Genomic DNA, 72,089 nt, shown 5'->3' with positions numbered 1-72,089 from the left:
TTACGATCCTTCACTTTAATCATTTGTCTCCTCTAGCATAAACAACATAATCATGGGACGTTAAAATAAAGAAATTTCATTTTTTTGTTCGAGAAATGTGAACCCTTTGGGGGGAAAAGGAGGTGAAGAAATTTTTCCTTCATTTTTTAAAGATTTATGGGATTGGATAGCTTGCCTTTAGGGATTGATTTGTACAATTTGTTTCAATGCACCCTTCTTTTAGGATCATTATAGAAATCCAGCCCTTTGGTAGAGTTCGAATAAAAGTATTGATAAAACATCAGCGTATGGGTAGTGTAAGAGTAAGTATCATTGCTTCAGCACACAATAAGTTTTATTTATGAGGAAAGAAATTACCTCTGGACTAACTCTGAATTTCTCTCAGGTTTTAGCTATCAGGTGACAAAGAATTAAATCTACTAACTGTTTTCACACACAATATAATTTTGAAACTTGGGAGCCTAGTGTTATATTTGTGTCTATAGTATATAATGTTCTGTTGAACATCTTAAAGGTATTTGTCGATTGACTTCAGAGGACTGAGTTTAGCCCGTAAACACAAGTTGCCTATAGTTCAAACATATCAGATGTACGGTCTTGTTTAATAAAACCTGCTCCTCCCTGTCCTCTATCTGAAAAGTCCTATATTGTTATTCACATATGAAATTCAAAGGCAAAGTCAATCGTCTTTATTCAGTTGTATTTTTATTTCAAGTGTAAATATTAAAATGAGCTACACATGGTTGCAAGAGGTTGGGTGGCTTTTTTTAAAAAATACTGAACTGACATATCTAACATTGGCACTCATCTTCTTTATAAATTGATGTAAGAGACAGCCGATTGATTTCCAGCCAATTACTTCATCAGCGGTATCTTTGAACAATGAGATAACAATGGAATACAAACTTCGTTCTTTTCAAACTTGATACTTTGAAAAACTTATGAAAGTGTTATTCAAATACATATTCGCTCTAATCAATTTCAGAAGTAGCATTAATCTTAAAATAACGTAATGATTGTAAGAGTTACCCTGAAAATGTATTTTGTATGTTTTCTTTTTTATGTAATTCAGAGATTTTGTCTGAATTTTACTGGAGTTTATAAGGAACCTTCAATTATCAGGCATCCCATTTTAATCGCTCCCCCTCCGCCGTCAATGCAACACTTCTAACCGTCTCCCCAGGGGTCCTGGGTCCACCACTGATTGAGATGGTACATAAAGATAACTTTGTCTAATCTCTGTCATTATTTAGCATAGTTTAGTATTTAAAAAAACGATATTTCTGCCACATTTTGAAAACTTTATTTGAAAGTTATCAAAATGTGGCAGAAATATCTTTTTTTAAATTACTAAACCATGCTAAATAATGACACATATTAGACAAAATTATCTTTATGTACGATCTCAATCAGGGAGTGGACCCAGGACCCCTGGGGAGACGGTTAGGAGTGTGGCGGGGAAATATTATCAGTTCTCTCTCTCACCAAACTTTTGAAGCACATCCGAATATGATGTCAATGCAAAAGAATTTTCTTACTCAAGACACCGTTTCAACAATGGATCGGAGATCACATGATCCGACATGGTCGTAATTTCGGAGATGCCTCATTTCAAAGCTACACAATAGAACTTGGTTTAAACAATGAAAGCGCAGTTGCCAAATGTTTAACTTTGATTCACAATGGTGAACTTCGCGGTTTTTTTAATGGGAGAATCAGAATTTTCTTACACTCGACTGCTAAGAAGTTCGTAGTGTTAGAAACTAATACTAAATGAACGTCGAAGGTTATTATTGCGTGAGTAGTGCAACGTAACTAGGGTGCAGTGATTGGTGTATGGTTTGCGTTTGCGGTTTGCGTCTTGCGTTTTTTAGCAAGAACGCCAAGGTAAGTAATTTCTTGCTATTTATTGTTTTATTTGACTTCTGCAACGTAAAACAAAAAAAACGTAAGGCCTACCTATTTTAGGTTTTATTTTACATTTATAATACAAAGGTGAAAATTCTTAGGTTTTACTTTTAAAATAAAAAATATCCTATTCTAAGGGGTCAATCGTTCCGATCGCTCCGCCCCTGACTTGAGTATATGCGTGAAGTGGTTTATTACGAACAAGACAGAAAGAACTGTGATAGATTGATTACAGAACTGTGATAGATTGATTACAGAACTGTGATAGATTGATTACAAGTAGTCCGGTTAGAAACACTGCTGCTTGCATTTTAGTTCCAAAACCGGCCGCCCGCACTCGTTCGCTGGTTGTGTTATACCAAATAAAAAATTCTGTCGGTCAAGTGTCGCGATAGCCTAATCGGTAAAATGACGGACTAGTAATACAAAAGTAGCAAGTTGAAAACTTCTCCAAGCCGACTAAAAATTATTTTCATATAATTTAATGTTAGGATCGTCACCACCAATAATAATAATAACAATAAATGCCAAAAAATCATCCATTCAAATACTATGTCAATGTAAAGCAATACGTAGTTCCAAATAACAACCATGCATATATGCGCCACGTGCAATAATTCCAAGTCCATAAATCTGACCGCAGCGGGTGTGGCTAGGAGTGATCATACAAAGCGATTGCTAGTGTATAAAGGAAAGCTGCGACAGAAACCAAACTGTAATGGCGCCAGTGGAAAGATCTTATACGAGTCATATACTAAAAGGATTATCGATCCACCATAATTGCAAAGTAACATTACTTCAATTAAAAAATATAATTATCCTGTGCACATCATACTATATGATGAAATGTCGCCTTTTAAACTGAAGTTCCGGCTTAATCCCACGTTAATCCCTTAGCTCCCTAGCAAAATAAGATCATACAACATAGTAATCCCGGCTTTATCCCCTAGCATACGTGGGGCGGATTATGAAGGTCAGGAATGCTGCATAGTACTACTTTCACTGACTAAACTTACTAAATGGAATCTCTGTCGGCCGGTCCCATGAACTCGTATATATATGTACTGTATATATGAACTTTATTTAATGGATACTATGCATTTGTTTTATGTCGCCACAGTCGATGGAAATTAATTACTTAGTGTACGACGACTTCTTGCGTCCAACACGAGTGTAATGTTTTACTGCAGTGCATGCTACTTTTAAGTAAGGATATTTTTAATATGTCTTTAACATCGAAGCGAATGAGAATGCTGACTGATTTTGCTTTTTTCTGGTTCTTTGTCGAAAACAAAGAAGATAAGCAGATAAGGGACAGAGGTTAAAAGGGGCGTTCGGGTGGTGAGGTCAATGCATGCACCTTACAGATTTCGATGAATTAGATCTTACTGTACTACAAACCAAAAGGAGACTGGAGCCTTTTAATCGGAACACAGACTATTGCAACATACAGTATAAGGTATTCTGCAGTTGGTAACTTTGTTGTCGAGATATGTTTCGATAGGAGTTTCGCTTGTGGCCACTATCAACTCACCGTTTGTCGACCTATGGCAGTATCACTGTGTGTGGGAGGCCACTAGGGGTCCAAGATTTTGAACTCTTGGCTCCGCCACTGCGACAGAACCTGGTGAGCCGTGAAGTGAAGAAGGTTTCAGGTGCAGTTTCCACCTTTGCTAGAGATTTGAACTGGCGTCCTCTAAGGTGATTGTCTAAGGAATGGAACAGGCGTATAATGGTGTCCTGGGTCATCCTAGTCACTTGGGGCTTAGCGTTGTCCTGTAACAGGAGGATCCCTTTGCGATTCATAAGTGCTGGCTCCAGAGTTTTGTCCTGAACACGACTCAACTGCTGACAGTACACAGTTGCATTGATGTCCTGACCAGCTGGTAGCAGTTCCTGATGCACGATGCTGCGAACAGTTCAGCAAACATACGAGGGAGGACCTTCTCCTAGTGTAGTGCTGGATTTGGCTGTTTTGGAACCAGTTCATAGGATGATATCCAATGATTACGGTATCATGGAGCTTCGTACAGGATAACTTCTCATCAGATGTCAACAGCCTGTCCAAAAATGGCTCCTTCCTCAGACGAGACATCAAAGAAACACAGGTGTCTGCTCGCATTGTCTTCTGGCCCGAAGTCAAATAATGTGGGACCCATCGACCCAAATTGTAGTGCTTCCCAAGTTGATGGAGGTCATGCTGAATATTTTCTCCATTCACACTGAATTGTAGTGCTAGTGGGGACGCGGCACTAGTCCTAAACGGCACAAGTCCTAAACAGCATAAGACCTAAAATTATTTCGCGGCAGAAGTCCTAAACAGCACTACTCCTAAACGGCATAAGACCTAAACGGCACAAGATCTAAAAATCATTTCGCAGCACAAGCCCTAAACGGCACTAGTCCTGAACGGCATAAAACCGAAAGGACACAAGACCTAAAAATCATTTCGCGGCACAAGTCCTAAACGGCACACAAGTGTCTACTCGCGTTTCCTTCTGATCCGGTGTAAAATCATGCGGGACCAATCGACCCAAATTGTAGTGCTATTGAAGGTAGCGACGTCTTCCTTTCTCAACACTTCACGCCACATTAACTACGTCTTGTGCAGTAGTAATAGTTATCTGTCATCAGAGGAACACCGTTATATACCGGGGTGACCATATTGCCCCGGGGAGTCATTAAGCCCCCACTTCCCCTACCAGAAAATTAAATCCAGCAAGGAATATTTATTATTTTAATTTATAGTGCGTTACTATATGATTATTATAATAATTCTTGAAAAGGAATTTCTTATTTAAACCAGACGAATCCTTCTTTGTCTTTCCCGGCTGGAGTTCATGTTCGGAATCCATGTTAAGCTTTAGGTCCACGTCTCACATAGCCTCACTGCCAAAAGGGACGTTAAACAGAAAATCAAATCAAATCCAATACTTTTGGATGCACATTGCTCAAGAAACTGAATTAAGAATTCTTCACTTGGAATATCTTTTCCTTCAGTAGAAATCCTCATGCAAAGGTTCAGTGATGAATCTTAGAGTGGATTTCTTAGTGATGTTATTATTTACCAACCCTTTACCTTTTTCCTTTACCTATTTACCTTTTTCTGTTCAAATGTTCTACAATGCAAAAAAAAATCATGAATAATGTGAATGTGAATGTTCTCGCGCGTACACAATAACTATGCCCTATATAACAGTCTAGACAGTCTTTTCTTTGTGGTGGACAAACACCGTGTGCGTGGATTTCTCCCGATTCCTCCCACTTTCTTCATTCCACCATTTCATTCATTACTCATCATCACCGTCTCCTTTAGCCTAACCGGCATAACCGTGGGACGTAAAACTTAAAGATTTCATTTTCATTTCATAGACAGTCTTTTAACAGTAAATGAAAACCTGGTATCACAGTACGCACATAGGAAAATAATACTGGAACGCAAGGGGTTAATTGTCCTGAAAGACCTTTCAATGTAACTGTCGACACAGGCACATTTTCACACGTCAGGTTTTTAGTCCATCATAACCTAGAGTTGAACACAGAACATATTGTAATGTTGGGACTATGTCATGCACTTTTTTTTTCTTTTGGTCAAGAACTTGAAGGATTTTACATTTGCTTGTAAATGATCTTAATGTCATAAACTGAAGAGACTTTTGTCGTGTGTCTCTTATCAGCTGAATACGATCAAAAGTTTCAAACAAGGAACACAAGGAGATTAGATTAATTGTACTGTGCTCTGTCAGTTATTCCAGGGATGTAATGGAGGGTATAGGAGGGTATACGGCGTATACAGACCTCTAATTCTTGGAAACTATCGTATAGTCACCTAAAATCTAGGAAGTACACGGGTATACGCTACAATCGATCCATAGTGTATTCACTTCATTGGAACAAACAACAACTGCTTTTCATGTCCTGCATTTCAAAACAAAAAATTTCACTAAAAAAACTGGTCGTTAGGCTGTTGCCATGAATGATGTATAAATTATTTTAAAATATTTGCGTTTACGGGGTTTGGGAGTAGAGTTTTTCCAGAATTTATTCTATATTGGAAAACAGCATTCTGAACCTGAAGTGTTTTCTCCTCAAGATGTCAGATGCGCTGTTCCTACCTTCTGAAAGCTGGCCTCTGGTATTATTATTTAATCCAAGCTGTTTCCAAATGTTTTTCTTCGAAAGTCTTTTGTTTTTAAATATCAGTGGGAGGTAGAGTTGAGAGTGAGGAATAGGGCCTATATTCATGTGGTGACATTGAAATTTTTCTGTTTTGACATAGAAATTACCACAGTGTTCATGCCCTCTTTGATCCAAATTCAAAGTCTGCAAATGGGATACAATTTGAGCGAGGCAATATGGGATGGAACCAGGACTGGAAAAATGTGGACTTTACTTTAGTCCAAGGGTTAAGAGGAAATTAAATAAATACATTTGCGCCAAGAAATCATTGACCTCCGCAGAAATAGCAAAACATCTGGCCTATCGTCAGTCTAGTTTGAAGCATTCATAGTCGTTCCCAATACCATCAACTACAACAGCGAACCTTGGATTAATAATGTTCATTTGTAGCCGCAATTGACATCAAAGAAAGCGCCAATTTAGTTCTATAAATACTCAGTAGCTAATACTGTAGTAGTAGTTTTTCCCAACCTACTGAGCAAACAAGGAGGGGGTAAAACTAAATATTTTCTTGTTGTTTCGATTTCATTCAGACAAAAAAATAATATTTGAAGGAAACTTGTTAAAAGGGGGGTTAGAAAACAAAAGTCAGGAAAGACTTGTTCCGTATATACATGTCATAGCAATCTTTGATTATTTCAGTAAAGGCGTCACTGCGAATATATTCGATTACAAGTGTTTAAACTTTGTTTCTGGGTTGACGAATTAAGAGTTGCTTTGCAATTTGCAAGATACCCAAGAAGGTGCTAGAAAATTTGTTAAAATGGATAAGAGACAATACCTTTGTAAAGTCCGTTGATGAAAATATAAAAGCAAAGATATCGAGAATTACCGTAGAAAAATCCAAAGAACATGTTAATTTGCCAGCTACTACTTCAGAGAAAGACGTAAGTATATTTATTTACCTAGCATTTATTTCCTATAACGTACATAGGAATCCGACACATACGGGTCTTCATCTCAACGCAACCAGCTTCCATCACAAATCACTACGTCTTACAGTGCTAAACACCTTGATATAGAGAACAGTCTCCGTAAATGACCAGGAAACTGACAAGAGGAATTCGACCATCTTCGTTCGACGCCACAAAAGAATGACTACATTCTTACAGTATCAACGTGACTACGAAAAGGGTCGTTCTCCCAACACAAAGTGATCAAAAAAGTTAAGAGAGAGCATTATTTCTCTACTACAGTATTGTCTTTCATTGGCCGCATCTCTGGTAAACTCAGCAGAATACTTGCCTTGCCAGACACAGTATAAGAGTTACTCATAAACCTCCTGCCAAGATCAGATCATTAATCAAATGGGTGAAAGACAACCTTCACTTTCGCACTACTGATGTATATCGCATATCATGTGGATGTGGCAGATCATACTTAGGACTAACTGGAGGTACAATAGAACAATGATGCAAAGAACACAGAATTGATTTTACACGTACCACCATAGTATTCGTGTGCAGTAATTTTTTAAACAGAATAATAAAGAAAGTATAGCTATTTCACGTGAAAGGAACAGTCACAATAGAGACAATGGGTTTCAACTCAGTCCTATGTGGTTGGCCATTTTCAGGAACAAAAAAGACATTCAACGAAGTCATTTCTCGTAGTCACAAAATTGCCAATGAGGAGTCAGCATCCCTCTGCCAACCGGAAGTCAGCATTTCTGTCAGCAATCGCAAGCACCTAATCATAGCTCCGCCCTAGTCCCCAAATATACATGCCTACATCTCCGGTCTCATCATAATGAAGTGGTCCAAGGACCGAGAGAGGCAAGGTGCAGTCCACGCGACCGCAGAAGTATTATCATATACAGCGTACAGGAGCAGTGCAAGTGTCTGGAAGCAATCAGCAGCAGGATAAGTGACCGCACTATGTCCGGCTTATATCGGAAAGAAAATTGACTGTTGCGATTGACTAAGAGAAGGCCGTCTTATAGGAGTAGTACCATCCGCCTCTTATTAGAGCCACCTTTCCCTCCCCGACAGCATTGACGTTAAAAAACCGAAGAGAGAAGTTTAAATATTTGCTCCCCTGTTCCTCTTGAGTGACTGAGCTTCGAGTATGCACTTTTGCGTGTACAGCCTTGCCGACCGTCGGAGAGCAAGTAGATTAAGCTGTATCCGAACTGGACGACGCTGTAGTTACGCTCAAAAACACTATATGCACATACACCCACAACATCGTAATTCTGCATACCTTGCGGTGTTATACCAACCAGCTGCTTACACTAAGAAAACACACAAACACTTACCCACCTTGGAAATTTCTGGAAGAAGAGCGACAAAATGTTTAGACTCTTTTTATAAAAGGCCCACTCAGGATTAGACAAAGGAAATGTGAAAACGCCACGGAACGCAAGGAGTAGAAGCCTTCTAAGCAGAAACAGACAAGAGATGTTACACGTAGAAGACCAACCAAAAAATAAAGGAAAACAAAGGAAACCTTTTCATCTATCGTCAGAGAAGTCGACGCAAAACACTTCTGAGAGGGAGCCACCTTCTAAAGAAGACTTGTACCCAGAAGCTATCTTCTCTCCAGCTACGGGATCACCTAACTCCGTCTCTAGCTATTCTAATGCCGCGAAATCACCTACACCGCGGGATCGAAACAACTGCCCACTTACTATTGGACAAAGAAATACTCAAAGAACGGATGAGAATAATTGCTGCTGCACGGATATGCCCATAAAGCCACACTCACTAACGATCGCATAACCAAGACAAGATCCAAGAAAAGGATAGATGTAAAGATGAACAAGAAGAAAACAATGCTATAAAGAGAAAACCATGCTATAGTGTTATCCAGGGAAACAACTACACATCGTAATCAGGAAAAAATCTCAACAATCAACAGACAGTCACAAAGAAAAACAAAAGGTTTTTACAGTGGGCACTTTTAATGCAGACCCACAGAAGATAGGACCACTGGCCCTGAAAAGAGCGATTACACAATGACTTCCCAACAGAAGACTGACTGTATATCACCTAAACCGCAATAAATGGGTGAAAATAATCTTTGAAAGTAAGACGGACAAGAGAAGGTTTCTAAAGGGCTTCCAAGCAACAGATTTTGGAAAACATGCACAATGGAACACAAACGACTATGCGAAAATCAACAACTCCGACAAACGGCCGCAACAAGCAACCTTCATTTGCGTTGTTAGGAGCATCCCGGTACATGAAGAGATTGCTGGAATCAAAAGGGACCTCATTTATCACCTGTAAAGCTAATAACACTGTTCAACAAATTTTGATCGAAAGTATGTAAATTCTTTGAAATTGCGATTTTTACATTCATTTAAGCATAATATGAAAGGAAATGATAATAGAAAAATTTTCTTAGCTCAGGTTGTGAAAAAAACTCCCTTGTGCAACAGTAGCTGTATATATACACAAATGTATTAATATTTATAGAACATTTAAGCAAAATCCTTGTAAAAACCTACATTTCACTTTTTTTTATCTATTTCACTGTGATGTGATAAGCTGGGGAGTTAAGAAGTACCCTAACCTATAGCTTTCTTTACCCTTGTACTTCCTTTTTCAAAATTGCGCAAATACCAGTTTCACAGCGATACAGAAAATAAAGTAACCGTGGTCAAGTTAAACATTAACAATTCAGTAATAAAAATCAGTATTAACATCAAAACATGAAAAATATGTACAAATACCTTTTTGTGCAAGAACTACACAGCAATGTAGACAAAAGTTTCAAGTGATTCCTTGTACAGGATTATGTTTATTTTATTTTGAGCGTCTTCGCTTGGCTTGCCTTTTGTAGGTTACATCTGAAGCATCCCTTGCAATAGTCCAACAGTAGTCGGCCAATATGTTAGAACTCCACTTTCCCTCATATATCGTCTCCATGGCTGCAATATCTTGATGGAAACGCTCACCATGTTCGTCACTTACTGCTCCACAATCTTCGGGAAAGAAGTCTAGATGTGAATGAAGAAAGTGGAGTTTCAGAGACATATTGCAACCAAGATTTTCGTAGCACAATAACAACTTTGCTACCAGTTGTTTGTAATTTGTTGCTCGGTGTCTTCCCAAGAACTGTGAACAAACACTCTTCAAGCTTTCCCACGCAGCTTTCTCCTCACCTTGGAGAATTTCGTCTAATATGTGATCTTTGAATAGTTGCCTAATCTGTGGCCCTATGAAAATACCCTCTTTAACTTTGGCATCACTTAATCGAGGGAATTGTCCTCTTAGGTACTTATAGGCCTCATCCTCTTGGTTCATGCTCTTAACAAAACTTTTCATAAGACCTAATTTAATATGTAGAGGGGGAAGCAAAATTCGGTTACGATCTACCAGTGCTTCGTGCTGCACATTTTTTACTCCCGGCTGAAGAGTTTCTCTGGTACTCCAATCACTTTTGCGGTAATGAGATCCAGGATCTCTACTGGTCCATTCACATATAAAGCAACAATACTTTGTATACCCTAACTGCATACCTAGCAACAGTACTATTACTTTAAGGTCACCACAAATGAGCCACTAAAATCATAATATTTAATGACTTGAAGCAAACGTTTCAAGTTTTCATAAGATTCCTTCATATGAACTGCGTAACCTACAGGAATTGAAGGAAGTTCATTTCCAATATGTAAAAGCACTGCCTTTAAACTCACCTTGGACGAATCTATTAAGAGCCTCCACTCCGTAGGTTCATAATTAATTTTTAGTGCCCTCATGAGACAATTTATATTTGTACATGCCACAAGTGTGTCTTCCATAGTAAAAAATGAAGTGAACATCTTCTCCCTATTCCGATACACTGAAATATTTACTTTTTCCTGTAACAAATTCCATTGCTTTAAGCGTGACGCTAAAATGTCGGCTTTTCTTTTCGAGAGGTCCAAGTCTCTGATTAGATCACTTAGTTCCTCTTGAGTAAGTCTATGTGATTCACATGGAGGTTCTTCTACAACAAACGTAGGGTCCTTCGAAGTACTTGATTCAGGAGCTTCAACTTCTTGATCATCATCAGAAAAAAGATCGTATTCTTTAGGTGGGTCAGAAACAGGCAGGGGTGTAGCCAAGGGGGGGCCCATCGGGGCCCGGCCCCCCCAAATGACCAGCTTTTAAAACATCATAGTAAAATTATCTCGCTTCATTCATTTAAAAGTAACAAAGGTTATTGAGAATTAATAATTTATGGTAAAATAGTAAGGAGAAATATTGTTTTTTCCATACCGATCGAAAAATGGTGTAGTAACTCTCTTCCTTATACCGACCGAAAAATATTATACTTTTTTTGTGACAGCAGATTACACAATTTACTGCGATTTATATTTGACAGTTTGAAGACAAACGTTTAAACAAGGTATTACAAATACAGAAATAAAACAAAGGTATTAAACTGATTTGTAAGTATAGTATATTTTTATATGCTTTCACAAGTGTTTTAAAAGACATAGAGGATGGAAAATTTGGTGAGAAACAATGCTTTTATTCAATTTGGATTTCAATCGCTCTCTCTTTTATTTCTACTCAGTATAATAAAATAATTATGTTTTTTTTAGTCACGAATAATAAATATTTTTGTCAGGAAACCGTAAAGAAATTAAGTGAAATTTCAAAGAAAATCAATCTTGTGTAGATAGGTTCTGTATATAAGGTGTTAAATTTAAATATAAAGGTAACTAAGAAAAGTTTTGTTGCTTTTCCACCCACCACCTTCGAACATTGATATTTCACCTAACCTGGAAGATCAAAAATAGTCCCCATCAGCATCGACGACCTTCTGAAAACGTTCTGGAAGGCCATGGAATCCATCGCGGCAGAACTTGGTGGGCCGTGAAACGAAGAAAGTATCAGGTGCATTTTGGACTTTTATTAGGGATTTGAACTGGCGTCCTCTAAGGTGATTGTTCAAAGAATGGAACAGGTGATAATCGGACGGTGCAATACCCGGGGAATATAGTGGTTGCAATATTGTTTCCCATCCAAGGCAGAAAATGGTGTCCTGAGTCATCTTAGCCACGTGGGACTTAGCGTTGTCCCGTAAACGAAGACCCTTTTGAAATTCAGAAGCGATGGCTCCAGAGTTTTGAGTTTTTGTTGAGCACAGCTCAACTGCTGACACTACACAGTTGCATTGATACTCTGACCTGCTGGTAGCAGTTCCCGATGCACGATGTACCAAACACAGAGAAGGACCTTATCCTGGTACAGTGCTGGTTTCGGCTGTTTTGAAATCGGTTCATGGGATGCTAACCAATGATGACTGCGCCGTGGAGCTTTGTATAGGACACACTTTTTATCACATGTCAACGCCCTGTCCAGAAATGGCTCCGAAACAGTAAATAAACACAGGCGACTGCCGCGTTGCCTTCTGGCCCGGAGTCAAAATATGTGAGACCCATTGATCCAACTTGTAGTGCTTCACAAGTTGATGGATGTGCTGCCGAATGGTTTCTCCACACACTGAATTGTAGTCCCAGTTCCTCTTTGTACATGTGTTGGTCTTCTGGCACGTGGTGCTTTCGGGTGTTTCGTTATCGTCCTTAAACTTGTTAAACCATCGCTGCAATGTCCGAGGCGTCACGACACCCTCACCAAAGGCCTGGCATATCTTCTGTCCCGCTACAGCGGCGTTTGACCTCCATTTGAACTCGTTCAGCATACATGCTCTTATGACGCTCTGTGGATGTCCCATGTTCCCTCTGTCTTTACGCAAGTTCGCGGTGTGTCTGAATTGCCACAACCAGATAGTATGTTGGATATACCCACACCAACAACTGACGTTCGCCTTATCTCCACTCGCATTCAACTCACTGTGTGAGGTTCAATTGAACACAGACTTCCACGAAAAGGGACAGAACTTTCTTGGTTACCTTTATAATTATGCACAAAAGTATAGCGTTTGGTCCCGGGCAGTAGTTCTTGATTAATCATAATAAAAACTATCTTGAATATAATTTATGGATAATAATAATAATAATAATAATAATAATAATAATAATAAGCTAAAATAGTGTTTTTAGTTTTCCAGAAGAAAACCAAAATTTTCCTTTCCTTCAGGCCTCTAAAACACTAGCAGCAACATTTTTTGGCTTTGTATATTGTAGCTGCCCCCCCCCCCCTCAAAAACGACGGGCCCCCCTACACAAACCTGCTGGCTACACCCTTGGAAACAGGTAGTCCTTCTCCATGTGGAACAGGGCGCATTGCAGAAGGAATGTTAGGATAGATCAAGGCCCGCTTCTTCTTCGTGGAAATTCCCTTCTTGACGGAAGGAACCATACAAAAATAACAGTCTCTGATGTGGTCGCTTGGCTCCCTCCAAATCATGGGCACTGCAAAAGGCATTGAGCGCCCCTTCCCATTAATCCAATTTCTTAGATTGCTGGCACAAGTGTTACACACAATGTAGGGTGCCCAAGATTTATCTTGGTCTCCAATTTTACAACCAAAGTAATATTGACAGGCTTTTCTTATTAGTGGTGTTATAGTCTGCTTTTGTGAGGAAAATGTCACTTCCCCACACACGTAGCAGAAGCTATCCGCACTGTTTACACAATTTCACGGCATTTTTGTTTATTGAAATCCTCAAAATGTCACTTGAAATACTTCCGACAACTATTTAAAAATATACATTCGAAATACCAGTATTTTTGCGTACTTGTAGTTGTATTTTTATGTCCTGCATTACAAAAACGTCACACCCAAAACGCTGATAACTGCACTAAACCTGTCTTTTCTAACACTAGCAGAACACTACTGAGATAAGGAACACAATGAAACCAAGCGTTCATATAGTTTCTCCAGTGTTGCCAGATCAGTGTAACATTTTAACCCAAACGAAGCGATTATATTTATTTTTAAAGCGTTATTATTAGACATGCCTGTAAAACGAAAAGTAGAGCTAATATTCGAAAATAACTTTCAAATTCGTGATCAGCACCACAAAATCAATAAGAATTAGCTGATTTTGTTCAATTTACATTTTCGTTGTTGAACAGTGTAATCAGAGAACTTAAAGTAACCGATGTCCGGACAGACCATTCCAGAACGCTGACAATCAGATCAAAAAGGTCATCATACCACTTAACACCAAAATTTCAACGCTGCAATATATAAAACATAAACAATAGGAACCACAGTAGTGAGAAGCCTAAGGATGATGAATTACTTAAAAGTCTACTGAATAACCTAGTCGAACAGATTACAACTGAATTACAAATATTACAGGACAACATCCTAACATGGGTAACACTGCACAAAGACGAAACACAGGATCTAATAAATATTTTAAAAGAACCACGGAGGGCATCTTCAATAAAAGAATTAATATTATGTTGTTGATATTATATCAATATCAACAAAAATGCTTCAACCAACATAAATAACAGGATATATAAACAGTAATAGGAGCAAACTTAACATATGGCACCCCAATCTTTAAACTTCACGATGTACAGCAACTACAGTGCACAGAAAGATTTTGGGACAGAATGACCAGAGAATATACAGAAATGGAGGAAACGTATAGTATATGCAACACTATAAAACTAGAAGACTTCATAAGACACCTTAACAAAAAGTTCGCAAACAGATTAGTAGAATCAAATTTCTACAAGGAGAATTTCGATTAAGCAAAGATCACAGAAAACTCAGGAACAATAATCGAAATTATAACCAACCTCGCAAAACATGAAAATAATAATAAGTTTTTCAATTGAATTCCATGTTGTGGGCTTTGCCTGTTCTTCGCGTGTATGGGCGTTCGATCTCGATGATCTTGAAGAATATGATTCAGAATTACCTAAGATGATTAAGCCTGCCCTCAGTATAAAATCGTACCTACACAAAATATAATATACCTTAACTCCCAGAACATTCTGCTCGCAATAAACGCATTAACAGAAAATATACACATTGGACAAATTAGCCGTTTAAAGGCTAGACGTCCCTTCCTCCTTTGGGAGGGAAAACGAAGATGGATAACGTAATAACTACATTCGAATCGTCGGATGTCAAAACTTTCATCTGAGTGATAGCCCGAGAAGACTTGCTAAAATTATAAAAGTTGTTATGCTTGTTACAAAGGTTGTTGATGACAAAGATATCAGAGGAATAACGTCCTTCGCTAGAGGCATTGGATAGAAGACTACTCGGGGCCTACAAGTTAGGTACCATTCCGACATTTGCCTGGTGCGAATGAAGGAAAACCTCTCTTAGGGTAGGTGATCTGCAAGGGCTTTTTCATACTTTCTTGACCACATTATTATTATTATTATTATTATTATTATTATTATTATTATTATTATTATTATTATTATTATTATTATTATTATTGGAATTACATCTGTGTGAACGGCCCCAGTAGATACAGAACTTCACAAATTAAGTGAAGGTCCCATTGATAATTGTGGATTGAATGGGGCAAGGTTTAATGAAATCTTGGCTAATTTCTCGAACATTTTGAATATGGCATTTTTCGAAAATACAAGTAAGGTTTCCTCTGAAATTCACCATATTCCTTCTTCTAACTCTATTAGTCTTTGCCCTATTAATACTCAAAGTTTAATTTTCAGCACTTACCCGCTCTCATAACTCGGAAAGGACGCCGCTTTCGACTTCGGTGTAATAAACTTGCTTTTGCATGTTTTCTTGTCTACTTTCCACCCCCAAGCACTGTAAGATTAATTATGAAACGCCCTATATATATATATATATATATATATATATATATATATATATATATATATATATATATATATATATATATATATATATATATATATATATATAACATATGTTTGGGTGTGTGTGTTCAAGGAATAGAACGTATATCCACCTAAAAATTAGCATTACATCATTGGCTATTACTGGGTTAGTATAGTTAAGAAGTATTTCCAAACATCTACTCTGTCTTCTTTTACTACACCTATCATAAATTTAACAATTTTCGGGAGAGGGATAAATCTCGAAATCTGGGAAGTAATACGTCTCTGTCTACCCCTTAAAGAAACACAGCTGCCAACTCATTTTAGTAAATACATTTTATTTATTTATTTGTGGGAAATTTATAGAATTAATGTTTTGTCACTACGGCGTCACAACAGTACCCGTATGTGTTGCATGATATTTACGCTGGTTACAGCACAGAAAATTTTCTAAATTGAGAACCATCGTACTGCATTCTTCATTTGTTATCTTACGTCATTCGCATTATTCTTAGAAATTCTTATAATCCCCCATTGCCCCATTCCCCCTTTTGAAGGGATTGAGGTGTGGTCGTTGTTGGTACATACGTCTATTGTTTTTGTCGTTATTAGTGACAGGTAAATTAATCTTCTTTAAAAATAAATTATTTATATTTGCACATGAATTAAGAGAAAACAGTCCATATTGTAAATAATGCTAATCAGGGTTATGTAGTTCTTTTGATACGAAAAGAAGTTGCCGGGCGTGTAGTGCATGACTTCCGTTTACTGACATGAGTTCAAAATGATATTTACAGGATTGAATAACATAAAGTAATCCTTTTTAAAAATATTTTCTGGTCTATACGTAATCTGTTTTGAAGGTAAATAGGATTGTAGCAGAAGATAATTATAGCCAGAGTAATGAAGACGATAAACAAAGTATGACCCTGATACTGCTATTTCGAAAAATAAAGGATTTCTGTAGTTTTAGACGTATTTCTGTTTACAGTGATTATGAATAGTGAGCATGGAACTCGAACCAAATGTATTGAGAAGCAAATGCACATGATTATAAAAATATTAATTATTTCCTTGAGTTGAAGCCCTTGTATTCATTCATTGAATTACATATTTTCTATTTGTTCATTATGGAAGATTAATTAATTACTCTGCACGCCACAAATGATGAATTACCTCGGAGAGTGTACAACACTATTTGCTCGTAAAGGAAAGAAATTGGGAATATAATGAAAGGGGGAGACAAGCATACAGTCCTTTCACATGAGTTTAATTCGATTTTCTAATCTAGTGATAGTAGAAGGCAATGTTATTATATACTGTTGCAATGTGTTGTGACTACAGATTATTTACGGTCCAATTTATAAGTAGGGGCCTAGTTTGTAATCTAACGTTACAGAGTAACATTCGTGAGTCAGTGATCAAAAAAAAAAATAAAATTGACTGCAGCGGTATTACCGGTTCATAGTGTTTGATGTACGAGAGTATCTTCATTGACTATAGCATTATATATAAACAACATGCCTAGGTTGCGAGAGTAGAAATCTGTAGGTATATTCACATTCCAAAAATGCCGGGTTAAGTACATTTCGCTTAATACGCTCAAAGAGAATTTCCAGAAGTCGTATCATATCAGACGGTACGCCAATCTCTCTCAACTTCTTGCGGCACGGAGTTTCGCAAACGTTATGTAAAAGGTGGTATAATATAAGTACCACCCTGCTTCAAAGAGTTAAATCCCAGGTTGGGGTCTTAATTAGCATATTGTTTGAAAGTTGGCCCATAGTTGATGGTGTCTCAGTGATTGAGTGCTCTTTTTGATTCCAAAGATAGTACTTAATTCAGGATCATGTGATCTTATAATATACATTAATATGAAAGTTTTTTCTTGCGCTTTTTATCTGCAATTCCTTCATCATTGACATGTTTTTGATGCTAAACAAGTTTAAGCGCACCACATTGTTAAATATTTATAGGTAGAATTCAATACTCTACGTGGAAAGACATGTCTATAAGAGACAAACTTCTCGAGGCGACAGAATTAAATAATAATATATATATCTGCATTTTATGTTTACATGTGTAGGGTTACTAGTGTAAAATCATTACATTTGGTATACTACGGTTGAAATATGTGAGTGCATATGAAAGATAAACTGTAGATTATTAGGTGTTTCTTTCTGCAGGCGAAGTATTGCTGTAAGTCTACAAAAGCTATATTTTTTGCTTACAAGTGTAGCGTTACTAGTGTAAAACCATTACAAGTGCTGTAGGAACTCGTATCATTGCAAAAACCCACGTATTTTCACTACTCTTGCTTCGCGTATACTCACGGTCACTAACGTGCCTGCTCCCTTCGGGCATTTGAATCTGCATGCGCGCGGCCCCATCAGCTTCGCCCTACCCTAACTCGGATAACTTAACCCATTCGTTTTTTTTTAAGTTGACATCTAGCACATGTTGGTTTGTGTTTCTTGCACTGTGATTTTTACGGTGCAAACTTACACAGTTCATCGGTAATAAATCAGATAAAAATGGATGAAATTTTGCATGCTCGTTGCAGTGAAATAGAAATACATAATCAGTGGTTTTCCATAGTTGCGAAAATAGAAATGAAAAAAGTTACTGAATTTGTGCTAAAGATGCTTGTGAAGCCTTTCTAGGCTCAGGTTTGCATGTGACATGTGATAATTTCCTCACTTCACTAGGTCTGGCTCGGAATCGGAAGACAAATATCAGCTTGTTAGGAACTATACGGCAGAACAGTAAACAAATTCCACAGTCCTTGAGGATGATGACGCTTAGTCTTACTAACGTAAAAAGAACAAGAGTGTATCAATTTTGAGAAGTCTTCACTCACATCTTGGGGTTGATTTAGATCACAAGAAGCAGCAACCTGAAGTAATTTTATTCTGCAACAAGTAGAAGGTAGGAGTGGATGATATTGACAAAATGGCACGAAAGTACTTAGTTAAAAGTTGCGAGTAGGAGATGGTCAGTTCATTTACTTTTACATTGTCGCAGATTTAGCAGCTATAAATGCATTTGTGCTTTACAAAGTAGTTACGATGAGTAAAATCAATCACTATCAATTCCTTTTGACGTTGAGAGAGGAAGTGTCTGCAGAATTCAGCAAGTCAAAACAGGACGAAAAGACAGTCAGTACCTGGACTGCTGCTAACAACCAAACGGAAGAAATGTTAAGTTGCTGTATGTAATGACAATAAAATCAAAAACCAATATTTCCACCGTAAGAAGTGCGTCTGCGGATAGTGTACAGTACTCGGCATAGAAAATGTTACGAAAAGTTTAAGTCCAAATTACTAACAAACTCTTGCACCGTGTGCTTATACATTTAGAAACGTATGTCGATCAACTGTCTACTGCTGATATTAAATCCAGCCCACTCCTCCTCTTCTCTCCTTGTCTAAAGCAGTCTGTGTGACATACTCTTTCCATTCAGACGGAAAAAAAGGAACCGTATTTTACAAGCTTTATAGCTCTAAAATTGTTTCATTCATTCTGAAATGCCTTTTTAGAGCCTGAATAAAAAAAGTCACAAAATCTTCCCATAGTTTCATAAACGCCTTTATTTGCATTCTTTTTTTCCTTCAAAGACTGCATATGACATCAAACTAGGAAGATACTCCTTGTGCAATTTATGGAAATTGTCAATAACGGCAATAAGTTTTGCGCTCCCCAGAGTCTGTAATGCGGGCGCAGAACTCGAAAAATTACTGACAGAAATAAGTGGTAATTATTAATTTCATTTTTTCCCCAGTAATTGCAAGCAGATGTTCTAGGGGCGTCATTTGGGCAGGACAGAAGGGTGTAATTCGCTGCCTTGAGTTTGATAACACATATTGTTTGATCAAATGTATAGTGAAACATTGATTGATTTAAATAGTGAAACTCTTAAGTCGGCGAAGAGTCTTCCTCTTCCACCCCGAACAAATCTACAATGACACTGCTTTTAGCAACAAATCTATACGATAGCACATTGCTTGAGCGGTTACGTTTGGTTTCAGGATTCGGAGTTTTGATCACAAGCCATATGCGTTCATAGTGGACGACATTGAGAGAAAAAGAGAGATATTCAAGTGTGGAGACAGAGTAGGAGGATTTACATATGCAACTTTGGAATTGGAGGGAAAATGATTAGACAACATCCATATTATGACGAAATTTGTGATTTTGTGAAACAGAAGAAGGAATGTTACCGAACTAAGAGGATGGCATCAGGCAGTTGTAGAATCAAGGTGGATACATATTTTTACAGCATGAGATGATTACGAAGGAAGAGAAAGATCTGAAGATCTGGGGAATTAAGAATTTAAAATATCAGCTTCCAAGACGGGTTTCGAATCACGAACCTTGTAGCTAGCGTACCATGACTGTATCCATTCAACCACGGAGAACTTTACGCAGTCATTTACATATTTTCCCTTTAGCTACGTTAAGAGACTAATAGAATAAAATATTACAAGAGTGGACTCGATGGATGGGTCGTTGACATTGAATGTAGACCTCTTGTAGCTTAGTTACAGGGTGCATAATGAACTTCCTCTTGTTCAGGAAAATTCTTTTAAGGCAGTAAGTTTGTTACTGCTGTGTTGATTGCGTTATATTTGATAAAACCGTCCAATAAAGTAGTTCCAAATACTCAGAGAAAAATTACCTTTTGCGAGGCTCGAGTGTGAAATAAAACAAATCATCGTAAACATGTTAGAGTTTTGAAAAGAAAGTTAAAAAAAGTAATGGGACAGCGGATAAGAGTGTCACTTCGATGCGGATCTATAACGTTATAGAAAATCGTGTTTACGTCATTGTCTGTTAGATGAATGGTTATTATAAGGGACCCCTATGTGGTTGGTTCCAAGTTCAAATCCCGACCATTCTTTCTTTCTTTCATTTTTAGTATGCATTCCATAGTGAATTTTGGGTTAAATGTAGTTACAGCAAGTTTAAGCCGAAATTATTTTCAAATCTGGGACGTTATTATATGCTTTTCATAAGCTTACAATATTCAACTTTGATATCGACTCTTGCAACCTTAATTTAACTCCTTTCTCGACGTCGTAATAAACTTTTGAACTCCCTCTTCTAGAATGAAATAGCTGCAAAACACATTTTTCATAATTTTGGAAGAAAGAAAAAAAAACTTAATTTTTAACAAAATTAAAATCTTGAATAGGAGTAGGGGAGACAAAATGTCAAACATATAGAGTTTTGAAGTTCGCTAAAGTTTAAGTGATTATTGCAAGTTATGTTTTATTCATAATTTCACTTTTTTTTTTCTGTTAGCTTGCGCACACCCTACTCACTCTTTACGTCCCTCAGGATTGCGCCCCCAGTTTGGAAAACACTGGTCTAATGCATGATCACAGTCATACACAGTAGAATGTGCTTTTTATTGTATAATTTGAGTAAAGCAGTATGCTCGACTCCTTTGAATTTATTAGTATTTACCCCAGCAATTTACGCGAGAGACTGAAACATACGCAGTTGTATTTCGTTAAACACTTCCAACTAGAAATTTTGTGACATCTTGTATAAGAACCAGCGGTAATCGAATACGTAGCATTAGGAAGACATTGATTCTACTTTCAAATTCCAGAATGTCGAAATTTAGGAATTTGAGAAATTTGCAATTCCCAAACATGTAGAAAGTAAAAATCCCCTAATCAAACATACGGAACATGTCATAAAATCTTGACAAGGTTTGTAGGAAAGAAACCGTACAAATCCACACTGTCACTAATTTAGTAATGGAAGTAAATTCAAATATTTTTATTGCCATTTGTTGTTCAAGTGTGTTCAAGCACTTGCTACATCGAGACTCTGGGATTTCAGAGTATCTCAAGTTTCATACAATATTTTCAACCGATATGAGTATCATTGTATCAAACACCGGATGTTCAGTCATATTTCTTAAGAATGGGTTTGTAAGTGAGTTCATCTGAGCTCACTTGTAGAACACGGGTGTTCCCGATCATCAGGTCTTGAGTTCAAATCCCACAGACTGTTTTTTTCTTTATTGTAGAATTGCACAGAAATATGATACAAGGAGTAATTGCTACGATAATATTTCCAGAAAAGTTTAGGTAGCCCTAAACAGGACTGTTTTGGAAGTTAGGATGGGCACAGTAATATTGTGTCCAAGACCGTTCTGAATTAATTGCACGTTCCATTCTTCTGAGTATGGAATCTATTGGATGGACGAGAAATCCATCTTTCCCTACCTCCAGCCATGTCTTGGAACCAAGGCAGCACAGGTCATCCCGATTTCTTGGTGGATCTGCTTCAGGGCAACTGTCCCTTAGAGTACCTTCACCTCTGCTTACGTATTTTCCATGGGATTGAGGTCTGCTCCACGAGGCAGTCAATCAGTTAAGTCAATCTCAGGCTGCCCTGCGAATCATTCCTGAATCACACGGATGTATGTAAACTAGTCCTGTTTATTGGAGACTAGTCCTGTTGGGACTGAATGACACCATAAGGCTGAAGTTCTCGTGCTGATGGCACCATGATGCTACTCATGATGTTTGAATACTGAGCACTGTCCACGTGCCCTTCAGTTCTGTGAAGCTGTCCTGCACCGCAACCGGAAATCCAACCCCCAAGCAACCACATATCCAGGGTCATATCGAGTGCCCTTTCGGGTGATACACAAACTGGCGCCCCTCCCTCAATGTTGTGAATATGGATTCATCTGAGAAACTATATTTTCCCAGTTGTGATCCACATTCGCATGTGAAAAGGAGAGAGGGTACATTTTGTGTTCGTCTGAGAGTTTTTCCTTCACTGCAGCAACATAATCGTGTAAACCAGCATGACGAAGCCTTCGGAGCGCTGTCTGCATTCTACCAGGAAAGTGGGAAGCTTCCCTTAGCTGTATAGATATCCTTAGTGGGTATAACCGGCCTTCATTTACTACTCCCGCATTTTCTGTCTCGGTAGATACATGCGGACAACAAGGAGATCGCGGGCTTTCCAGTGCTCCTATATTTCCTATTTTTTTTTCTATATATTTGCGTGTTTTCCTATGAACTCCTATATTTTTGTGGCAGTGCTACTTCCACTTGTGAAAATAACATAAGGAAATAAGGTGTGAGTGGTTGGAGGGCCTTTTGTCTCCACAGTAGGGTGGATAAATGAACTACAGAAAATTCGAGACGAACAGAACGGAAGATGGCAAATAAGCATATTCAGGCACTGAAGAAAAAGAAAGCATAGCTGATACTTTTTAAACTGTTGTATATATTTCCTTAGGTGCACTAAGTTCTGTGTGCAGTTGTATATTTAGATACTTAACAAACCAACTTTTTGAATCATGTATTTTTTCTGTGGATTTTATATTGATTTTTACAACTTATATTATTTGAGGAAAGAAAAAAAAAGAATTAACATAGATATGAAAGGATTTTGCAAGTGATGAAATTATTCACATCTAGAAGACATATACTTACGAAGATTGATTTTCTAGTGCAGATCCTTTTTACACTTTTTATGGGCGTTGCTTAGTACTGGTGAGCTATGTACGAAAACACTAAGAAACTCGTATAAAATTTTGCAACGAGATGATTACCCATTTAGTTATATTTAGAGTAGAATGTATGTTCATATAACAATTGGTGAATATTTTTTTTTTAATACCTGTTGGATAATTGAAATGTTCCTTCTTCACAGCTTCACGAAACCTCCTATATTTTTCGTCGTTTTTTCCTATATCTTTTTTTCATTAGCATTGGAAAGCCTGAGATCGTAAATTACCAGTCTGACCTATAGTATTGTATTGCCGAATCCATCGCCAGATTGTAGGGACCGGGGTACCCATTCACTTATCTGCAGTTGCAGTACAGTGTATTTGAAAAGAACTCCCTAGTTTTAATGTGTCCTAGAATCTGTACAAAGTAACATACACTGTTCTAGTTTGTGGTGTTTGATTCATCAACTCTCCAAGTTTGGCTCCTCTGCAGTTAACGAGTCTGCTTGACCTTGAGACGGCACCAGTGCTGTTGTTTTCCTCTGTTTCCTCAGTTCATTCCAGGCAGGCGTGGAGTGCAGAGCAACTCAGCAACAATGTGTACTCCGCAACAGAAAGCGCAGTGTGTTATTTGGCTTCTGAAAACTGAGTCAGTTATAACAGTGCAACGTAATTTTAGACGTCAGTATGGTGGTGAACCACGTACAGCAAAAACTATCCGTCATTGGCTAAAGTCTTTCAAGGAAACCGGTAGTGTTTTAAAAGCAAAATCACCAGGTAGACCTAGAACTTGTGAAGATGTGGTTGAACAGATCCGTGTTTTTTGTGTTCGGAGCCCGAAGAAGTCATTGGCTGACGTACTCCACAATTAGGAGTGCCTAATGGTACTGTGTATGATGATGTGCGTGACCTCATCTATGTACCTGAGATGTTGACACTCGCTTTCCAGGAAGGTGGATAGGCAGGGCTGGCCAATACCTTGGCCACAACGAAACCCAGACTTAACCCCACTAGACTTTTTCTTTTGGGGCCACATAAAAAATGTTGTGTACAGTGAAAAGATCAGAGACATCAATCATTTACGAGAAAGAATCGTCGCGGCGGTTGGGACAGTTACACCTGAAATGTTGGTGAATACGTGGCGAGAAGTGGAATATCGTCTCGACGTGTGCAGGGCCACAAATGGATCCCACGTTGAAGTCTACCAACATTAAACAAAACTTGAATTAATTCTCTTTCATGATATGTACTCATTGATGTAAGTTTTCATTCATTTCCCAATTAAATTTATACTTAAAACTAGGGTGTTCTTTTTCAAACACCCTGTATAGCCCTTCAACTTCTATAAGGTAATTACAGCTGAGCGTCTGTCCATGATCAGTAATGCTGTAAGCCGTGAGTAACAGGAGATAAGTAAAAGCTACAAAAACTGGCATGTGATTGGTAACGTGCAATACACGCCCCTTGTGCGGAATGATTTGGTCAACATTCGCGAAAAGAATCTTTAAATGGCGCAAAACTATTATCATAAATGAATATTCATACAAGAGTTTCTTTATGAAAAATCCACAAGGTTTAGTGCTCTTTGAGTGAGTTTTAATTTTTTTTCTGACAATTTTCTCAAAAATGAGACTTTTTCGTTCATATTTTATTATGATGTAAACCATTTCTCATAATAAGGTCCACAAGGTATAGTGGCGACATGCTGTATTGTAGAGTTGTTCATGCCGTAAATGTTCCATTAACAACCCTACAATACAGCATGTTTTCCTTCGAATAATCAAAAAGACATAGTTTACAGGTTGGATAAGAACTCCGTCTGTCTGTCTCGTTTCTATGTACACAGACCTATCAATGCATCGAGACCCAATTGTAAAGTATTGTTTAAGATTGTCGTAGGGAATATTTTCGAATATTCCTCCTACACTGAAATACGAGGGTAGTTTACTGAAGAATAAAAATGGAAAACTGATTTTTCTCGAAAATGCCTTTGTAACTACTTCCATGGATCCTTGGGGGTCCGCAAGAGATTGAAAGGAAGTTCTTTAGACATTTTATTTCGATTAAACTTTATCTTGTCATATTGCTCAGACCTGGGATATTTGTAGTGTACATTACCTAGATTCAACGAGTTGAGAGGAATAAAATACCAAAAGTAAAAGAAGAAATTACGAAATTACTAACTTGGGCTAAAAGATACATTGCCCACCATATTAAATGGATAGTGAATTCATGATAGGCCTAAAAGGTATGGCAATATTTTGTCGAATATCTATATTATCTTCGAATTTATGCAGTATTGAATTGTCATAAATGACATTTAGTGCTGTAAAATTGTAATTTATCGTTTCATTTTTATATGTAAAATACACTCACGAAAGTTTTTTTTTTTTTTTCATAATATGGGGGCCGCGGTAAACTTACAGTCGCTTCAAGGGGTTTACAACACCAGAAAGATTGGGAAACGCTGGTCTTAAACAATGAAGATCGCTATATTTAGTAGCCAGGCTCGGCTCGACGACAAAGGCTGTGTTCCACACCTTTGTTATTATTGTTTACAAAGAAGAAAATAAATTTAATTCACTCTCAGCTGAAAATTATTGAATAATGTCAGATCAGTTTCGTTTATTATTCCAGTCTGTACAGAGCGTTCGCTGTTAATTAAATAGCTTTTCAGACACTAACCTGAAAATATTAGAAGACTGTTGAACACCACTGAGGAAAAAAGTGTGAAATAATACGAAATCTGAAAAGTGGATTTTTATCTTCGCAACATCATAAAGTTAATGTTCGAAGCTTAAATTGGCCCCCGCATTGCCATTGTGGTGTGGCTGTCTTTTATTCCGACGACTTGCTAGGAGATGGCTCTAGTGATTCTTTAATATTTTGTGAAGAAAGTATTTCGATATTAAATATTGTATAAATACTGGAACTCAAAATGATATATATTTTTTGAAGAACCCAAAAAAGGTCGTTGTACTGATACGATTAGTTTTGTTTCGAGGGATTTTTCCTAAATGGGAGCGAGAAAGTTTAGTACGATGGCATTTATTATTATTTCTTTTTTCAGGTCAAAATGGCGGCAGTTAGGAAGAAGTTAGTAATTGTTGGCGATGGTGCCTGCGGCAAAACTTGTTTGTTGATTGTGTTCAGTAAAGACCAGTTCCCTGAAGTTTATGTGCCTACAGTTTTCGAAAACTATGTTGCTGATATAGAAGTGGATGGCAAGCAGGTATATGTTACTATGATTTTTATTTATTTATTTTGATACCTTGTATCATGTAAACAATGAAAATTACTCATTCCGGTGGCATTCATTGTGATTGAATGACTGTAGTATTTAAACAAGTGTGTAGTAGACCTATTTATTCTTGAATGACTCTTTTTAATTAGGTAGCTTTGTAGTTGCAAAGTTGTAATTCAGAATGTACGTCAGTGTCCATAAGAATACAAATCGATATCTATAAATGAGGCGTAAAGAAAATATGAGAAAATTCGGCGAACAATTCTGTGCAAGGAAGAAGAGGCTACTTCTGCTGCCATAGGTAAAGGATAAGTAGATAAAACATTCTTCCTCATTATTCAATATTTCGACAAACTTGGAAAACCGGGAAAAGTCGGTGAATTTGAAAAGACTGGGAATTTCGATTTGCGACGAATAATGTTTTAAAAATATTTGAAATGAAAATTTTAAGACGATTTCAAATGTGTGTAACGAACCTTTGGCTCAAATATTTTGTCTACGAGTATACAAGATACTTTAGTTAATATTTATTTTGTATCATAATTTTTTCTTCATTGTACAAATACTGGAACTCAAAGTTACAAAGAACGATTTTTCTTTTTATAAACTGCACGATCTTTCCTTTACAATCATTGCAAGCGTTTGCCAGATAGACGCCAGTTAACAATGATAAAGAAACAATAACGCTTTCATGCTGCGAAGTACATGCGTGAAAATCGATAGATATCTTACCACGTCTTCCAACTTGCCAAATAAGTTTTTTTTCTTCTTTTTTTTTTTTTTGTGTGTGTGTGTGTGGGGGGGGGGGTAGGACTACAATTATTTTATTCAGTTTTAAAATATTAGTTTTTAAAACCTGAGAATACACTGTTCCAAGTACCTCAGGAAAATACTAAAATTTGTTGTTCCCGAGACTTGTGTAATTTAAGGGCAGTTATCCTGTATTAACGTGTAGAAACACTTACTTGTTTTTAGTGATGTTTCATGAGCCTTGTGGCAATCTGTAGCACTATCCGGGATATCTCCTTTTTCACCAAGCAGACGCAGCCAATGCTGTGAATATATTTTTTAGTTCTTTAGACAGTGGCGATCCGTACTCAAAAGTAACACCTTAATGTTACTCGCGCTTCTATATGCAAAGTCTTGTATATTAGAATGGAGTATAGCAGAGGAATAGTGCAGTTTGCATCAAAGATTCGTTTTACATTACGAAAAGCGCTACCAGAATAGACTAAAGAGTTTCAATATTAACTTCTACAGATACTTAGTGCGACTACGAAAAGCGCTACCAGAATGGACTAAAGAGTTTCAATATTAACTTCTACAGATACTTAGTGCGACGTAATTAGTAAAGTCATGTATCAAATATTAAGCGCAGTGGTTAATACTGTGTTTTAATCGTTCCATGACGCAACTAACGTCGATAACATGAGCTACTACCAGTATATTTTACATGCAGGTAATGTGTCCACTTTGGAGCTATTTCTACAAGAAGGCATTTCTCTTCACTCTACTTTTCCCCAAGTGTTCGTAGTGTTGTATTTTCATGTAGTATGAAGTGTGAGATAGTTGAATACCAAAAGGTCGTAATAATGAAGTTTTAATTTAATCAGTGCATATATCGCACGCATACTGTGAAACCATTTTTGTGTGTATCTGTTTATTTTTGTAATGAAAAATAACCAGGAGTATACAGGTAAAACTTTGGTTTCTTTTATATGAATGTTGATGCTCAACGTTTCTTACGCATATGCATTACTCGATGGAGAGAATATAAGTTTTGCCTCTCCATATTTCAATACTTATTAAAAGATTTATTTGCAAGTGTCATAAACTTGAAAAACTATTCAGGGTATGTTTTGTTAATAGCCAAGGCCCCGAACAGATAATTCGTTGAACCAGGTTTTTAATCGTCTACGTTGCTGAAAGACTATTCAGTATTCACGTAAATTGTGTTTTGCGGCTACTTTATTTTATTTACACATCAATAATATTTGTTGTCTTTTTAGCAACCGGTGGAAACATGGGCAGGAATCTGGCTACATTCGTCTCAAACAGTCAGAAGTGCTCGTTTTCTAATTGACAGTTTTAAACTTAGAAATGTATCTCTGTTTAGCACTAATGGTATGTAACAAACTTATGTTCTGTAGTTGTGCGCATTATCTTTTCCTTTCCTTGTGCAGTGGAATATCATATTAGTGAATCATCCACAAAATGCAGTTGGGTGAACGGTCCAATGGTAAATTAATTTTCAACGCACGTATATATATATATATATTTTTTTTTTTTTTTTCGTTCCTACTAGTTCCAATTTTACCAGAGTTTCCTATCCTGTATTAGTTTATCACACAGATGAAGGTATTTTGGAATACGGTTACTCGTAATTTTAGCATCTGTGTTTTCATTGTAATATATTTTAATTAGCAAAGAGATTTATGTCCAAAGTGCGTATGAGTTCACAAAAATAGCTGATAAAGTTTCACATCAGCGTATGCATTGGGTCAATACTCAATGGATAGCCGGACCAATTTCATTGGACCCTTGATCTTTAAATATGGAATACGTCTATAAATACCGAAGTGTACTTTCTACTATGTGTATTGTTATACATTTGAAGGTTCATAATAATTTCCCATCTTATGCATTTGTAATGAATCAGTTATAATTATTCATCCCATAAGTTTTACAAAATAATATTGATTATTCTTATTTTAAAAGTATTCTGATATTAAAAAGGATGCAATAATTTGCGAACATTATTTAATGGTACGCGACAAATAAAACTTCAATCTCTATTCCTTTATTCACATTTTGAGCCAAATTTTTGTATGCTTTTTCAATGCCAGTAGGAAATATTTGAAATTTCATGAAACAAGACTTTCAGACAAGACGTGTAAAAATTATCTTGTAACTGAAATGCGACTTTCGAGAGAGGACTACAGAAACTGTTGTAGTATCATGATGTTCAATTTCTGTCTAAATGTTGACATCTCCACAGCTTCCCTGAAGAAAGAAAGAAAGAAAAAAAGTGTCGTTAATGGAATCCCCATATAGTTCATACGTTGCTGTTCTATATCTTGTTTTTCGCCTGTATCTTTAGATTTTGGAATTAGGGAAGCAAACGGTTTTCTTCTCGGTGACAGTTCATTATCATGTATTGAAATTAGGAAACTGATTCACGCGATCGATCATATTTCAAATTGCAGATGTGAAATATTGTGCGTGTTGGTACTAACTTAAACAGAAGGTCGGTGGCATAGTCATTAGAGGTTGAATTGTGGGGCCAAAATTCCTGCGTTCAAACCATGGGTGCGCAATATAGGTTTTGTCGTAAACACCGAGTGCCTGTGTTTTCTCGGGGTTTTTTCTTTCTCTCTCTCTCTCTCTCTCTCTCTCTCTCTCTCTCTCTCTCTCTCTCTCTCTCTTTCTCTCTGTTCACATTCCTTTAGTTTTTACATTATTTACGTAGTAATTACTCTTTCGTTTGTGGTGCGTTGAACTAATGCTTTAATGTAAAGTATAAATGTTAAGCAATTAGTTTTCATCTGTCAGTATCCTTGAGCGCCCTCGGGAATTGTTCCCAGACAGTGAATTTGTAGTGATTCACTTCTTTCACTCGTGTAAATAATGTTTCGGAACACGATTTTATTTTTCTCAGGAGTAAGCTGTTTGCTTTTTGGCATGGGAGTTTTATTTTACTTTCGCTATAGTATTTATTGCTTGCAAATAAGATTTTATAAATACCCAAATGTGCGAACCCAGTAGTTGATGCAAAGTAATAATGATATTATTGCAAATGAAATGAAAATTAATAAATAGTAAATTGAGAGTGAATGTGTACGCTTTATTATCCTGTATTAAGTGCGCGATCGTGTTTCATTGTCTGCGAATTTTAGTTCAGCATTTTCATTTCTTACCTTAGAAACTTAACAATACTTACATGCCTAGACTAAACACAAAAACTGGCTGTACCCCAAAAGCAAAAGAAGTAGCAAATGCCAGTTCATTTGTGAAATTGATCGAGGCGGTGTACATGGCAGAGGAGAAATATTTAATCCAGTCGTCAACAACAGGTTTTTATTTCCGACAGCATATTGTTGTGTATAAAGGTGGTCGAAAAGCGGTGTGTGTGTTGGGGGAGTACATAGTAATAGCGTTTTGCTGGTTTAACATGGTTCTTCAAATTGCAGAGGCAAGATCGAAAGTTTAAAGGTGATGTAGTTAAGGTGTTCGTTGTATTCAGTGTTCCTGTGCAGGTAACAACCATGTCAGTTTCCAAGTATTGCAAGACCACCTTCAATACTTCCTGGTAGTTAGGTAATTCTGTATCATGGATTCGGAAAGTACCAGGTGACAAACTTTCTGCTCGCTGCAACACTTGCAGGAGCGTCTTTTCGCTGAATAACGTGGAATGGTAGCAAGTCATACGAATGATAAAAGGATGGCCACGTCCATTTCAATATTAAAAACAGTTAAGCTTTTATGAATCAAGAGAACAAGTCAGTACTTTCTGACTTCAAGTGCCATCCTATTTTTACCTATTCCGTACATAATTTGTTTCTGGCGATGTTGCGTGCTTACATATGGATTCTGCGATGTAAGTGGGTACGAGTTCGAGGATAAAACAAAATAGTTTGCAGGGATTCTTACTAAAGATAGCGTTATAAAAGCAAAATTATTATGATGTATTCAAAGTGTAATGATATACTGTACGTTAATACACATTGCTGCTAAAGATGTGAAAGTATCACTTATGTTCCCAGATAGAGATTGTCGGGAAAATGCAGCTTGAATGTAACAAAATAGCATAATTACACTTTAGTTCATGGAGTACTACCAAACCTGAGAAGTGAATTAGTTCAGTTGTTGGAGACGTAAGTGTGCGATTCTAGAGTACCGTAAAAAGGCAAGTGTGCACGTGTTTATTTGACATGAGCGTTTGTAGCGGATTCTAGAGCTTCGACATTTTAATCGCTTTTTGAGAGGTAGTTTAACCCTTGAACTTAAAAAGAGATGATTCAAATTTCAGTGGATAGTCCCAGTGTAAACCTTACATTTCTGCATATATTCAGGTCAGATATCAAGACGTCGCCAGATGATCCTGTAATAGTTGATCTAAGAAGTTGCGAGTAACTTACTTTGCATGGAGCATTTAAGCGTGCAGTCGAAGTAAGGAATTGGAGAATCATTGAATTTCTAAGAGCTTTGCATACACGCAAAGTCGAGTATACTCCTATAGAGGCTTAGAAAATTTTCCGTTGAAGTTTTGTTACATATCGGTTTGAAAATAGTGTCCAGCGAGCCATTGACATCTAACCGTATATTCTGTTGTATATTCAACATGTCAGAAAGGATAAGAAAGTTCCGGGCTCTTCGAGCTATCAGATCGTGTCAGATACGTTGGAAGAAAATAAAATGGTTATTTTAAACATACATTTTTTTTAAATCACTTGTTTCAGGAAGAGAACCTTTATATATATATATATATATATATATATACTGAATTTCAGACTGAATTTACTGTCTATTACTTTACAACAGACTGTGCATTGGACGTGATGAAAGAAAAAATGTACCAAATAAGTTTGTAAAATCAGAAGTTTTTAGTTCTTCGAGATCATCTATGTTAGAGCCTTTCTATTTGAACTGTGCCCTTGCTGGCGCTACTGTCAATATGTGATTTCCCGTACCTCCCTCAAAAGAGGAGAGACAAGTTGCTGCGGTCAAGATCTTTCAATTGTTGGATGCGGAAGCATTACCACAGTGAATTATTTCACGGACTTCGCTGTGCTCTCTCTTGGTAGCTACTCTAAGTAGCCTACGATCTCCACTCGTCAAGACCAAACGACTGAATGAAATTGGCAACACAGCTGAGGTCATTCACTTCTTTTCCCAAAGCAAAGGGAGGGCTTCATCCGTCAGAGAATGGCGGAGGTGGGGCCGGAGTATAGTTTGCATAGTTTCCTAGGGCACAGATGGAATAGATAGGCTCTAATTGATGTGGAAAATGAAGAAAATCTTCCTGTGAAAAACATTGACACTGGTTTCGCCTTTGAGGAATGTCAACCAATAATATATTTGGAAAATTTGGATTTTCTTTCAAATTGCAGAAAGTGTATACATAAATTTGTTCTTGAACTTGTGGAGAAGTCACCTTTAAACTATAAATTGACTAGAGATCTTTCTTGTTTGGATCTTAATGTTTCTGTAGGGTCTGATTTTGGAGTGAAGCACATGAAGTCTCTTTTAGCAGAACTATTTGTAAATAATTGGTTAGATGGCAATAGACCAGATTGAGTTGTGAGGCTGTTTAGAAAGTTTTGTTTGAATTGTAAAATAATTGAGTCAGTATTCTGATCAGTGTTTGGATGACTTTTGGCTAAATAATTTGAATGCTTCAGAATAAAATGACTTAAAGATGTTGTTGAAATGATATTGATCTTCTTTCATGAAAATTCAAATCTAGAAAAATAATTTTCAATCAGTGCACAGTCTGTAGCAGTAATTTAAAAGACCAAACTTTCGTAACACTCAGACTTATGTATGATTCAGTGGCTTTTTTGGTGGCCTTGAGAAAATATCCGTAAGGAAACAGGATTTAGTATGCACGAAATGTTCTTAATCGTTTTGCAAAAGCAAGAAATCAACGACGAGGGAAAGAGAAAGAGAAACTATAAGAAGCTGATCATTCTGAACGAGCTTGGTTCTGAGAAGACTAAAATAAGATGGACGCAATATTGATGAGGAAATAAAGCGTTTGGGGAAGTGAAATGACTATTGATTTTTTTTTCTAAAGATATGTTTATAATATGCTGCAGCCAGTTTTATGTATATTGCTCCAAAAGATATTTGCGCGCCTGAAATTTTCTAAGTCTCTTAAAATAGGAAATTAGCAACATTGCATTTGAAGGTGGGGAAGTTGGAGAAGTGAAGCATTCCCAACACATCTCACTGTTTGCTGTTCGAAATATTCACCTCCTATTTTGTTACTTAATGCTTCTGTAATATGCGAATATCTGCAGGGGGCATTGATTGGCGTACTGTTATACCACAAGGTTAACAGTGTTGCCAACCCAAGTCGTATTTTTTGAAATGCCACCACATTACGTTATTACATACATTAAATCTGCATATAAAAGAGAAAAAAACGCAATTACAAACTTATTATTCAGTGTTGCAAACAAAGGGCGCTACAATATCATAAACATCGAAAAACAACCAAAATTTGGAGGGTTGTACACACGGAAAAGAAAGTATTTGACAGTTGACAAATTTTCTTTTGCCAATAACTCGGGAACAAATGAATTGATTTGGATATTTTTGTTGTTATCCTTAGAATACTCATAATTTGATAATTTGCCAAAATCTGTACTCTAATAGGTTAATTTTTTGTTGAGTTATTAGGAAAAGAAATTTTGGCAACTGAAGAATACTTTCTTTCGTGACTGTACAACGGTAATTACTCAAGTGACACGGATGGGGTAATTTATATCCGAAGTACCTCAGTGTCGAATACTACGGTCATCATATGATGTATTTCCAACAAGTTACAAGGAAGTGGAACTATGACTTCTTTCAAAGGATCTTATTCCGAAAAAAACTGTTTAAGAATCGCATCGAATTACGTACATGGTTTCCAATGCTCATAAATATCATAATGCCGTTTACAGTAATATTAAAAGAAAAAGAAAAAAGCTTGTCCCTATCTGTTACCGTTTTCGTTCTGAGGTGGTAAACGTTGAAACCAAAAATCACTAGTTTGAACTACTTCTTATTTGAATAGGAAGATAACGTAGGAGATAAAACCTACTCTTAGGACGCTAAATCGATTTCAGAAATCTTCATCTCGATATCTCTTACCGTTTCTGTTGTGATACCTGTCGACAAACAGACAAAACCATTCTATAAGTTTACCGACACATGCATAACATACAGGCATTGAACAGAAAATATGAACACCTGTGCAATCTCACAAAACTTTTATTAGTAAGGAAATGCCCCCTCCTTCTCCAGCTCGAATTACAACTTGTATCCTGCGTCGGATGGACAAATACGTGTCCTGCACAATGTGCACTGAAATATGGAGCCTTTCCTCGTGCAAAAGAATCTCAAGTTCTGAAAGAGTCACTGGATGTGAAAATGGATCACGCACTTTGCTCTCTCAAATACCCCACACATCTTCAATGATGATGAGATCTGGTAACTGAGGACAGCAGATGAGGCGTCCTACCTCATCTTTGTTCCCATCAAACCATGCATCGCCGGCAGTGTGTATAGGAACGTTGTCATCTTGGAACAGGGAACATTCATTAGGAAAGCCTGGATGATGGGATGGAGATGATCGCCCATGATGTTACAATAGTGTTGTGCGTTAATCCTACCAGGCAGGACGATCAGTGGCCCAACGTCATGCCACGATATCGCCTCCCCCCGCCCCCAAAAAAAAAATCAAGGAGTCCCCTTCATGTTTCACAGGTGGCACTAGGCAATCAACATGAAATGCTTCTGCAGGGATTCTCCCACATAAACACGTCTTGTGGCCTGAAATAACGTAAAGGAAGATTCGTCTGACGATATCACATGTTCTTACTGCTGTTACGTGGAGTTTGTGGATGGCACCCCTGCCATGAATGTTTACAACATGCAGTTCCTTTGAGTCCTGGAGGTGGTTGTTCATCTCGGCGGTTATCTAGGACACTGTTGTCCTGTGTTTTCGGGCCACTGTTAACTGTGATCTCGGTCGGTTAACTTTGATTTTCGTCCACTGTCCTGCTTAGCCGATGATGACTTCCCATGTTGTCCGTAGGTTATCACTCTGCTCCTTGCTACACCAGCCAGTGTGGCTGTTTTTGTCACAGAGGCTTCAGCGAAGCAAGCTCTTATGATCATGCCTCTGTCCAAGTCCAAATAGTCTGACACAACCACATTTGACGGATAGCAGAATTATCACATGCAACCGATACGCCAGTTGATGATACTGATATCTTCGCCTTTCTCGTCTGTTCTCGGTGTTGATTTGCCACGAGGGCGACTACAGGCCTGTTCACAGCAAGGTGTTCATTTTATTTTGTGCAGTGTCTATAGTTTGGAAATCTAATACACACAATATAAAATTAAAAAGGACACAATATAAATGTGACTGTACAATAAGTTAGTTAACTAAAGATTATTGTCAATTTTCCGCCTTAAATTTAAACGAAGATAATTTCTTCTTGGCGTAGAAACAGTGCGAAGATTAAATCAAGGAAGAAAAAAAATGCTTAGCTAGGAATGTACAAAGTTTTACAGGAAATTCTCATCTATATTTAACGCATTACGTAATATTTTAAGTTGTAATAAGGTAGCAAAATTAACCAAAATAATTAAAAATAACATGATGATAACGATAATTTAGATATCAGTATGTCAACATTAATATAATTTAATGCGAAGACTGAATCGGAAAAGCATATTTCCAGGACAGAATATGGACTATTAAAGCAAAGTCAGTTATCAAAATTGTTTTCTGAGGGTAAACTTATTACAGGACAGAATTGGTCTGTAACAGACGTAAGCCTGAGTGTTTAAATCAAGTCTTCAGATGGGTTTTCTCCATTGGTTGACAAACACAGATTCTTAGACACTTACAAAATTGTGTAACTCAAGTCCACTATTAAAATGCACTCGAAAACTGTTCCGAGTAATAAATTTATTTTCTTGCACATGTATACGCAGATACATGAGGCAAAATTGAATTGCAGCTGTGTCTTTAAGAAGTTGTGTTGTCAACCAATGGAGACCATCGTGTGAAGACTCAATTTAAACACTCAAGGGTCACGTCTTCCGAAGCTGATGCTAGATTGCTGGAATAGGCATCGAAATAATTAGGATTTAAATAAAAAGGAACATACCGTAGTACGTGGAATTAATTTTCTTATTTGTTTGCAGAGGCTTGCATCTTCGTTAATATACACAATGGCGGGATGTGATTGTTGCATTGTATATAAATCCAGCGTCACCTTTCTAGCTTAACTTGATGATTCCTATGTCATAAGTCATAAAAGACAGTTGGAGCTCTTATCGCTAGTCTGGTTGCGATCGAGCACGCCTTCAGTTCACAGGGTTGAATGTTCGATTCTCAGTTAGGAGCCGTGAAAAATTTTAAAGCTTTACTATGGTTCAAATTCCACCTTAAATTGCAGGTCCAAGTCTCATATAGACTCAGTGCTAAAAGGGAGGCTATAAACTAATCCAGTTAACCATCATGGATGTTGCAATGTTTTGTGATATTGGGATGGTAAAGCAGAGAATGTACGAAATCTTTGTTTTCTAACCGCCACCTTTTATTACAAGCACTATGATTCAGTTACATCAAAATTTCTAAGTTCAATAGAAATTACTAAAAAGAGCGTCTGGGGATGCGACTGAGTCTCTAATTCCTGTCTTCTCTAACTTGTGTGGTTCAGGTTAGACTTTTTTGCTAGGACTCTCCACGGCTCGGTACAGCCAACCAAAGCAGGTTAATTATATGAGAGGTTCCAGTCCAATGCAACTGGATAGGAGGTTCTTGGCCCAATGTAGCCAAGAGGGTAGAGCAGTCGACCGAAGTGGGAGAAGTTGGCTATGGTCAATCCCAGAGCAGAGTGATGTTGAGATGTTCGCTCCTCCTTTCAAATCTGATTTTCAGGTCTCTCGTTGAATCTTCGTCATTGGTTTAGATAACGTCTTCTATCTTCGTTGACATGTGACACAGTCAAGTGTCGTCTGCTTTTGTTGATACGTAGCACGTAGCTGGGAGGTGTTATATGGGTAGGCACATTACAAAATAGACATGGGTATAGGCTGTGGAATAAAGTTAAAAGCAAAATCTTCTATATCACATCCTACATACAGAGGTTGGACAGAATAATGGAAACAGTGTCGAAAATCACATGTAAGTTTTGAGCTTTATTGTACGAAATGCGTTGCATTTGGCGATCGTGTTTTGTCCATGTATGTTATGTACCTTGCTCAGCTGTTATTATTCACTTATTATTATACTCATCCATGAGGATTATGGTGTATTCAAATGGCAGATCCCAGTCTTTCAACGAGGACAGATTTTTGGTGTCCGGTTACTGTGGGTTTCTGTAGTTGAAGTGGCAAGCGTTCTTATAGGGGTATCGAGAGCCACTGACTCCAATTCATGCGGGCATAGACATTAGTGGGAAAACCGCGCGGTCCTTTCATCGTCAGAGGCGTTATGTAGCATTCACTTGTATTATCATAGGCTTGGCAGTAGCAACCCTGCCATGAATATCCATTTTATGGAGTTTCCCGTAACTGTTTTCGTCGAAATCGGGGCTGTCGGTAACAATTTACTTCCTCCATAATTTTAGTGGCAGTTGTCTTCTTATTCCTTGCCACAATTGGTTTTAATACCCGTCTGTACCAGTCTGATAATGTCTTTCGAAACGTGGTTTCCCCACTAACTGTACGCCGGTATGACATTGAAGACAGTCTGCCTCGTTGAAAGTTTGTCAGGCTCTTCGACATTTGAACACACCTTTACACTGACGGATGAATTGAATACTGATAACAGGTGAGCAAGATCCACACCATATAATATACAGGGTGTTTCAAAAAGACAGGGCAAAAATTCAGGGGCAGATTTCTTACGGGTAGACAAGTAAAAACGTTCATATAAACATATGTCCGGAAATGCATCGTTACAGAGCTATAGCCACTGTCACCACCTGACGGTGTGAAATAGTCACCTTCTGTCCGGAACTGTTTCCCGACGTATTACCAGAGTGTCGTGTGTGAAAGAATATGCAACACAGGTTCGAACGAAATTAATTAAGCCGATTGCGCGTTGAATGGTACAAGAATCAGAAAAAACACTCGCAAATAATGCATAATAATTGGTACTTGTAATGTCCGTATTGGAAAGTGCAACATTAATACAAATGGCAGTGAGGGAAACGCACCCAAAAATGCAATTACACATGCTCATCAGGCATAAGAAAATACCATAACGAAAGCATCGTGCAGGAGCTACAACCCAAGGAATGAAGGAGGGAAATGTTGAATGCAAGATGTCTCGCGAGTAGGTGTGGAGGAGTACCATGGCTGACAACAAGAATCATTGCTGATGGACAGCATTTCTAATTAGATTAGTTACAAGTTAAAACATAGCATTTGCCGAAAGGTGCATGAAGCTTTGGACGCACTCTCAGGTCTAGGAGACCATTACAACATTAACATCTCGAAGGTATTTAAGACAGAAAATTTACTGTAATTGGAGCTAGGTACAATGTGAGCTGAAGTGACAGTAGTGCTGTGAAACAGAAGTGTACATTCAAAGTAAGCAAATTGTGCTGTGGAACAAACGACGTGGTGAGAATTGACTGCACTTAGTGGTGTGGAACAGAAACGGGAAAAGTGACTACAACTTGTGCTTTGGAAGACGGGAATACGTGTTTGTGGAGCAAGTGTATGTACGTATCAATAGAGAGTGGTGTTTAGGACAGAAGTGAAACATGTACACTAATGCAGAATTAGCAGATATGTATTTCACATATGGATTGGCGGATGGAAATGCACTAGAAGCACGGCGTCTGTACCAGGAGAGATACCCCGGACGTCACATTCCAGACAAAAACATTTGAATCCCTCTATCGCCGCCTGCGGGAGTATGGAAGTTTTGCGCCCCATGCTGCTGGAAACAGTGGCAGACCAAGAGCTATGACCCCCGAGGTAGAAGAGCAGATAGTGGATGCTTTTCGACACAATCCGGAGGACTGCACACGAGGAGTAGGTATGAGATTGCATGTACCTCACGCACAGATATGGCGTGTTTGTCGGCGAGCGAATCTGTATCCGTATCACCTTCAGCGAGTGCAGGCTTTGTCGCCAGCCGATCATCAGCCGAGAGTGCGCTTTTGCCAATGGTACCGCGAGCAGTGTGTCGTCAATCCAAACTTTGCATCTGCAATAGTGTTTACAGATGAGGCGCAGTTCACACGTGAAGGTATCTTCAATTTCCATAATGCACATGTCTGGTCGCCAGATAATCCTCATGCGATCAGTCAAAGAAGACATCAACAACAGTTTGCTCTAAATGTGTGGTGTGGTATTGTCGGCGACACTTTCCTAGGTCCATACATACTCCCACCGAGACTGACCGGAAACAACTATCGAGACTTCTTGGAAACCCACATTCCAGATGTACTGGATACTGTACCCCTGGCTCTGCGTCCAATGTTACATTTTATGCATGACGGTGCGCCCGCGCATTTCAGTGTTACAGCCCGGCAGTATCTAAATGCCGTATTCCCTGACAGATGGATAGGGCGTGGAGGACCAGTTGCTTGGCCTCCACGCCCACCAGATCTAAATCCATTGGACTATTGCCTGTGGGGACATTTAAAGTCGTTGGTCTACGCATCTGCTGTGGATACTGAGGAGACGCTTCGTATTCGTATCGAAGCAGCTTGCCAGCGACTACGGAACACCCCTGGCACTTGGGCACGCGTTCGTTCATCCATGCGGCGACGGGCTGCAGCTTGCATTCGGGCAGAAGGAGGACATTTTCAGCACTTACTGTAAGGTACTACAGTATCAATGTTGTGGCACTGGTGATGCACACAATTTACTGTTTGTGGTTGTAACTCTTGTTTGATGATGGTTCTTTGGACTTTATGACTATACCTGTGTTGTTTTGCTTTTCTCACTGCCATTTGTATTAGTGTTGCACTTTCCAATACGGACATTACAAGTACCAATTATTATGCATTATTTGCGAGTGTTTTTTCTGATTCTTGTACCACTCAACGCGCAATCGGCTTAATTAATTTCGTTTGAACCTGTGTTGCATATTCTTTCACACACGACACTCTGGTAATACGTCGGGAAACAGTTCCCGACAGAAGGTGACTATTTCACACCGTCAGGTGGTGTCAGTGGCTATAGCTCTGTAACGATGCATTTCCGGAAATATGTTCATATGAACATTTTTACTTGTCTATCCGTAAGGAATCTGCCCCTGATTTTTTCCGTGTCTTTTTGAAACACCCTGTATAAATAGGTAGATAAAAGTGTATAGAAAAAGAAAAAAACACGGTCGCCAACTGTAGCACGTGTTGTCCATTAACGCTTGAAATTGTGATTTCCGACTGTAGTTCACATTATTCTGTTCAGTTCCTGCATGTGGTACATTTACAGGGCCTTAACGAATGCTTAGTGTTTCTTGACCGAGACTACTTTTTGATGTCTTGTCCATCCATGTATATTTAATTTTTATTTCATAGTTAAAATATAATTGGCGATCACTTTAATTTATTTAGTCTTTTGTGTAACAGGCAGCATAAGTTTCACTTTTACTCATTTATTTATCATAACTGAGAACTACTTGGCATATTTACACAGGGAGATACAATATTGTTTGTTAAATGCTCTTTTGTGTGTGTCTTTGAAATGGAATTAAATCTTCCAGTTTAACGTCTCACGTATATGCCCTTTAGGCTAAGGGAGACAGATGATTAAAACAAATGAATGATGATGATGGAAGAATTGGTGGAATTAGAACGTGGGAGTACCCAGAGGAAGCCCACCAACACGATGTTGTCCACCACATACTTACTTGGCCTGGGATCGAACCAGGGATCCCAAGCACCAGAGGTAAGCAGATCCACCGTGTCCCCATATGTGTTTTAATAATAGAATAAAATAGCAAATTTTTTGAAAAGTATTTTATGGTTGAAGGAAGGTGGTTTCCCTACCAAAAATGAGAATTAGTGATGTTCGAATGTTGTTTGCAACTTGTGTTTTCCAGGTTGAATTGGCATTATGGGATACAGCTGGTCAGGAAGACTACGATCGACTACGTCCATTGTCTTATCCAGACACTGATGTGATACTGATGTGTTTTTCAATCGATTCGCCAGATTCATTAGAGAATATCCCTGAGAAATGGACCCCGGAAGTCAAGCATTTCTGTCCTAATGTTCCTATTATTCTTGTTGGAAACAAAAAGGTAATGCTAATTAAATACGCAAATACAAGAAGTTACGTTATTTTAAATATGTTAATGCATGTAAATAATTGCGGAACTGTTATCCATATCGAATTAAACTTATTCAGGTATTTGAATATTCGGTTTTCCGGATATTCGATACTGCTTATTGTTGTGCTAAGGCCACTTGAAATTCTACTTTCGGTGTTCGATATTAAGGGGATTCGTAGCTTCATTTTTATCATGTTTGATGTGCTGTTTTAAGTATTAAGTTCGTTTCTATCTCATCTATCCAAGAGCTAAGCTTGCAAGTGGTATGTACACTCATGTCCAAAATTATTGTCGCATGTCTAAAAATATGTGCTATATAATTTGATAACGAATTCACCCGGTAGTTCTTGTAATGTCAGTATGTGTATAATCGGCAAAGACATGTATGTGGTAAAGTTCATGTTAGGAGAGCAGTAAATAAGAACAATAAAACAAAAATAAAACTTCCTTGTCCATTATCAACATTTTGTTTTACTCATTCTAATTTTCGTATTTATAATTCTTTTCGTATGAAATTTACCACAAATATAAATTTCCCGATTATACACATAGTATCAGTATTAAAAGTATCTTCCAAATCATTATCAAATTATATTCTTACAAGAAGACAGTTATAGATACGAGACAATCACTTTGGACATGAGTGTACGTCTCTTAGGATGATGTGCGTCACCGTTAGGAAAGTATGTGTCACTCATAGAAGAAATCAAACCACCATAGATACATTCTGTTACAAAACAGTTTTATTTTTCATATACAGTATACAATACAAGTAAATTAGTAAATTATTTTTAGTAGAATAAAAATTATCAGCTGTATCAGATTGTCTTTATATGCGATAAAAATTATAGTTTCTTTTTCTCAAAAGCTACATGTGAAAACTTATCTTAATACATGTTGTTTTGTTCAGCTCTGTGTCGTCTAACGATATATGTCTTTAGTCAATATTATACTTAAAGAAAAAATGAAGGTCAGAAGTTATTTATAATTTTGGTTTGTATTTCATTAACCATACTGTATACTGTCGTCTTGTTAGTGTCAGATGAAAAGTTTGATGAAAGCATACTTCAGTATCAATTTTTAATCAGTATCAGTATCAATATTTAATTCGCATGTATGACACTAAAATAAGCACCTAAAATATATATTTTATAGGAACAATAAAATATGCTCAAATACTCTTATATAGGAGAGTCAATCATTCAGCATATTTATGAACCATCACTATAGAAATTTAGTAAATAAAATAACCATGGAAATGATGGAGGAAACCAACGCCAAATATTTACAGTTATAATAATCATAAGGGAAAGTTCTAAACTTAAGATCATTGCGGAATTCCAAAAACAAACGGAAAATATTTTTTTATAATAATAATAATAATAATAATAATAATAATAATAATAATAATAATAATAATCTAAAGGTTGTGAGAATTTCGATGTGCCTAGGTTTTGGATAGTCATACGTGGTGGAACAAACGACGGGAGAAAACAAGATGGACGTAAAACCCTGTGAGTTACATTGTAAAATTTAGTTAAATGATGGAGTTTCCCTTTGGAAAGTTAGTCTAGGGCTGATTTAAGACTATGAGGTTTACTGCCATTGTAAATACCTTCAAAAGAGAGAGAGAGACAAAACAAACTAATTTTTGTACAACACTCCAGTTCACTGATGGATAGAACACTTTAGCAACATTACCTGTTCTGCTGCGTTGAACATAGAATACGTGGTAGTTACAGTTCATGTATTTCAGCTCACTGTCACACAGATCACTTCCTTCTCCCTGTAACGTTCGGTACAGGAGAAACGAGGACACCATAAACGAACTGAAATGAAGCACATTTCCAAGAGAACGGGATCTTAATTGTAGAAATTTCTTGAGACTTTATGTTCGTCCAAAATCTTCCTTAACACGGTCAAACAAATTTTCCAAAAGGTTACCAATTATTCTTCCCAAATTTAGCCTTCAGTGATCACGACAACTTCCATGCAAATTTTCAATTACTTAACAGTGCGAGCGGTCCGCGGTTCGATTCCCGGTCGGGCCACATGGTTGTAAAAGTGTAAAAAGCTTTTTCAGGCCAGCCATCCTGAATGAGGTTTTCCTGAGTTTTTCTCATTCACACCAAACAAATGCCGGGGTGGTACCTAACTTATAGGTCCCAGGCCGCTTGCTTCCTTCCTTTTCTCCGGATAGTGTGCTCGCCGAGGGATGTCATCTCATACATGACGAGCTAAATAGCCATAGATGCCCAAAGCCCAAAAATTAAATCCTTTCGATTACTCAAATCGAAAACGGCTCAATTCATGGAAAACAACTTGTATCAGCCACTTCAGCATGGCACTGAGTTACACATGTTTCTACAATACAGAAAATTGTCAAATTTCGACTGTAACGAAGAACTAGAATAATAAAATTCTAGTATGCGTCGCTGTTGATGTACTTACAGTCCTATCCAACTTTCTTCGTTGAAGACATATCTAAAAATCACACTTCAAAATACGCGGAACAACTGGGCTCAAAATGTGGGCTGTCGCCCTTAACACAACCTCTCACAAAGTGCACAAGAAACTGATAGGAAATCTTGAACTCAGATAGCTTTACCGAGGAATGGGGGTTAAAATTCTGCGTTCTAAACAGCATTATACATACATTAGTTGCCAAGAGCAGTTTAGGTTTTCACACGAAACCCAATGAAATTATAGAAACAACTTTAGATACCTAATAAAAATTCTAATGTTGAATTGCACTTTCGACGGGTAAACGCGAGAGTTGGAAGGTATATGTAACTGAAATGCCTCGTACAATGATTAGGCAAAAAAATTATTATAAAAATATAGCCTATTTTATTCGAAAGAACCGACCAAGGGCGAAAATAATTTAGAAGCGTATAAGAAGTGAGACTTATGGACAAAAGAGGGGTGGAGGGGGAATTTCTCGGTTATCTGTTGAAATAAGAAACAATAAAAAAAAAATCTGTTTAGCAAAATTTCCTTTACCAAGCTAAATGTATGCTGAATAAAATTTGAAACAAGCTTATTTGTCCCAACAATAACAGAAAATAAAAATATATAAAGCTTCTAATGATGTAAAAAAATAAGAAGACCAAAAAAAAAAAAAAAAAAACAGAATTAAGAAAATTACGGGAAAAATGTTAAAAAAAAATGAGGATCGTAGGAATAAGGAAATGTACCTGGCCTGAAAAAGGGTAAGGTATATCCCCATCATTCGTCACGTTACCAATAATGTGAATATCAATGCTGCTTATTATCTGAAAAATGCTTTGAAGAATATTTATATCAGCGAAATCGTCGTTCTATGGAATGGCGTCTTCTGGTAACAACCCAATCATTGTTGGAAACCTACAGAATAATGGAAGCTAAGACCAGAAAGTGTGTTATTCCCTTGACCAAGATAGCAGTGAGAGGATCCGGATGCTAGCCCAGTGAACTACTGTCCCTTTGGATTTCTGGAATACCGCCATTCTTCTCGTAAGTTGCGCCTAGTTTCCATTCTCTGGAAAGCGTTCGAACAAGAATAGAGCAAAATAACCTTTGTACATCTGTAAAGATGCCGTCTTCAGTGAAAACTTCGCTGTCTGGCAGTCGTCGTGAGTGCTGTTTGTCACATAGAACACGAATGCTGAGGGAGTGAATGTCATAGGTGAGCGAACACCTCCAAATCGTGTATATGGAATCCTATCGCCCTCCGTATCTAGTAAATAGAATAAAATCGAAAATTATTGAGCGTTAAGAATGACAGTACAGTAGAACGAGTAATATTATGTCTTGATGTAGGCATTTAACTTTTAAGTAGCATCTTTTGATCGCGTGGCTGAAAAACCTGGATTGAACAGTAATGTGCAAATGCTATCATTAATAAATGTCTTCGTCACTTACTAGCTTTCACTACTTCCAAATATGTAAATGCAATCTTCTAATTTTAAGTTTAGTAAAAAAAAAAAAAAAAAAAAAAAAAAAAAACAGACGACGTTATTCAAGCAAGATTTCGAGCTCGGATCACAGAGAACTTTTATTATTATGCTGCGCAAATTCTTTCCTGACTTTGCTTCCATAGTAAAAGAGGTGGAAAGACATACAATTCAGTTTTCATTAATATACAATTCAATTCTTTTAATATTCGCTATACAACAGTTGTTTTGAATGGAGCAGTTAATTAAAAAAAAAAAAAAAAAAAAAAGTGTTCACAAACTAGTGTTATAATGGTTATTTCAGTCGCTTAGTTCAGAACTTTTATACCATATTTTACACTGGAGTTTTCTTTGGAAACAGCCGTGCAATGAAATTTTGATACATAAAATATTTGTTTTCAGTCTGATAAAGAACATTTCTTACGTTTACACGCTATAATAAAGCAAAATACATTCTTCCATTCGTATTTCTTTTTTTATTTTTAATTATTTTATTTTATTGTATTTTTAAAATTTTATTTTGAGATACTAGAAACTTTTACTTGAATATTACACTTAACAAGAACTTACGCGCTACCGATATCAATTAGAAATGTTAGGGAAAGCAGGCAACTGGTCCCCCTAAAGTAATATTAGTGTTTATAGTTTAAAGTCTAGTTGCTGAACACTAATCTGGAATTATTATAAATATAATGTTTAGAGTAGAAATGAATGTAATCCCGTCTTAAGTGCTAATTTTGTAATTTGTATTTAATCTCCCTTGTTATGATTAGTTACAATAGGAAAGTTGCAAATTATTTCACACAATACTAAATGTAATATAGATTCTAAATTAAGATGTCTACGATTGCTGTTACTCATATGGAAGCATACGTTGATGATTTTTTCAGTTTTTATTATTGTTATTTTCAATACGGGAGCTATATGAGACGGGTCACAATGTGTAGTTTCAGTTTAGATGTCTTCGATTTGCCAAGTACAAGTAAAAGATAACGTAAAGCTAGATGCATACAAAGAGATGGACTATAATCATTCTAAAATAGGTTGTCTTTACCTCGGATAGAAGTTAATAAAGATGTTTTTAAGATTCTTAAATCATATGGTTAATTCCAAATAATGACAATATACATACTGTAAGCTAATCAATTTAAACACCAGAACGTCATTGATTATTTTTAAAATGTGTTCGCTTGTTTAAAAATTCGATACATTTTCATTGTTTACTGCATATATGTGTAAAATGGTGTTTAGATATAAGTACTGCAGGTAATATTTATGATAGAAAAATGTAAGCAAAAGGCTAATACTCATCGCAGAAAACAAACCACTCCTCTAGGAAGTACTTTCGGAGAACCCAACAGTACTTCGTAGAGGTATGGTTTGTTTTCTGCGATGAGTATTAGCCTTTCGCTTATATTTTTCCAAATATTATCACCGCTCGCAACACAGTGACAATATCTATGATAATTTTATGACCGATAGGACGTTTCATGCATAGATCTAAATTCACGGTAGCCTTCCTTTGTTTTTCCGAGCCGAGTCTAAATATTAAGTGTTCAGGAATAAATTTCTCTGCTCTTCTGGTAGGGTATTTCCTTGTGCAATGTTCGTAGTAAAAGGAAATTTGTTCATATTTAACATGTGTGCTTCTAATTTAATTGTGTTATGGTGATGCAAAACAAGATCGTTACTAAGCAAAACAATGAGGTAGGGTTATTTTTCGAAAGGACATATGGAAAGCTGAATACTAAGAAGCTGGAGTGGAGATACAGTGAAACCTGTCTACGTTGGCCACCATCGGTTCTATTGAAAAGTGGCCAACTTAGACAGGTGGCCCACTTACAGAAAATAAGTGAGATTGGTGTATTTTTAGAATAGAATTTCTAGTATTACTTGATTGTAAAATTTTATTAAGCAATGGCACGACAGCTAGTTTTAAATAATGTATATACAGTAATCATAATAATATACAGTACTAGAAAAAATTACTACAGTATGTTTAATATATGTACTTTTACCTTCCTGAAAACTAGTCTGGTACACTTAGTTATTCAGATTGAAACACAATAACACAAACAACCATAAAATAGAAGCATATGTAGGCAGTTTATTGAAATTGATATTGTAGCACACTGAGGTATTCAGATTGAAAACAGAAAAGCAAAATTATAAATTGAACAATTTATGTGCAGTTAATGACTTTTTTCGACAGTAACAAATATTTTCTGTAGATACCTTTCGAAAAAATAGCAAATGAGTTATTATACAAATTTATTCATGGTGGTTCATTCTAAACGTACTTCTTTTATTCCTTTTGGCACATATGCACCTCAATTTTGTAGTTAACTACCTCTTGTTAATGAGATACAAGCGTTTTCCTCGGAGCAAAGTATGTTTTGAGGGAATTCATATCTCAAAATCCCCGATTCCTTTCGACAAGCCGTCAGGTGCCAATAGTTGGCAATTGACGTGGTTAGCTTCAACCTTGAAAATTTTCCGGAATTACTAAAGCTTCCCACTGATGAAAGGAGCTGATATAACTAATGGTTTTACCAAAACAGACAGGCTAAACAAATCCTTACAACCATTTCCTGAATTCCTGTACGTGCTGTTTCATATTCACATCTTCCTTCACCAACCCTTTATGAGGGTAGTGTTCTGATCATTGACCTCCAAGAACAAATCGTGCGAATCTATGCTTCTTTGTGTCCAGTCACAAATACAGAACATCTGCCTCTCATATGGGAATACGAAAAGTAACAAAACGGTATTTTGCGTGGCCAAGATACGCAGGTAAATTTATAATCATAGGGTAAACATTGCTTCAATGTGGCCAACTTAGAGAGTAATAAGTAATGAATGTCTTATGGGAAAATGCAGGTTCAAGACGAACCAGGCCAAAATAAGCAGGTGGACAACTTAGAGAGATGGCCAAGTTCACAGGTTTTACTGTATATTATTGATTGGCAGTTGCGATTAGGAACACCATGTATTGAAGAGCCGGCTTCGTTGCACATGTGTTCGCTTGCATATAACTATTAATATTCTTCCGATATAAGGGTTACTTCCCTTGTGTAGTGTCAAAAATCCAGGTCCTTGGCAATGGTTATCCAATAGAATAGTAATCGTAAATATAGTTAACTTGTACTTTGTACGTTGTCCAATTAACCTCTTCTTAAAAAAAAAAAAAAAAAAAAATCTCCAGGACAGTATATATCGTACGTTGTCAAGTAGACTCACCTTATCATCAGATGGAAGATGCTGACCTGCTCAATACGCTTTTGAAGTATTTTCCAGTGTAACCTTTTGGCTTTCGAGTTGTGAGTCATCAAAGCTGGAGATTGTACCTTGTAAAATATTCGGCAAAATTCTATAATTGCTACTCAGAATAAAATTACATGGAATAAACCTGCTAAGTAATAATTTGAATAAGAAAGTAAGTGATGAGACGGTTGATGAACTGTGTTGTATTTGTAATACTTGAAATAAATATTTGCTGAAATCTTTCGAAGACAAAATTTTTCCTCAACAGGTAACCTACTATACTAAATTTCCGTATTTTATAATTAGTATTATGAAAAAATTAAGTTAATACTGGATTTATTACGTTTTAGGACCTACGAAATGATCCCAATACAATTAAGGAACTTGGGAAAATGAAACAAGAACCTGTTAAGCCTGAAGAGGGAAGGACCATGGCTGAAAAAATAACTGCCTTTGCGTATTTGGAATGTTCAGCGAAAAGTAAAGAAGGAGTACGTGAAGTGTTCGAGACAGCCACGCGTGCTGCACTTCAGGTAATATATAAAACTTTTTTCAACGACTATGTGAGTACTAGCGGTTTATGACTCACTAGTAGGCTCTGTTTTGATCAGATTACACAAAATTGTTTTCATTGCATGAATTTCAAGATCGTGTAATGATATAATTGTTGTCAAAATGAATTGCCCCTTAAACTTGTGCGGAAGACGATTTTTATTGCACACACTTGAATTTACTTTGCTGTTTGTGAAACCTTTATTTTTAGACCTTACATTTTAATGGATATCCTTAGCAATACGTTTTGGACTGAACGAGATCTTAATGTTTTCGGGAGAGATTGCTGTCAAAGCATTGGTCTTTATTCGTTTCAATATTATGGATTTCTTCCTTTCCTTGTTTAATTTAGTGATGTTTCTAGTATTTAGCTTATCGAGTGTTATGTTTTAAAACTTTCTTTTAAGTAAAGACAGTCATTCTTAATTCTTGTAAGTAAGTAATATGACTTCAAACGAGAGCAAATAACTTCAGTTGTGACAGTCTTCTTATACAATTAAGAGTTTAATTTTATTCCAGCATACATGTTTCCCTTAATCACAATTTTTAAAACATTTGCCTTCATTATTTTAAGTAGTATTCAAGCAGAAAGTGCGATGCGTAATAATGTGTCTTCTGAAGAAATTGATCTAGTACGTAACATTTCTCCGTGTACTAATAAACATCTCTCTTTAAAATTGTATGGAAATCAGACTAGTTTTGAAGGTGTGTGCTCTAAAATTGACAAAATTGTTGGAAGGCATTTGGTACTAAGAGGTGTCACTCGTGAGACTCTTAACAAGAACCAAATATGTGCTACGTACTCTTGTGGGCTTAAATCCTGCGCAGAATAGCTAGCAGCTAAGGAGTCGCTTCCCACGCTGCTTGTGAGTCCACAAAACAGACAGTATCTGCTGAAGAACAGTGATGAACATATCACAATATTGCGAACGGTGATTATATTCAATGAGAAAAAGCAGAAAGGCTATTACTCACCGCAAAAAATATGTAGCAGAATTTTCTTCTACATGCAACAGGTAGCGCTTTCGGAAGATACAACTTCCTTCTTGAGCCCGTGGTAGACTTCAAAAAGTATAAAAAACATGAAAGAAGGTTAAAAAATGGTTAAAAGGTTAGGATATGTAAAAAAAAATCTTTTGAAGTCTACCACAGGCTGAAGAAGGAAGTTGTATCTTCTTCGATCGTCCGTACTGCAACACCCGAGATCACAATCCACCTTCCACCACTGAATATTTCTACATTATTAAATTTAAACAATAAATTTTTGAAGAACCGAAAGCAAATATGGAAACAACACCAATCGAAGTAAAACAGCAAGATAATAGGATTTAAATCAAGATTAGAAACTTGGAGATTACAACAAAGTATAGTAGATTAAAAGGTCCTCTAGAACACAACATTAACTCAGCATGAAAGGCAATTTTAAACAGATTACAGCTCAGCTTAATATAGTTCGTTAAAAGTTGGTTTTTGAATGAGCTGTCAGTATAAGAAAAGTGAAGAATTTCAAAATTTTACTTTAATACCAAAAACAGAAATATATCAGTCAACTGATTTAAAAGAAGCAATCACAAATATGAAAGAAGTATTAAGAACAATAATGGATGAATTCTAAGCTAGAGGATCTGGATGGGCTCTCATAAATATTACCTTTTTACAAGTAGCAGTCGTTAAATATGCACCATACAGAGAATCATCATACATAGAACTAATAAAACAAATTAAGGATAAAAAGAAGCAGTTGTTAATATAATGAAAACTAATATAAAAATGATTTCTATATTCAATATACAGGGTGTTTCAAAACAACACCGACAACGTTTGGGAGGTGATTCCTGACACCAAAATAAGACAAAAAGTATAGACCAACCTGGGTGCACAAATGCTTCCTTTCGGAGTTATAAGCTGCTGAAAACATAAAAAAAATAACTTTAAAGTTCCGTAGCTCCAAAACTATGGTACCTGCTGTAGTTGGGTCAAGACTTCACTTAGGAACCAATATGTGGGCTATCCAAAAATATAGGTTTCAGAATCCTGCTGCACTCACAACAATTTTTAGGGAGGGAGTTTGTCTACGGTCATATAATTTGAAGTATTCACCAGCTACCTTTATCAAAATTGTTACCGAAGTGCCGGAGGATTCTGAAACTAGGATATTTGGGTAGGGTACATACTAGTTCCTAAGTGAAGTCTTGACCCGACTATGGTAGGTCCCATATACTCGCCGCGACCTTATCCTGATAGCCGAGATACGCAGCTTCAATTCGGGTCACTCCGCGCACGTTATATAGTTCTTCACGTTACACACGAAAAACATTACCTAGGAGATCAGTTCAAAGAGCTAACCGAGTGTAAGTATATAAAGATGTCAATACAGGAACAATATCTAAAATAAAAAGGACTAGATTTATTAGTAACGGTTATGAAAATGACGTCACGATTCAGAATCGGAAAGAGAAGAGGAAAGAAACGAGTGAAAAACCGGCACCTAAGCCTCGAATCTCTTGCAAGTGTTGCAAGATTATAAACTTGAAAAATCTTACATCAAAAACAGAAGACCAGTAAAATTAGTTGATAGATCAATGTTGGAAATCGTCCACAGTGGATAGAAAATGACTTAATATTTATATATATAAATTAAATAGAGTAGCTATCCCGTAAGAAACTTATTTGCCTACTAGTAAATGAAACGAAAGAAAGAACGGAACTCACGTGTAATTTCTGCAATTTTTTTTGCAAATGGTTACACTACTCAGTCAAATATCGTCTGCGTGCGTGCATTAGTGTGAGTACGTGGGTGTAGTGAAACTAAAAGCATGGAGAGTGTTGAGCGCGAAATTGAAAATATGAATGAATTCTAATTATCACCTTCTTGGTATTATCGCAAACACGAGAAAGAAAACCTCTTCATAGTCAAGCAAAGCAAATTGTCATTAATGTGTACGCTTGACAAAATATGCAGACAAACTGATATGTTATGATTGATCTTTTCCAGGTAGACATATGAAGATAATTTCATTTCTTATCCTCTCTTAATCTTATCAATCTTACCTTAATCAATCGAAATGAATAAACAAAATAGTGTTCATGCTCTCGGCTTTTAACTGGGAGGATTCCAAATAAATCACATGCGAATTTCTATTACATTTATTCCTGTTGTCATGTCTTCATGAATTATTAAAACCATAGGCCAAGAAACATATTTCATTAGCGGCAGGAAATAGATTAGAAATCACAGCTCCGCGTATATCAGCTGAGACCCAGAGCAGCGCCAGTAGAAACAATTTCTGACGATTGAAAACCAACCAAGCAGACGGTGTAAATCAAAACACACACAAGACAAAGGCTTCCCTGTGAAAAGGTTCGCGCGCCAACATATAGTAATGCGCTTGTGATCCGGCTCTCAAGATAACATTGCGTTTAGTATAGTTTTGGAGCTATGGATTTTTAAAGTTCATGTTTTCGGCAGCCTGATCACTCCGAAACTCCGAAAGGAAGCATTTGTGCACCCAGGTTGGTCTATACTTTTTGTCTTATCTTGGTGTCAGGAATCACCTCCCAAACGTAGTCGGTGTTTTGAAACACCCTGTATAGAGCCTTTAGCATGTAAAATCTCATGCCTGTCGAGTATCTAAAAACGATGAACTGAAAAACTTACAAGATAAAGAATATTTATTTTTTGGTAAAGTTATGTGATATGTACGGGCTTTTTTTTTTAATGTACAAAAAAAAAAAAAAAAAAAAAAAGGCCTGAACTCCAACCTCTAACTTTGGATTTCAAACCTTTGATTAACGATTATTTGTCATTCACGTTTAACAGAAACAAATATTTTAAACTATGTGTATTTTTTTAAAAAAAATTAAATAGTTTTTTTTATGAAGTTTCTGTTTTAAAATTATTGTTCAAAGCCTTTATATTTTAATAAGCCTTCTTCAAAATCAATGCAAATGAATTGTGCTGCCATCTTTGGAGTTCTTTTAAACTATATGGTTCTGGCCAATCCTTTCGACAATGAGATCTCGGAAACTATAGGCTCTAGAAAGATGACGTCTTCACTGATCGATTGGAAATTTTGCATAGATTGTCCAGTTCTAATCGAATATTTAAAAAACATGACCATTATTTCTTTATTACATTTTTACGTGTACACTGGAAGTGTTGAAATTAAAAAAAAAAAAAGAATCATATCCTACGCATTATGCATCCCAACAGCACAGTTGTATATAGGGGTTGTATATGTCTCAGGCGTTTGTTTCATGAACAAATAATAATGAAAAACGACGTATAACCATTTCTCCAGTCTAAGACGAATCTTTATTTTTAGTGTTTTGCCCAATGACCGCCATATAGAACTTACATTATAATTAATTGTGTACGTAATGTATTTGCTTATTACATACTGCATTCAAGAAGAAAGAAAACACTGATCACACATGAATTAGAAACTTCAACCGGAAGTAGGCTCAAATCTTGCACACGGCGCGAGATATTGAAAAAAATAATGGAAAAAAATCTCCCCTTTATAGTATCCTTTGTCGATTTTTATCTCGACGTCTTTAACTTTTGTCTGTAAAGGAACATGTACAGATGTTGTGAGGAATGGCAAGGAGATTCATGCTTATATGTGAACGATGCGCCGTGTAGAGAGCACAGGTTCAGCTGGTATATTAAAAAACTGTTTACATGTTTGTCTCCAATCCTTTCGACAATGAGATCTCGAAAACCACAAGTGCTAGATAAAACAATACTTGTATTTCATCACTCTTTATTATATCTTTTATTTGTATTTGTGGGCAGAAGTACTTTTAAATTATGCACAAGCTGCTCTAGAAAGGAAGATGATGATTATGAAAAAAAGAAAAGATATAGATGTAATTTCTGTTCTACTTGTCATAGCAATGAAGAATAAATATATAATAAAGGATCCATTCTATGTACACTGCATGTACAATTTTTAAAGAGTATGAAAGTTTAATGTGTCACATACTATAATAAAAGGTAAAATGATGTCGTGTGTAAATGGATTTTGTTAAATCAGTAGCCTTAAGTGTGGGGATTTCGTTATACGCTATATAAATTTGGTGGTCCTCGTCGCAGGATTGTCGTTATATAGAAACGTGCCGTCTCATTTAAATTTTCAAAAACCGTGTCGTTTTTGTTTTATTCAACATTTTAGGGACCGTTTTGAGCCCATAAGATTAACATTATTGCATGCCAAAACTACGGTGTTAGGCAACCAGTAGAAAAGTTACGTATGGTGGGTGGACAGATATTGCAGGTGCTTTGTTTAAATTGAATGGCAAAACCTATTGCATACTGGCAACTTCAAAGGTCTCGAAACGCAATGAGGCGTACTCAGACGGATATGGATTTATTAGGGAAAAAAATATTTCCACTTGATATCGTGTTACTTCTACAAACTCACTCCAACATCTATACTTAACAATTCACTTCCTTTGTGAGTTTCCTATGCTTTACTTGTGTGATGGGGAAGGAGATTCGTGGTCATAACAGAACGATGCGCTGAGTAAACAGCGCAGGTTCAGCTAGTATTTGTATTAATTTGTTTTCCAGTTTTTCTTTGCATTTGAATCTTTTCTATAGATTCTGTGTATTTTTAGAACTCCTTTCTGGCTAAGCGGTTAGCGTACGCGCCTTTGGCGTCTGAGACCCGTGTTTGATTCCCGGGGTTGGGAGCTCATGTGGTTCTGATTCTACATTAATCAGTAGGTCCCCCGGCTTATATAGCCTCGCTGCTGAAAAGGATGTTAAACGTAAAATCAACTCTCTCTCTATTTTTAGTCTGGAAATAGTCATGTGACGCGCAACTTGACGCTTCACAGCTACTTTTTGTTCTGTACTTACTTTTTCCTTCCTTTTCCCGCTGCATATATAATGAAGCATTTAGGAAAATTGTGTATATTGTGTCTTTAGACTTTGGGACATTGTTTCCATAATTTTCTGATTTTTCTTTATATACATTAGAATATTATTTTTACATATATATATATATATATATATATATATATATATATATAATATTTTTGAAGTCTTGAATCACGTGATGGTAATTATTTATTTATTGCAGGTGAAGAAGAAGAAGAAGGGCAGATGTAGGTTGTTATAAGCGTCCGTGCTATTTTACAGTTTCTCATAGCTTTCATAATCTATATGGAGAAAAATAGGTGATTGGAAAGCAAGTTAGTTTTGTGAAGATCTGGTAACTTTAGGCTGTCCAGTTTGGAACACGGGTTCGCATTGAAAAGTTTTGAGAAAAACGTTATAATACAAAAAAAAAATATATATATATATAAACGAAGTTTGGATGTAAACTTAAATCGTTTCTGCGTTTTGTTGATTAAACACTTTACTTATACTAAAAGTGTAGCAGTCCTCCTGAAGTTTCTGTGTCTTTCAGCCATATGTATATGGCTTTATTCTTTCAGCTTTTCATGAGAGAAAAAAAAAAAAAAAAAAAGAGAAAAAAGTTGAATGTTCGTGTAAAATGATTCAGCTTTAAGAACTTAAGTAGTTTTGAGAGAACATTGTGTAAGTTTTGATAGTTTAGTGTTTGTTTCTGGTGTTCTATGTGGGCTTCCTGTTTCTCGGCAGTTGCAGGACCAATGTTAAAAAGATTTCTATGTAGAATTCTTAATCTATCACATAGAAGAAAATGTGGCCTTTCAGTCAGTAGTAGCCTTGGTTGAAGGAATTGAAAGAAGGGAAAAAATAACGAAATGAAGAAAGAATCCTTCAGACACTGTTGATGTAGTTAAATTACTACTAACTCTTTGTTCGCTCCTAAATATATATATTAATGTTGGTATATAAGTATTGGACATAACATTTAAATAATTACGTGTTGTTGAAATAATTAGTTGATTAATACCAGTATAGTTTTTTCAGTTACCTGGATTTTCTTAACGTCAGCGTGTAGTTCGATGATGTGATGTGTTGATTTTTTTTTCTTTCTTCAATTTAAGGCCAAAAAAAAAAAAAGCCACAATTTTTATAGTTATAAGTGGATTCAAAGAAACGAATTCAAGATAAATTTTGAACAAGATATTACCATAAAATAAAATACTATAAATTACAATTTTGATTTTAATATTTATAAAATAGACTAGATAATCTTATTTAGTGAAATGATCGTTGTGGCGAGTACATACAATGTACTACATAAATAAAGATAAACTCTTATACGATGTGGAGTGTAATAACAAAAATCTGTGATATTAAATGATTCATATTCGTATCGTTAATGAGTAATATTTGTGAACAAAGCGTTAGTAAATTTAACACAAATGATTTAATAATTCTTCCCTACATTGCAATGTACGTGAGGTGGTAATGAGGGGAGAAAATGTTACTGCTAATGTTTATGCAAGATGATACAGTCATTTAATGGATTTGGTTTGATTATTGATTGATAGAGCTAATAAATTATAGTGGTTAAAATTCCTGCAGGTATGTCGATTCTTTTGACTTGACATTTTTTTATGCATGGTAAAGGATTTAAAACATACTTAAATAAACTCCTCAAGAAGTCGGTATGTAGACAGAAAAAATTATTAATTGATCTATCAAGGCTAATGTGTATTATTCATGTGTATGGCAATAGAAAAGGTAACGAGGTACTGTGATGGATATATTAGGTGTGAACTTTTCTTCAAAGCAGTTAGATCAAGCGATATGTCGAAATTATGTTTCTAAAATAGAAGCGAAACCATAATATATTTTGATTAATGAAATATACTGAGTGTAGTTATTGTTTTTTAATCTTCACCTTTACTGAGACTTCTGGTATAATTTCCCTTCAGAAATAGCTGTTATATATTCATATATTTGGAAGACAGGAACGGGTACGCCTCGCACGCAAAATTACGGACGTCCCTTACTTGAATTTGTCAGACTGGAGCTTTCTGCTGCTAATACGTGCTTTAAAAACATGATGTTTCTAAGTAGCTGAAAAGCATTAAAGAACAATAGATATTCAAATTACAACTATATAATAATAATAATAATAATAGTAATAGTATTTTTTTTACTTTTTTGCTTTTATATAATTATTTCTAATATAGCCGATCCTTCTTTACTGGAACTTTTCTTTCTTTTATTTTTCAATCAGCATATTAAAAGTTCATCTGTCTTAACATCCTACAATGCGTCTTCCAGACTATCACTATGGTGATGATAATGTACAGGAATTTTCATAGAAGGCTGAAGGTACGTTCAGCACACTACAATTTAAGTAGCAGAGTTTGCCCATGTTGTCATTGCAGATTAGTATGGTTAATAGCATTATGGTAAATTGAGTCATATAAAACATAATATCTGTATTTCCTTAATTTAAAACTAAATCAACCAATTAGTTTATAAATTTTATGCTATAAGATAAACACATGTTTTTCAATGCTATGTCATTTGTGCAATAATACAGAAAAATCTGACCATAGGACGCGGGATCTTAAACTCCGGTCTCCTACTTGTTAGCAGCCCGCTTATTTGAGTTCCGTTCAATCCAGCTTTCGTATTTTTGTGTTCTTGAATCGTATTCTTTGCCTACTGATAATTAGTACATTTAAAATTATTTAAATAATATGCCGGTATATTGGTTGTGGTGTGAAATCAGATAACATATTTGAATTTTAAAACGTTACATTGAATGGTATCAGAAATGTTTTCTTAAAACTATGTTAAGAGATACATAAATTATGTTCCTTCTGTGATACTGTCCATGCAACCATATCAGAACTAGTGCGTCATGACAGTATTTCTCAATTGGAAGTGTTATATCGTTAAATTGTATAACTTGACTCAGAATTCATCTATGCATCTTGTCAAAGTGTCCTTTGGGGTTCAACTTGTACACTTTGCGAATCGTTAAAATTATATATAATGTGGGCAGTTCACATCTTTACCTTCAAGTATAAAGAAAATAAGTGCTGTCAGAATATATGGGAGTATTTAACACGACGGTAATTAGGTCAAAGTTAGGTTAATGCTGAAAAGTTAACCTCGGTTGTCTTTAGATAAGGAAAATTACATTGGAATATTTATAATAAAGTTGTATGTGATTATCTTCTTAAAGGCTTTACTTGTAGTTCTGAAATAGATTTGTCATTAATATCCAATGGTGTAACAGCTATATGAGAGATATCTTATTATTTATTTAGCTATACGATAAGTATCTTTTGTTTATAATTAAGTCTCTTACAGCGAAACCTTTTCCAAAGTGTGGCTTTTTTTAATTTGTGTACTGTTGATAGCAAAACATAGTTGTAATTTCGTTGTTCAATATCCTGGAAACACGTACGATATTCATACGGGTGATTTACATATTGTAACATTTCTTGATCTACAACTTGAAAGCTTTTTTTTTTTTTTTTTTTTTTTTTTTTTTTTTTTTTTTTTTTTTTTTTTACGCTAGGTGGGTGAATATGGAGTGTTTTCAGAAATAAACAATAAAAATCTGGTATCTTGTTCATTATAGCTCTGGAAATATTCACAGTATTAATAAAACAAAACTGACCGAAGCACCAAATATATATTAATAATATTTGTGTCTGATGAAAGCGATGTTACATTGCCGAAACTGTTGCAGAAACATTATTAATATATATACTTGTTTTGTTTTCTTAAAGACCTAATTTTAAAATTAATGGAGTCCGTCGTACTTTTTTTTTTAAATTTTATTTTATTTTTTATTTATTTATTTATTTTTTTTTTAAGTCTGTGTATAACCTGAGATGTCATACATTAGAATAAAAGACTGATGCTTTTACAAGGAAATGTTTGTTGTAACTTTAATAATAATAATATATTTCTCTTTCGGCAATATATAAGTTTTTCCCTTGATGAATTTTGTTACGTAATGGAAAGATACAGCTAGAAACTTTGTGAAAACTTCCACAAGAAAACCTGTTGAATCTATAGGTCACGGATTAAATATTTTTCTTCCATGTAGGTTTAAAACTAGAGCAATGTGTATATACTTTCTGATTCAATTCGCCATGACCTATTTTGAAAATGAGGCTAAGTGGTATGTTATTAATTGCTTCAGAATGTTATATCTGTTCATTTGAAAATAAGATATTAATTTATTTCAAGAATTTCTTGCCTTTTGCAAGCATGAAATTAAGTTACTCATAGGAAAATATATAATTTGTGTTCCTACATATTAAGTATTATGGCTGCGTATTTAAAAGTTGGAAGTGGTTATTTTTATTATTTTTTTTCGTTAATTTTGTGAGTAGTGCATTAATGTTGTGTATGTTCATTTTGTAGTGAATACCAATGACTGGTTCTTGTATGCCTTCGCATGTTCGAAAGTGTTGTTTGTTTTCGTTTAATATTGTGCACATAATTGTAATAGTAAGTTTAGTTTATGTTGCTTGATGCTTATGTTCTTACACTTATAAATTGTCAGACTTTGGTCTATATAGAAGCTTAAATTTAACGTAGTGGTTTATTTCTCTGGGCCATGTTCTGATTCTTTAGGAAGAGGATAGTACATATTTTCGTATTTCAAGGAAGAAGCATTTACCTAACATGTAATTGTGCTCATGAAATTATTTTCAAAAATTTCTATGGATGCATTGAACGTTTTCATCTCAGTATTTATAGTTCACTAACGGATTTTCGGACAAACTCTGGAGTTTTGACGAAAGTGGAAATATACTGTAATGATTTGCCTCTATGCGTTTTCAGTGCAATGCAGAACAGTTGGTTCAAACAGAATTCTTCTGGTACGTATGTCCAGACAGTAATTTTACAAGCAGTGGGGCAGATTGAGTTGTAGAATATAAGGACAGTGTGGTTTATTTTATGCTGGACAACACTACAAGTAATGATACGTTTTTAGGTTTTACGTTATATATAATTGTATATTCGACTACAGTTTCGCCATCTATATTCAGTGAATTCTTCATTTATGTGTATATAACGTAAAAGCTGCACTTATGATTAATGCTCGTGAAAGGTTAAATTGGTGGTAACGGTATAATTTAATTCTCTTTAAAATTCAAAAGGTGTTAACAAAATATATTAGGAAATATAATTTATTTTTGAGCTTACCAACATGCGCAAAGAGATAGAATAGCATTGTGTTGTCTCGTTGGACCAAGCCGTTTTTGCATAGTCAGCGGTTTTCTTTTGTAAAAGACAAATATTTGTATCAAGATCCAAGAATTGTTAGTCAATGATGTGTTCTGATACACCGTTTAAGGATAATTGATTGCTAAACTTTTGCATTTCTGTGTATTAAAATCGTGCGGTTTAACATGCGCACATTGATAACTTTTACAATAAGATATTCAAAGCTGCAGATTAATATTGACACAAAATTAAGATTTAAAGTGTTAATCCTCCTCCTTTGTAAGGTTCCCTTGTCTTGTTCCAGCAAATGTAAGATATATTTTTATAATGAACGTATATAAAGGTACCAAAGTGAGAGAGAAAGAGCACATGTATTAGTTTCATCAGCTGCTATATTTATGAATTTGAAGACAACTGTGTTTCAAGCGTAAAGCATATCTGAAGAAAGTTTGTTATGTAACTACTTTAAATGCAGGTTAGTGTTAAATAGAATATAAATGGCATGGTTGTTTTATCGTGTAATAGGAATATTAATAAAATTTAAGCACTTGTAGCCATGTCGGTTTTTATAGCGACATATTGGCTGCAATTTCTGTGTTGCTGTTCAGAGTGAGCTCTTGATTTTCGAAACGTTTGTACGAAATGCCGAGATGCTCGTGGAAAGCTTGTGAAATTTATCTCTTCTCTGTCAAGTAGTCCAGCTATTGGTTATGATCTGTAGTAATTTTCCCTATACTAAAAGCCTTGAAAGTAATCAAAATTAAAGAATAATAATAAGAATAAAGAGTTAAAATGACTGTTCACATTTGGAAAGAAGTGTTGCATTTGTCTTACATGCTGTGATACTGTACAGTCACAGTACAAATCACTACCCTATTTTGTAGAGCTATTCATTAATGTTGTTATAAATATTTTTTAAATAGTACAATTGTATCGTCCTTTTTGCAAAGCGAAGTAATAACAGATGCCAAAAGTCTATACTGTTTGTTTCATTTCACTGCTACCAACTGACCTACCCAAACATGCTTATGGGGAAATTTATCTTATTTATTTATTTTTGCTTTTTTTCTAACAGAAATTAGTTCTTCACTTTTAAAATAAGTCAAAGGACAGCATGACTTCTGACCAGGGTTGTCCCGTCTGCTGAGACAAGTGGGTGATTGCCTCAAGCCTTTCACCATAAGAGAAAGAGCTAGGTCCTTGAGGAAAAGCAACAAGTTTTCTATTTTTGATTCATTTCTGGGATTCAAAATATTTAAAGATGAACCATTATTTATAAGACATTTTTAACAATTATATAACATTAATATCATGAAGTGCTATCTAAAGATATTATAATATAGAGCAGTGATGGGCAAGCTTAAGCTTTTTTAAAAGGAGAGGACCAAAAAAAAAAAATTAAACGGGCCAATACAATTTGTTAAAAACAAAATTGGTACATTTTAAAAATTCTTGTAGTACTAAACCCCAGTCAGTAATGATAAATGATAAATTAACCCTACCTTACAAGAGTTTACACCTGTACATTCAAGAAATTTTCCAACATAAACCACGTAAAAAAAAAAAAAAAAAAAAAAAACGCACATTTTCTTTACAGCGCTGTGAATACCTCCTACTTGGGAATAAAAAGAAATTGCTAAGAACGAAACTGTGAACTCACTCCAATCCCTTCAATTTCAAAAATATGTTCCATTATAACAGCGTTTCATTATACATTCCGTGTAACGTGGGTTCTGTCACCACGGCATGGCGCGTCCTTAGGTTGCGGATCGAGAAGAAGGCCTCTAGATATAGAGGTTAGCTGCGAATATACTGAATAAGCTGTCGCGGACAGACGACTAGGAGTGGTCCTCCAACTTGGGGGTTTGGGTAAGGCTAACAACTTCATCCTGTAAAAAAAAAGGCACTTGTTCAGAAACATCCACAAAAGCCTCGGATAAGGACTGATAACTTGGCACGACCTCAGCAAAAGAAAATGGACATGACATTTGGAACATGGAATATTAGAAGTATCTATAGGGCATGCGCGTTAAAATCCGTAACGAGTGAGTTAGAGAAATACAGAATGGACCTAGTAGGAGTTCAGGAAGTTAGGTGGGAAGGAAATGGATCTGTGAATTCCGAAAATTTTACGTTCTTTTACGGGGAAGGAAATCACCAGTTAGGAATAGGGTTTTTCGTTCATAAACGAATATTACCAGCAATTAAACGGGTTGAATTTGTTACTGATAGGCTTTCTTTTATTACTCTTAAGGGACGGTGGTGTGATACCGTATTATTGTTTTAAATGTACATGCTCCAACTGAAGATAAGGATGATGATATAAAAGACAGTTTTTACGAAGAAGTGGAACGGATATTTGACAAACTCCCGCGATACCATATGAAAATTTTATTATGGGATTTCAATGCGAAGGCAGGACGAGAGGATATTTTCAAACCGATTATAGGGAACGAAAGTCTACATAAGGAAAGTAATGACAACGGTGTTAGACTCGTGAACTTTGCAACATCCAAAAACCTAATCGTGAAAAGTACAAAATTCTCACATTGCGACGTTCATAAATACACTTGGACATCACCAGACGAAAAAACACAATCAAATTGATCACGGTTTAGCAGATAGAAGAAGGCAATCTAGCATAATTGATGTCCGGTCGTTTAGAGAGGCTGATTGTGACACTGATCACTATCTGGTAGTAGCGATAATACGAGAGAGATTATCGTTGAATAAAGGTAATATTCAATGTCCGAAAACGGAGAGATTTAATTTAAAGAAATTAGAAGAGAGCCAGGTAAGAGAGGAATACCAGATTGAAGTTTCGAAGAGATTCTCGGTTTTAGAAGATTCGGAGTGCACTAGTGTTGAGGATAGTTGGATTGAAATTAGAGATAGCATTAAAAATTCAGCAATAGAAAAATTGGGACACGTAGGAATAGTGTTGTAAAAAAAAAATTTCTGTGAAGTTTTTTTTTTTTTTTTATAAAAACATCGTTCTTTTTCATCGTTCTTTTTTTTCAAATGTTTGTTTTTTTTCTGGCAACGACTATTTATTGATTTATGTTGCAGATTATTGAAATAATCAACAGAACTTGAGTCGAAGCCCTCGTAACTTATAAGTCGTTTGTTTCTTTGTACCTAAATATGAGCAAAATTGTGTGATTATTCCTTTCGGACCCAGGTCATTTTTGGCGTTTTCCTACATTTTCAGTTGGTGACTTTTTTGTATCTAGCACCACTGCTGGCACATGGGTTCAAGTCACCTAAAAAAAATTCTTTGGTATGTTGACAAGGTACAGTGAAATCATGAAGTCGCTGGCTTCCATTCAAAGAGGGAAAGAAAAAATTCTCTGTCATCATACACATGAAATTTTGACACTTTTTACGCCTCAGAAGCAAAAATCAACAGATATGTCGGTGCTACAGCTTTTCTAATTATCCTATTGAAACTCTTTATGGTGCGTTCTGTAGGGCAAAGAGAAAGCTTTCAGGTAGTGGTACGTTTATTTCAATGTAGCCAGCAAGAGGGTAATAATAGAGGGGGAAAAAGGAAATTTTTCACCTAAAATCGGGAAGTTTTGGCTGGAAACACTGCCATCAGACAGATGAAAACTATCAGAAAATAAACCTTAGTACCTCAAGAATATATCATACAAGTATCATGGCCATATCTAACAAAGTAATCATAAAATAATAATAATAATAATAATATATATATATATATACATACATATACATACATATATATATATATATATATATATATATATATATATATATATATATATCTCACTCTACCTCAGAAATTCACCATTTTCTTACCATTTACAGAACATGGTTTATTATAAACCTCAACTGTACTTCCCCTAATTATTCTAGTGAAACTTTTTATGGTACGCAGTGTAGGCTAAGGACGAGGCTTTTAGACACTGGTACATTTGTTTTAATGTAGCCAACAAGAGGGAAATAATAGAAACAAAACAGATAATTTTCCCCTAAAATCTGGAACTAAAATTTTCTGTAGCTGGCAAGACTGCTACCAGACAGACGCAAACTATATCTTAAATTAAACATCGGTACACCACTAATATATCCTACAAGTACTATGGCGATAGTTAATGAACAAAGCTTCTAATTACCAAAAATATATTACGGTAAACAGAAAAGTAGGGAAAAACTAGAAAAATCAAGGGTTGGAACTTAAATACAATTTTTCGTGCGTCCCCTAATTACCCTATTGTAGCGATCTGTACCCGCGTTTGTTCAGTAAGAACAAATGTTCGATTGGCGTAAGTTGACTTGCACTCAGATGTATAGGTACGGATTTTAAAACAAAATTTTCGAATTTTTTGCCTTAATTTAGGGAAATTTTAATTTTCCTGATTGGCAACACTGCGCGTAGGCCCGTCCAATTGATGTCAACAGTTAGGTATCCATCCGAGGTATCTACCTGACAAGTCTTGAGGTTTCTCTACATCGAAGGAAGCTACAGGAAAAAAAGAAAATAAAGGAAATTCGAATTTTTGACAGGTGAAATTTGAGAAGGGAATTCGACACCAAAAGAAAAAGAAATTAATATGATAAACTATGGTCCAACCATATTTGGCAAAAATAAATATCCCGATATCTTAATTAGTGTCCACACAGAAGCAGATTAAAAAAGTGACACACCCGTGTGTGCCACTTTGGCCACCTCGGTCCGAAATGGTTACGAGTGTACATTTGAATACATTCTTTTTGACTACTAACCCGTGTTGTAGTTATAGTCTCGACTAATAATAATATCGTTGTCGTAAACAACAGCTTTATAGGAAAATTGTATCTCCTTTTTACATCTTAGTTCCAACACTGTTGGTGAGAAATGCAGGGTGTTTCAAAATGAATATCGGGGTTTTAAGTCTTCGTAGTACTTATTACATTTTATGTACAATTATAAACAATACATCAAGTAAAAGAGCACCTCAAACAGTCTTTGCTACAAGTGTTCAATGTGAGATTCATTCGGCACACATCTGGTCGATAGGCGAGAAAGGCCCATAAACTTTCCGCCATATGGCACCAAACACATTCAATTTAGGGGAATTTCGTTTCAATTGTAATATCTCCTGAGGATTTGCCGACGGCCAGATGCAAACATTATGAGTGGTCATATTAGCTCTTAGGTGAAATGTCGATTTATCACTGAAGACGACACGATCCAGAAAATCTTCATTGTTATGTAGCAATATTTCACTTGCGAAATTGGCACGTAAACCGCAGTCTGTAGTCTTCAGACCTGTAGCAACTGCAAACGATAAGGACGTAGTTGCAAGCGTCTCCTTAATATTCTTCACACAGACGGTTGCACTGTAACTACAGATTCAGTCTTTATTAAAACACAAAAAGCTTTCCGCTCTCTAGTCTCCATCTTTGCTACTTGCTCTTCCTAACGGCAGACAAAAGAAACAATGCATGTGCGTGCGTATGTACAAAACTGTTTGAGTTGCTTCATTTCATATAATATTTACAATTGTAAGTTAATTGTAATAGATACTACAAAGTTTCAAAACCATAATATTAATTTTGAAACACCCTGCATTACTTCAAATTGTGTCGTCCTATATTCATGCCTTGTATATACATTAGGGTGGAGTGAAAAGAGGCCAAAAAATTTTTTTTTCGAAATTCGATTTTGGATAGGGGGCAAAAGTTGCACCATATCGTAGTATTTTACCATGCAAAATTTCAATTCTTTAAAATAATTTTTAGCCGGGGCGCAATGGGCCTTAAGTTTGCTAGGTTTTACAAATGAGTGAAAAGAGCCTAAATTTTTATTTTTTAAAATTCGAATTCGGATATAGGGCAAAAGTTGCATCATATTGTAGTACTTTACCACCGGAAATTTCAATCCTCTAAAATATTCTTTAGCAGGAGTGCAATGGGCCTTAAGTTTGATAGGTTTTGTAAATAAATATACGTTTATTGTTCATTTGTATAATTATTAGGCAGCTCTTCGCTTGAAGGAGACTATAATTTGAAGGTATTATGATTTCTTGTCGTGTCCAGATAGATTTCTAAAGCTATCGAAGTTCATATTCTATGTTATCAACCCAGAACTCACCACATGGAGGTGGCTACCGTCGAGTTCCATCCCACTTACCCACCAATATTAGATTGAATGTTTCATAAATTTCATTCACGTCTTCAAGCAAAATTCTGCGACTTTATCTGAAAAGTAGTCATGTATTTTCTTGTCAAATTTGGAACTAATAAAGCAATCTATCCTGGCTCACATACTGACGAAGAACCTTCACTAAGTATTTTCACTAATCTTTCCACTGCTTGCGTATAACATGGAAACTCAGGGATATCAATATTTGTACTTTCTCAAGAACAAATTCTCGCAATTTGTCATCTGTGATATGAGTCAGTATTGGCGGTTCTGTTGTTCCACCCATTTCAGTTGATCATTTCTGTGTAATTACTAGCCTCGAAGTTTAACACTGGCACTTGGAAGGAAGGAGCTTCACCAATCATGGCAATAAGAATATTTTCAGAATTCGCATAGAATGCATTTTTGGAAATGACTTTATTAACAAAAGTCTTGTATGGTTCTTGCAAACATCTCGAAAGTCTTATAATCAAGAACAAATGTTTAGCTCCGTATTTGGCAAGAAGTTTGTTTTATGCTGAACCACACTGGTGCATATACTTTTACTACGAACTTTACGAAAGTAGAGAGCTCCTCTGAAGAATTTGGCGTTGATATATATAGACGCGAAAATCTGCAAGCCATTGTTAACCAGCGAGTATACGTAAGTTTCCTAGGTTTCTTATCTGCTTGGTTTTTATCACAGCCTCCTCTTATGACAGATTGACATATTTCATACAAATATCTTTGATCATAACTGAAATGACGCACGTTTAGGTATGTAGGGAGTTCTGAAGAAATCTTTCCGAAGCTGCACACTGGATTCGCCTCACAATTCACCAATGATCTACCAATAGGACGAGACAAAGTACCAGTAGTCACATCGTCGATTTCTTTCAGTAAATGATGAAGTAGTAGTTCAATGATGTGCAATAAACGTATGCATCATTGCAAGGGTCTCTCTAAATGGTTTTCGAGCACTCGAATCATCATCCTTTTGACCCAACATTAGTATTAGTACCATCGCAGCTGATAGCTACCATATCTCATAGGTCCACATTATTTTCTTGTAATTCCCGGCAGATGGAACTAGCAGTATTCTTTGCTAATGCTAAAACGGTCAAAGAAGCAAGACTGAGACATTTATTACCCGGTTCTTCAAGGACACAATAGTGATCTTTCCTCTTCATATCTCTATGACTTCCGGAGTCGGACATTGCGAGTGTTTGGTCTTTCTTCCCATCAAAACAGATGGTACAAGATTTCTCTTTATTAATAGTCACTTCAGTTCTTACACTTTTACGATTTTTCGCAATCTCTCTTTGTATTTTACTTCTATCAATAATGTTTTGCAGCTGCTCTGGCCTTACAATATTAAAATCTTCCAAAACTTCAGTAGCAATAGCTGCAATTTTTCTTCCAGTCAAGCCGATTTTCTCCTTCACTTTTGCTAATGTTGGGAGGAATTTTCTCATTTCTATCTATCTAATCTGTGATAGCTTTCTTGTCTTTAAAGGATACTTCCAACTAAAATCAGGATCTCCTCCAGCTTTAGCGTGTTCTTTATTGCCTTCGTTTTTTGTTTCCAAAGATGGCGAGCAGTCTAAAGATTCAATAATGTAACTAGTACTGTTTTGGTTGAAAGTTTGACCGCTAGTTGCTTTTTGGCTTTCCTTTCTTCTCTTTTCTTTGTCCAAGTAACATCAATACCACCGATTACCATTTTTCTACTTATCCTTTGGTCTGGTAAAATACTCTCTCCGAATCAGGCATTTTGAGTGTCCTGTGCAACGAGACACCGTGAAATCTAAACACTTGCAAGCTGCTATATCAAATGGTTTATTGCCCTGCTTCTTCAATTCTTGTAATTTATTTCTGCTTTCATGCTTCCTCTTACTGCCAATTTTAAAAATATTTTCAGTTTCCTGTAGTACTGTTGATCACTATTGATACACAGCCGAGCAAAACAACAGGAATTGAAACACGTTACCAAATGTCTTCCATCTTTTCTGTTACCTTCGTAGAAACCAAATTCTCTGCTGGTTCTTTACTTCCGCCCCCTTCAGCTGCTGACGCGTAAATAAATAACATGCCATAACGTTTTCGTAAGTTGGAAGCGTTCTCCAGTCGCGACCTTTGGCACTACGAAACATCTCTTGTGCTCTTGACATATTCTACCTGGTTGATTTTGCCATCTTTCTTCTTTATAGCACAAAACAAAAACACCAGATGTTAGGCTGTAATACAGTGGTAGATAATAAAGCCATCAGTAACTACAAAAGCGCACAACTAATCAAATCACTAACGTAGCAATACGGCCTCTAACCAGACACGTGCCCCGAGCACAGGTACAACACACTAATAACAATCGTCAAGCTGCCAAACAGTTGCACAAGACTTTAGCACCTGCACGAGCGCGCGCCCTGATTTCGTTCTGTACGATCTTATCTCCACCCATCAAACTATTATACTAGTGACTTAGTACTGCCAACAAGTTCATTACACCAGAAAAAAGACTGTTACTAAATAGCAAAAAAAAAAAAAAAAAAAAAAACTTCTTTATGGCAAACTAGCAAATTGCTTACAGTTGATCATTTTTCGTCTAATTATTCCCAAATTTCAGGGCCATTGCGCCCCGGCTAAAAATAATTTTAGTGAATTAAAAGTTATTGTTGTTATCTACTGATACAGGATGCATCTTTTGCACCCTATCTACACTAAAACTTACAGTCTGCTTCCAGCGAAGATCTGCCAAATAGTTACATAGTAAATGGATATTGATTTACAAAATCGCAAACTTAAGGCCCCTTGCGCCCCGGCTAAAAATTATTTCAAGGAGATGAAATTTTCTATGGTAAAGTATTATGATATGATGCAACTTTTGCCCCCTATCCAAATTCGCATTTCGAAAAAAAATTTTTTCGCTCCACCCTAATATACATATCAGGGCCGGCCCTAGGCAATTTGTCGCCCCGTGCAATGGCATAATTTGCCGCCTCCCAATTTCTCCAGAAAGAACAAATCTTAAAAGTCATGATTTTAAGTATGCTACTCCAGCATGAACAACGAAGGGGAGGGTAAGTGCAGTCGCACTCAGAAAGGCTTAAATACTTTCTAAAAATACAATACAGTTGTGTCTGTTTTTCTTTTCTTGAAATATTAATCTATTATGATAGTGAAAGATAAAGCAAATACGCCTGCAGAGGAAAGATGGTAATCCTTTTATAGAATTCAATATCGAGCTTCAATCTCAATGTATCAGTTTGCAATTCCAGTGCAACTAGCACTTTTATCATTATTTCTTGATTTTTCTTCTACATCTGTTAACATTTTTTTTTATAAAAGCTTGTTTCCATCTTCGATGATAAGGAATTTGATTCTGACAAAAACAAGACTAGTTGTCATCAAAACTGTGATAACTAACTAAATGAAACAGATATTCGCCACTATTCGAGAATTGAATTCTTGCATTTGACAACAATCAAGCAATTTGTGCTCGGATTTATTTGACCATTTGCTTTAGCATTGTCCATGTGGCCTTAAACTAATGTGACCTAAACATAATTTATGAATGTAGTATTCAAATAGAATATCAGCTTAGTAAATGTAACTACCATAATCATGAAGTCTGTTTCAAACAAGAAATATTTCATTTAACCCCTTCGGTCCCTATGTGCACAAATTGATATATTTTTCCTGACCGTTTCATTAAATCTGCTCGATTAGTTCCTGGCGTACACACACGTGAACGTCTGAACACCACATAGATTTTTTCCGGTAAGCTCGAGTGCAAGTGGCAACTGCCTTTCAATTGTTTTTAGATGGCAGGTGTTGGTGGAACACAGACTTTTGTAAGTTGGAAAAGCAAGTAACATTTTCGCTCAAATATATTATTGCTACAATCAAGGTATTTTTGTGATAAACAATTAAAGTTTCAGAGACTTGTTGGCGATTATTAGCTTCGCTTTATCTCTGGAGAACAAAAGATAATGAGAACTTATTTTTTAATGTCCACAATTGTGTACACTGGTTTCTCTATATTTTTTCGTATACTTTTTGGGTTTCTTTTGCTACAAAATTGTACATGTTAGAAACGAAACACGATATAAATCCATTGAAAGAAGTAAAATATCTATTTTTAACGATATCATTATTTCATTTTCATTATTAGAAAGCATAGGAGAATTTGTAACTATAATAATTTCCACTATTTGTGCTAATCATTGATGTAACAAATATTGCAAGCATATAGTCAATGGTTTCGTTCTTTTCATTCTTAGTAGAGCTAACCACAGAAGATTTTCTAGATTTGCTTTAGGAGGGGGCCGCGGTGGCTCAGTGGTAGAGCGTTCACCTCTGCTGCTTGGGGTCCCGGGTTCGATCCCAGCCCCCGCCAAGTGAACCTTGTGGTGGACAAACACTGTGTGCGTGAGTTTTCTCGGGGTTGTCCCGTTTCCTCCCACTTTCTTCATTCCACCATTTCATTCATTACTCATCATCACCGTCTCCTTTAGCCTAATCAGCATAACCGTGGGACGTAAAACTCAAAGATTTAATTTCATTTTTTTTTTCATTTGCTTTAGGATTCAGATATCGACGATCCAGATTTTATGGATAATGAGTCCAGTAACTCTAGCAGTCAAGATAGCGATGGCGGTGTTGCAATAGACGAAAATGGCAAGCAATAAATTGTTGTACTCGTTATCTGTTCTAAAGAACTGAATTACATACACGAGGTTATTTGGTCAATCAGAGGCGGGTCCATTTAGTTGTAGTGTGACACGTTCAAATTTGAATTTTAACTACCTCAGAATTTTGTCCAATTTTTGTTCAACCAAGAAAAAATTTTGTACAATCCAAATAAAGGACGGGGGGCCATTTCAAAATGTGGCCACTTCATCTATTGTGCGACATTTTCTAAATAAACAAACTTGTGATTGGCCAAATAACTTTGTGTAGATAATTCAATTCTTTAGAATAGATAACAAGTACGATTTATTGTTTGCCATTTTCGTCTCTTACAACACCACCATCGCTTTCTTCACTGCTGGAGTTATTGGAGTCATCATCCATAAAATCTGGATTATTATCTGAATCGTCGATATCTGAACCCTAAAGCAAATTTAAAACATTTTGTGATTAGCTCTCCTAAGAATGAAAATTACGAAAACATTGAGTATATGCTTGATTTTGAAAAGCAGAGAGGAAAATTGCTTTTGTTCCACAAAAATAAGAAAATAGATATTCAGAAACACAACAAACAATTTGATGTCATGTTATGTTCTGAAGAATGGAGAAAATGTAAAGAAAACATTACTAAATAAAATAGTACAGTATTCCGTTCATGTTATTTTGAGTATATGTATAAATATAGCTGTTGTTTTATTGTGTCACAACAATGTAATAATTTGTCAGAAGAAAGGTGCAGTATAGCAAGAAACGGAACAAAATGTATTATAATTGTTCACAAATATTTAGATATACAATTGCTTGTTACTGAACCAATGTGCACAAACGTGGACATAGTATTTTCTTGTAAAACAATAAACAAATTCAAAATCTGAAAAATAAATTGAAAAATAT

At 36.1% G+C, this 72,089-nt stretch overlaps 1 protein-coding gene across 2 annotated transcripts; it reads left to right on the top strand.

The window, feature by feature from the left end:
• Window positions 1-16,235: 16,235 nt before the first annotated feature.
• LOC145688178 (ras-like GTP-binding protein Rho1) lies at window positions 16,236-61,354 on the top strand. 2 transcript variants are annotated; one of them, XM_081762033.1, is made up of 5 exons: window positions 16,236-16,390; window positions 26,329-26,490; window positions 41,297-41,497; window positions 49,077-49,259; window positions 55,368-61,354. In XM_081762033.1, exons 2-5 carry the CDS (start codon window positions 26,335-26,337, stop codon window positions 55,404-55,406), a joined length of 579 nt encoding a protein of 192 aa, XP_081618159.1. In that variant the 5' UTR covers window positions 16,236-16,390; window positions 26,329-26,334; the 3' UTR covers window positions 55,407-61,354. The 2 variants fall into 2 exon arrangements, with proteins under 2 accessions (XP_081618159.1, XP_081618160.1); XM_081762034.1 differs by lacking the exon at window positions 16,236-16,390 and adding an exon at window positions 16,520-16,635.
• Window positions 61,355-72,089: the final 10,735 nt, after the last annotated feature.

The sequence above is a fragment of the Thermobia domestica genome, chromosome 6 (assembly GCF_964235325.1).
Source record: "Thermobia domestica chromosome 6, izTheDome1.hap1.1, whole genome shotgun sequence".
Taxonomy (NCBI): Eukaryota; Metazoa; Arthropoda; class Insecta; order Zygentoma; family Lepismatidae; genus Thermobia; species Thermobia domestica.
Note: the sequence above shows the minus strand (reverse complement) of the source record. Positions and strands in the feature narration are given on the sequence as shown.

Excerpts from the sequence above, each read along its gene's own strand:
- LOC145688178 (XM_081762033.1), top strand. The coding sequence starts at position 26,335 with ATGGCGGCAGTTAGGAAGAAGTTAGTAATTGTTGGCGATGGTGCCTGC. Across the intron at positions 26,491-41,296 it reads TAGAAGTGGATGGCAAGCAG|GTTGAATTGGCATTATGGGA; the intron begins GTATATGTTACT and ends TGTGTTTTCCAG. Across the intron at positions 49,260-55,367 it reads CCACGCGTGCTGCACTTCAG|GTGAAGAAGAAGAAGAAGGG; the intron begins GTAATATATAAA and ends TATTTATTGCAG.